Source organism: Malus sylvestris, chromosome 9, assembly GCF_916048215.2.
Source record: "Malus sylvestris chromosome 9, drMalSylv7.2, whole genome shotgun sequence".
NCBI lineage: Eukaryota > Viridiplantae > Streptophyta > Magnoliopsida > Rosales > Rosaceae > Malus > Malus sylvestris.
The window spans coordinates 9131196-9194550 of record NC_062268.1 but is presented as its reverse complement, the minus strand read 5'-3'; the positions used below and the strand labels follow the sequence as shown (position 1 = coordinate 9194550).

At 37.0% G+C, this 63355-nt stretch overlaps 9 protein-coding genes and 1 pseudogene across 16 annotated transcripts; 8 read left to right on the top strand and 2 right to left on the bottom strand.

Moving 5' to 3' along the window:
* Positions 1-2523: 2523 nt before the first annotated feature.
* Positions 2524-8225, top strand: LOC126582765 (heat shock protein 90-6, mitochondrial-like). The gene is made up of 20 exons (XM_050246950.1): positions 2524-2709; positions 3072-3251; positions 3340-3413; positions 3665-3790; positions 3880-3973; positions 4055-4138; positions 4325-4468; positions 4567-4680; positions 4763-4822; positions 4940-5014; positions 5110-5214; positions 5622-5762; positions 5860-5952; positions 6039-6116; positions 6360-6614; positions 6716-6818; positions 6959-7133; positions 7224-7329; positions 7421-7510; positions 7733-8225. Exons 1-20 carry the CDS (start codon positions 2602-2604, stop codon positions 7955-7957), a joined length of 2430 nt encoding a protein of 809 aa, XP_050102907.1. The 5' UTR covers positions 2524-2601; the 3' UTR covers positions 7958-8225.
* Positions 8226-9114: 889 nt separating this feature from the next.
* LOC126582445 (OBERON-like protein) lies at positions 9115-12517 on the top strand. Of its 2 annotated transcripts, none has more exons than XM_050246596.1 (3): positions 9115-9260; positions 10340-11498; positions 11759-12517. In XM_050246596.1, exons 2-3 carry the CDS (start codon positions 10364-10366, stop codon positions 12349-12351), a joined length of 1728 nt encoding a protein of 575 aa, XP_050102553.1. In that variant the 5' UTR covers positions 9115-9260; positions 10340-10363; the 3' UTR covers positions 12352-12517. The 2 variants fall into 2 exon arrangements, with proteins under 2 accessions (XP_050102553.1, XP_050102554.1); XM_050246597.1 differs by lacking the exon at positions 9115-9260 and adding an exon at positions 9267-9418.
* A 12926-nt stretch (positions 12518-25443) lies between these two features.
* Positions 25444-33683, top strand: LOC126582874 (histidine kinase 2-like). Of its 3 annotated transcripts, none has more exons than XM_050247103.1 (15): positions 25444-25775; positions 25960-26230; positions 26969-27229; positions 27780-28247; positions 28455-28730; positions 29089-29258; positions 29381-29593; positions 29727-29913; positions 30088-30139; positions 30228-30457; positions 30555-30653; positions 30898-31562; positions 31987-32487; positions 32560-32955; positions 33051-33683. In XM_050247103.1, the coding sequence occupies exons 2-14, from the start codon at positions 25991-25993 to the stop codon at positions 32807-32809; spliced, it is 3612 nt and encodes a 1203-aa protein (XP_050103060.1). In that variant the 5' UTR covers positions 25444-25775; positions 25960-25990; the 3' UTR covers positions 32810-32955; positions 33051-33683. The 3 variants fall into 3 exon arrangements, with proteins under 3 accessions (XP_050103060.1, XP_050103061.1, XP_050103059.1); XM_050247104.1 differs by having other exon boundaries at positions 25444-26230; positions 26969-27005; positions 27093-27229; XM_050247102.1 differs by having other exon boundaries at positions 25444-26230.
* A 1325-nt stretch (positions 33684-35008) lies between these two features.
* Positions 35009-36435, top strand: LOC126634384 (glucan endo-1,3-beta-glucosidase 1). The gene is made up of 3 exons (XM_050304893.1): positions 35009-35148; positions 35306-35560; positions 36148-36435. Exons 1-3 carry the CDS (start codon positions 35082-35084, stop codon positions 36180-36182), a joined length of 357 nt encoding a protein of 118 aa, XP_050160850.1. The 5' UTR covers positions 35009-35081; the 3' UTR covers positions 36183-36435.
* Positions 36436-40983: 4548 nt separating this feature from the next.
* On the top strand, positions 40984-44062 carry LOC126582625 (scarecrow-like transcription factor PAT1). Of its 2 annotated transcripts, none has more exons than XM_050246782.1 (2): positions 40984-41092; positions 41961-44062. In XM_050246782.1, exon 2 carries the CDS (start codon positions 42075-42077, stop codon positions 43734-43736), a length of 1662 nt encoding a protein of 553 aa, XP_050102739.1. In that variant the 5' UTR covers positions 40984-41092; positions 41961-42074; the 3' UTR covers positions 43737-44062. The 2 variants fall into 2 exon arrangements, with proteins under 2 accessions (XP_050102739.1, XP_050102740.1); XM_050246783.1 differs by having other exon boundaries at positions 40984-41292.
* A 452-nt stretch (positions 44063-44514) lies between these two features.
* On the bottom strand, positions 44515-48011 carry LOC126582626 (WRKY transcription factor 1-like). Its single transcript, XM_050246785.1, has 5 exons — positions 47807-48011; positions 46270-47022; positions 46033-46183; positions 45785-45943; positions 44515-45374 (listed from the first exon to the last, which is right to left on the bottom strand). The coding sequence occupies exons 2-5, from the start codon at positions 46865-46867 to the stop codon at positions 44828-44830; spliced, it is 1455 nt and encodes a 484-aa protein (XP_050102742.1). The 5' UTR covers positions 46868-47022; positions 47807-48011; the 3' UTR covers positions 44515-44827.
* A 741-nt stretch (positions 48012-48752) lies between these two features.
* On the top strand, positions 48753-50605 carry LOC126582414 (uncharacterized). The gene has a single exon (XM_050246558.1). The coding sequence runs from the start codon at positions 48962-48964 to the stop codon at positions 50465-50467; it is 1506 nt and encodes a 501-aa protein (XP_050102515.1). The 5' UTR covers positions 48753-48961; the 3' UTR covers positions 50468-50605.
* A 2169-nt stretch (positions 50606-52774) lies between these two features.
* LOC126582415 (probable serine/threonine-protein kinase WNK11) lies at positions 52775-55475 on the top strand. 4 transcript variants are annotated; one of them, XR_007609518.1, is made up of 5 exons: positions 52775-52958; positions 53164-53245; positions 53878-54381; positions 54650-55300; positions 55347-55475. XR_007609518.1 is itself a non-coding variant. In XM_050246559.1 (3 exons), exons 2-3 carry the CDS (start codon positions 53878-53880, stop codon positions 55013-55015), a joined length of 870 nt encoding a protein of 289 aa, XP_050102516.1. In that variant the 5' UTR covers positions 52776-52958; the 3' UTR covers positions 55016-55305. The 4 variants fall into 4 exon arrangements, 1 of the variants encoding a protein (XP_050102516.1); XR_007609517.1 differs by lacking the exon at positions 53164-53245 and having other exon boundaries at positions 53835-54381; XR_007609516.1 differs by lacking the exon at positions 53164-53245 and having other exon boundaries at positions 52776-52958.
* Positions 55476-56877: 1402 nt separating this feature from the next.
* On the top strand, positions 56878-58971 carry LOC126633764 (BTB/POZ domain-containing protein At5g48130-like; annotated as a pseudogene).
* Positions 58972-59059: 88 nt separating this feature from the next.
* On the bottom strand, positions 59060-60723 carry LOC126634165 (thymidine kinase a-like). Its single transcript, XM_050304655.1, has 4 exons — positions 60403-60723; positions 60107-60251; positions 59628-59749; positions 59060-59523 (listed from the first exon to the last, which is right to left on the bottom strand). The coding sequence occupies exons 1-4, from the start codon at positions 60672-60674 to the stop codon at positions 59244-59246; spliced, it is 819 nt and encodes a 272-aa protein (XP_050160612.1). The 5' UTR covers positions 60675-60723; the 3' UTR covers positions 59060-59243.
* Positions 60724-63355: the final 2632 nt, after the last annotated feature.

Below are 63355 nucleotides of genomic sequence, written 5' to 3'. Positions count from 1 at the left end.
CTCGTTGGGCACATCTGATCTGTCGTCAGTAGAAATAGTTCCGGGAATGACAGGTGACCGATCATTATCTGTAGCCGACTGATCAGTATCACGCAACATAATAGGTTATGTTCTCAACTCTGCCTGTAACACATCATTCATACCATCTTTTCGAATCTGCACTTCACTCCCCATCTCGCCCTGAAGTGAAGAGTCGGAAGAGGGCTTCACAAAATACAAAACCTCCTCGTGGAAAGTGACATCCATGGTAATATAAGTTTTTTGAGTCGGAGGATGATAACACTTATAGCATTTTTTATTGTTAGCATACCCAATAAAGACACATCGGAGAGCACATGCATCAAGTTTACTTCGCTGATGAGAGTAGACATGCACATATGCAATACACCCAAACACTTTCGGAGGAAGCTTTGATACATAAACAAGAGAAACATGTTTTTGTAGCACATCAAGCGGTGTCTGAAAATCAAGAACCCTACTTGGAACATGATTGATTAAATACACAGCAGCAAAAATAGCATGACCCCACAAATGATTAGGAACACATTTATCCAACATCAAGGAGCGAGCAACCTCCATTATTTGAAGATTCTTCCGTTCGGACACACCATTTTGTTGGGGTGTAAACAGAGTAGTTGTCTGGTGAATAATACCATGATCACGAAAAAAACATGCCGAAGTGTGATTTACATATTCTCCTCCATTATCAAACCTGAAGACCTTAACTTTGGTATGAAACTGAGTATACATCATTGTACAAAATTCTTGAAGAAGTAACGGAACATCACTCTTATTCTTCATCAAGAACACTCAAGTTAACCGAGTACAATCACCAATAAAAGCAACAAACTAACGGAATCCATTAGAAGTAACTTTTGCCGGACCCCACACATCAAAATGTATCAAATCAAATGACAAAGTAGCTTTAGAATCACTTACGGAAAAGAAAGCACGATGACTCTTAGCCATGACTGTGAAACAAAGAAGGAAATAGATGCTTTATATAACTGAATGATGGATGTCCTAATCGTCGATGCCACAACCAAATTTGATGTCTGTCATCCGTTTTAGCACTTAAAACTTGATGAGTATTTGAACCGGAAACAACAGTATCCTTCATAGTCAGGATGTACAAACCCCCTATTATTTTACCACAACCAATTATCTTCTGAGTTTGAATGTCTTGAAAATAACAATACGTAGGGTAGAAGTGAGCAGAACAATATAAGGTATCAAGAAGTTTTCTTACCGACAAAAGATTGCACTTAACATTAGGAACAAGTAAAGCACGGACCAATGATGAGGTTGGAGTCAGGGAAATAGTGCATTCACCTTTCACAGGGGAAGATGCTCTATTTGCACTAGTAATATACAGATCACGAACATAGTCACATAACTCATCAAATATTCTAGGGTCACTAGTTACATGATCAGTGGGCCCAGTATCAATTTATTTGTTCCACCAAGATGCATAACAACACTATGATTATATTGAGTCATTGAACAAAATCACAAACAATAAAGGCACAAAAGATACGCAGCGGAATGAAAACAATTTACCAGAACACTGTAGCAATCACTATTCATGATACTGTAGCAGAGACTATTCACGGTACTGTAGCAATCACTGTTTACGATACTGTAGAGGATCACTATTCACAAAGCTCCTTCTTGATGTGTAGTTTTCTTTTTACCTAATTTTTTTGGATTTTCCTTTTTTGGTTTACAACTTGTCTTGCATGTTCTTACCTTTTAGGTTTTATTTTAAAGAGTTTTGGTCATATGTCCACCCTTTCCTTTTCTTATATTTTCTATTTTCAAGAGGCTTAAGGTCTGTTTACACGCGCACTGTAGCACGACACTATTTTCTTTTCTTTTTTTTCAACGAAGGAAATCACGAAAAATGTGGACACAAAATTAAAGCACACAGGTCACCAAGAGCAAACTGCTCTGATGCCATATTAAACTAAACATGGTAAATACCAAAAATATATATGACAATATTTGGTAATTTCTTATTTATTTTTTAATCTCTAAAGTTGAGTATATATAGGAGTTACAATAAGTATTACATATGTACTTCACCAATGTGGGACAATAAACTACTATTTACACTTTAACTAATATATAACTCACAACAAATTGAACCAATTGAGTCGATTCGAGTTTGACCGGTTTTGGTCAACTCAATTATTCTAAACTTGGTTTGGTCCCTTTTTTTTGGTATTTTTGCCCATTTTTAGTAAGTAACTCGTCACTTATAAAAGTAAATCCAAAAACTTTCACTACATCGTAATATTAGTAACAAAACAAAACACTTCTAGAGCAACTGGCTCGGGGGTTTTTCTTATATTTTTCGATTTTAACGAAAATCTTCGACCACAAATGATCGGCCCAAACTGATCTGCAAACTCAATTACGCCTAAAAACCCAACGAATCAAAATTACCAAAATACCCCTTTCATCTCCGGAAGCTTCCCAAACCCCTCTCTATCTCCATCAGAAAACCCCTAATAAACCCTAACTCATCTGTCCGATCTCCAACCCTCTCTCTCTCTCTCTCTCTCTCTGTGTCCCCTTCATCTCTCCATCTCAACCAATATGCACAGGCTCCCACGACGCTCCGTCTCCGCCATCCTGCGCCACGGCGGGGCACGTTACCGGAACTCTGCGGCTCCGATCTCTTGCGCTTCTACCCACTGCGGCTCGGTGGGTTTCTCATAAATTCATGGTTTATTTTTTCAAGATTCGAGAAAATGAGAAATAATTCTGAATTTTTATGTGTGTGTGTGATCGAAAATGTTGCTTTTATAACTGGGTTTTCTTTAATTTTTAACTTTAATTACAAAATGGTTATCAGGGAATCCTCAATTGTTGTTTTTTGATAATTTAATATTTCAAGGTTTTTTTTTTTTTTTGTTCTGCTGCTGCCAATTTTATTGTGTTCAATCGAAAGGTTTTCGCGATTGGATAAAGACAATTACTTGTTGAACTTTTGAAGTAATTCTATTGAATAATTTTTTTAATTTTGGATGTTTGAGCTTACTTCGATTATATAAAAATTTGAGCAGGTGGGAGAGACTGATGGGAAAGTCAGATGGCACTCCGTGTTGGTCCCTGGGAAGTGTAACCCTACCAATTCCACAACACAGTTTAATTTAAAAAATGGCATGTATTTCGGCAATCGGTATGAGTCCACGGCTGCAGCCTCTGATGCACCACCGGCGGAGACATACGAGTATCAAGCTGAGGTACTGTAATGTGATCTTCTGTGGGGTTTTGAGCTTTTATTGTGAGGATTAACTGGTTTATAAGTGGTGCTTTTCTTCATGATGCCAGGTCAGTCGTCTCATGGACCTCATCGTTAACAGCTTGTACAGTAACAAGGAAGTTTTTCTTCGAGAGCTTATCAGGTATTCTTTTGTTAATATCATTTTATGTAATATTGATTCATGGATAAGATGTGTGTTGCTAACATTGCCATTTGTTTACATTTGGGTTTAAGAGTTAGAAAACTTGCAATTGGAGTGTTGGAGCCAAGAAATACCGAGGAAAATCTATGTTTAAGATACCTTGGCATTCAAGAAATAGTTTTTATGTTTGATTCTAGGTGGTCATAAGTTATTTAGCATTTGATATGCTGACAATACGTTCTTTTTTGCAGCAATGCAAGTGATGCATTGGACAAGCTCCGTTTCCTCAGTGTCACACAGCCTGAGCTTTTGAAGGGTGGAGGTGATCTAGATATCCGTATCCAGACTGATAAAGACAATGGGATCATCAATATCATGTAAGCTATACTGGTTGTTTCTGTCTTTGCTTGTGCCTAATGATTCTTGTTCATTGTATCAATGGTTTGGCCTTTTCCTTTGTGTGCAGTGATTCTGGAATCGGTATGACTCGGCAAGAGCTTATTGACTGTCTGGGAACAATTGCACAAAGCGGGACTTCAAAGTTCTTGAAGGCATTGAAGGTATACTAGGTCTTTGAAAAATATTTAAATTTAAGATCCTGCTTTGAATTATCTTATATACTTACAAGTTTGTTTTATCAGGATAGTAAAGATGCTGGCAGTGATACCAATCTGATTGGTCAGTTTGGGGTCGGCTTTTACTCAGCATTCCTTGTTGCAGATCGGGTAAGTTCTTGGCCAGAAAAACGACTTTTAGTTTGGTATTGACTATAACGATGGGGTATTCCTCCCATTACCCAAGTTCCTCCTATGCTTTGTGGATTCAACTTCCGTTTGTCTTTTTTTAATCGTAAACTTGCGTATAGAAATTATTGTACTGCTTGATTGTTATGTGTCTCCTATCGGTTACAGATTGTTGTCTCCACAAAGAGCCCAAAGTCCGACAAGCAATATGTATGGCAAGGAGAGGTGAATGCTAGCTCTTACACAATTCACGAGGAGAATGATCCCGAGAAGCTTATTCCCAGAGGAACCCGCATCACCTTGTATCTCAAGGTCAGTCAGTAAATTTTTTCTTGCTTTGTGATTTCTTAAACCTCTTTGTACTAGACACTGATCTCCAAGCTAATCTTTGTCTGTCTGCCTACTTTCAGCGCGATGACAAAGGTTTTGCTCATCCAGAACGGATTGAAAAGCTTGTGAAAAACTATTCACAATTTGTTTCCTTTCCTATATACACTTGGAAGGAAAAAGGATTCACTAAAGAGGTAAGGGTTCTTCTCTATTGTACTTTTGTCATAGGTTTTGTAAGTTATATTCTCTCCGAAACTATTGAGACTTTCAATTCAGGTTGAGGTAGATGAAGATCCAGCTGAATCCAAAACGGATGAACAAGATGAGAAAACCGAGGTATTTCTCTCTCATCCAGTATCTTGATCAATCTTGGACTAATGTATTCTGCATATTAGGAGAATCAGTGAAAATTCCTATCCATGACTGATGCGATGACTGAATTAACTTTTACAGAAAAAGAAGAAGACGAAGACTGTTGTTGAGAAATACTGGGATTGGGATCTCACTAATGAGACACAACCAATATGGGTGAGCCTCAGTTTCCTTTTTAGATGTTTACTTTGCTTTTTATGGTAGCAACTTTATCAGGAGAACTCATACATCATCTTAATTGATGTGTACAGCTTCGCAATCCTAAGGAAGTTAATACAGAGGATTACAATGAGTTCTACAAGAAGACTTTCAATGAATACTTGGATCCACTAGCATCTTCGCACTTCACAACAGAGGTATTAACTACTATTACCTCGTTGTAAGAAAATAAGTTTATCAACAAATGCGTTTTCTTGTACTTGTAGATTTTGAAGTAAATGCTGCATATTTCTGTATCTGTATCATCACTTGATTTTTACTTCTTGAGCTGGATAAAAGTTATGTAGAATTAACAATTAATGAAGTTCCTTAACAATGGCTTTTTTGTTGTAGAATTTTTTTAAACTGCATACTTATGTATGGCGGCAATTATCATGATATCTTATTAAGTTGGGTAATGAATGGGCATTACCTAGAATGGAATTGCAATTGAGAATGCGGCATTAGTTCCCTGAACTTAGGATAAAATGTGTCATTATTTGGCTATGTACACTTCATTTCTTATATCTTTTGCTTTTAAGCTGAAAGAGATTGCTATTTGCAGGGTGAAGTAGAGTTCAGGTCTATTCTATATGTGCCAGCTGTCCCTCCTATGGGGAAAGATGACATAGTCAATCCCAAGACGAAAAATATAAGGCTCTATGTGAAACGGGTGTTCATTTCAGATGACTTTGATGGAGAACTGGTAAACAACACAAAAGATGTTTCTACTACATAGTAATGCATGGTTCTCTTAAATGTAAGCTTAATGGTTCTAATTGTTTTTACATTGGCCTGAGCAGTTCCCACGATATTTAAGCTTCGTCAAAGGTGTTGTGGACTCAAATGATCTTCCACTCAATGTCTCACGTGAAATTCTTCAGGAGAGTCGTATTGTAAGTACATCCACCTCACTATCTTTCTAACCTTTAGTTCTAGTTAGTTTAATTAACAGACTATTATTTTTGTGATCTACTTGAAGGTACGGATTATGAGGAAGCGCTTGGTTCGGAAGGCATTTGACATGATCCTTGGAATATCCATGAGTGAGAACAGAGAAGTATGATTTTGGTTCTGTTTTCTTATCATCCATTTTTTTGTATATTTACCTTCTTGTAGAAATATAGTTCAAATTTCAGCATCTTGGCAATTACCTCCTCTTGCGTGTCTCCTTTCTTTTACGTTACCTGTAGCTACGACTGTGAATCCTGATCTTTGCCAGCCATCTGCTTGCTTGCTTGTGGGTAGAGAATGATATATTCCCATAATAATCTTTAAACATACGCTTTTTTGTTTGTTGCAGGATTATGAAAAGTTCTGGGAAAATTTTGGCAAGCACTTGAAACTGGGTTGCATTGAAGATCGGGAAAATCATAAGCGTATTGCTCCGTTGCTTAGATTTTTCTCTTCCCAAAGTGAGGATGTGATGATCAGCTTGGATGAATATCTTGAAAACATGAAACCTGAGCAGAAGGATATCTATTATGTTGCTTCCGACAGCGTGACAAGTGCAAGCAATACACCATTCCTGGAGAAACTTCTTGAGAAGGACCTCGAAGTATGTAGTGTCTCTCAATTAACTTGATGCTAATATATGATTATGTTCTTTTTCATTCTGTTTTATGATTCATCATGATTTATGTTGTTCTATTGTTGTAGGTGTTGTACTTAGTTGATCCCATTGATGAGGTTGCCATCCAGAACCTAAAATCATACAAGGAGAAGAATTTCATTGATATTAGCAAGGAAGATCTCGATTTAGGTTAGTTCACTGGAGCCTTTTTGTGTTACTATTCTGTTCTGCTGTGGATGGGTGGCTGCTAATCTTTGTGCTTCTTTGATTTTATGTTTCCTTTGCCAAGGACTTAGCTGAAAACCTGAGTGTGAATGACATTTTTGCAGGGGATAAGAATGAGGAAAAAGAAAAGGAGATTAAGCAGGAATATGGCCAAACATGTGATTGGATTAAGAAGCGTTTGGGTGACAAAGTTGCCAGTGTTCAGATTTCAAACCGTCTTAGCTCGTCACCCTGTGTTCTTGTGTCTGGGAAGTTTGGCTGGTCTGCCAACATGGAGAGGTAAGAGGCTTCTGTGTTGCTATTTACAATTTTTAGAAACTCGTGTATTGGAACCTAAATGTTATCTTCTGAACTTTTGATTGGATCCAGATTGATGAAGGCACAAACTGTTGGTGATACCTCTAGCCTGGAGTATATGAGAGGCAGGAGGGTGTTTGAGATTAATCCCGAGCACCCAATCATTAAAAACTTAAATGTATGTTTGCACAAAGAAAGTGCTAGTTCCAATCATTTGAATACTTGACGGTTGTAGCAAGTTTGATAACACTTTTAACCCTGATTTGTAGGCTGCAAGCAAGACCAACCCGGATGATGAGGATGCTATAAGAGCTATTGATCTTCTGTACAATACAGCTTTGGTATCAAGCGGTTTTACTGTGAGTATTCGTACTTGCTTTATATCTCTCGTTAAAACTGCTCTTAGGATTATAAAGGGTCCAAAAATATTTGTTGGGTTGAGACACAAGATGCTACACAACTATTATTCTCTAGTAATTTACTGTAGCCAACACCTGAAAATGATGATTTGCATCGTTGCATCATTGTTTGATGATGTCTGAGCATCTAACGCTTTCACCTTGTACGCCTTGTTAATGCAGCCTGAAAATCCAGCAGAGCTGGGTGGAAAGATTTACGAGATGATGAGTCTGGCACTCTCTGGGAAATGGTCCACACCTGCTGCCGAAATTCAGCAACCCGAACTCCAGCAACACATCCCAGAGATACTAGACGCCGAGGTACAGCACCCAGGACCCCAACACAACCACCCCGAGACGGTAGAGGCCGAGGTGGTTGAGCCCGTTGAAGCTGGCAACCAGAAATGAGGAGCACAAAGCAAGTTTCCTTTTCTCATGCACAAAATTCAGTGGGGGTAGGGTCTTTAGAGGTGTAGTTCATAAAATGTGTGGACATAATTGTTAGGATATAAATTTGATGGGGCTGTTACCAAGAAATAATGGAGCATAAAGCAATTTTCCTGTTTTACTTGTTCTTACAAAATTTCGGTTGTAGGTTTCGGTTGCAGTGTTGATATATGGAGATGAGTGTTATTAATTATGGGATTACTAATAATTTTGTGATTATTTTGACTAATTACTTGTTTAGTTTGTGCTTCTTTATTTTGTAAACCTAATAAATCGGGTGTTAACAACTTAAAGGGTTAGTTTGAAAGTGTTATTCTATGAATCGCTTTTACAAATAAGTAGTTGTTTGCCGAGCAACCAAATGTGTGCTGTTAATACTAAGTGTTTTTTGCTGTTTAATACTACGTTCTAGTGATATTTTTGTTCACTTGTAAGTGAGAGATCTTAGGTTCGATTATCGTCAAAGGTAAATTTAAACTACATTATTGCTAACTCATTGTCAGGTTGAGTTTACCTCTTACCCCTTAGTGTAGATAATATCGTTTGTTAAAAATAAAATATAATATTAAGTGTTTTTGCTTTTTACTCAAAGTACTTTTAAAAATTTTGCCAATTAAAAATTTTGCCAAACAAATATTTTTGAAATAAAAGTATTTTTTTAACAAATAATATCATTTACCCAAAGGGTAAAATAAAAGTGCTTTTATTCTTTAAAAAACTTTTAATTCCAGCACAATTCAAACCAGCCTAAGATATTATTGAAAGACTATTTTTGAAAACTCAACTAAATAAATGGATTAAATATTGTTCATAAATAATGATATTTTCAGTATAGATAAATTTAGAGAGGCATAATAGTTTTTTTTTCAAAACATAATAGTTATCGTCATATTAACTTACTAATTAGCACTAATTAATTTGTAATTTGATTGACTAAGATATGGAGAAGGGAAATGCCTCTAGAGACCACGTTACATATATTTATCTTCACCTAAATTTTATATTTTATTCCATATATATAGGCTATGTGCAAAAGTCAAGCATCCCAATCTTCAAATGACCATTTTAACCTCGAGAATACACGACGTTGAAAGTCTTGACCCCGCTGTCCGGGTGAAAAAGCTGCATTGCGCGTCCCAAGGGTAAAATCGGAAAACAACGCCTTACAGGAGATGAATAAATAACTTCCCCAAATCTGTCTCTCCGCGTCGCTGGTCTTTGTCCTCTCTACTGGGCAGCTGAATCTTCTCTCCGGCTTCGTCTGGTCAGCTCTCTCTCTCTCTCTCTCCCCCTCTCCCCCCCTATTTCGTCTGTTTGGTCGCCGGGAAAATACGGTAGAAAATGAAAGAAAATTCTTTTAGTTGCATTCATTTCGCTGCTATTGATCTAGTAATTTAGCAAAACCCCCAGCACTGGACCGAGGCAAGTACTCGAATTGGGATCGGTTCCCTGACCTTTGAATTTACTGCTTAGCCTTTTAATTTTACTCTTTGTTGCTGTAATTCTCTCTCTGTGCTGTGTGAGTCGTTGATTTGTATTAAATTAATCACCAGCGGAAGCAGATTCAATGGAAAAGAAGGTTTTATCTGTGAAAAGTAAATAAATTTGGGGATTTATGTTGTGTGGGAATTGGTAAAGGTCTGCCTTTTTTGTTGTGTGTTTGTGAAATGTTCTTGTGGCTTGAAAGTTGTTTCATTTCGAAAATTTGGGAATTGGAGACTTTTTTTTTTTTTTTTTTTTTACTGTAGCCCTGCTTGAAAGTTGAAATTAGCTTAAGATTGATAATGTTAGGGGAAGAAGCAAGTTTAAATTCGCTGTGTTACTTTGTTCAATTTCAGTAAAAACTAGTTCTTTTGTGATGAATAATTCTTCGGAATCACTTTGCTTCGATACTAGCTGAATCGGAATAGGAATAGTAATTATAATGTCTCGTGAGAAGTTTATATTATTAATAACTTTACTTAATCGATGCCGTAGAAACTAGATGATATGCTTATCGCAGCAGCTTGCCTAATCACAATAAGCCAATCGAGTTTCATGTAGTTGAAAATGCGTTCTTACAGATATTTGTAATTGTTTATGTGTGCATGCACATGTGTTTTTCTTTTGGTGGTGCTGAATGCGTGTTGCATCTTTGCAACAACAAGAAACCTTCTTGTGACAAGTTACTTTTAAAGAAATTGAACCTCTCTCTATTTGGTTGTTATGGAGATTATCTTTTTTGCTTCTGCACATTTCTCTCGTCAGATATCAGAAGATGCGTTTGTCATGATATTTTTCAAAAGATTATAAGTTTTATGGTACTGAATACTGATGGTGATGGTGGTACTTCTTTTGCCATAGTCGCAGATAAGGGGGAACTGGTGGATGGGTACATCATCTGGTTCCAATATACACCAACAGCCTTCGTCAAGAATGCTTCCTCCACGTCAGCAACCACGAGCAGGGGGACTACAAACCTCACTGTCCCTTGTATCTTCAGATCCTCGGCTTTCCCCAGAAGAACCCAGATCAAATTCTGATCACAGACGTGAGTCCCCTACCGAGAGTGCCAGTTCTCGAGAAACCTGGCCTACTGCTGATGCCATAATGGCAAAGAAGATGGAAAATGGGAAAGCAGAAAATGATTGCCCTGAACAATCAGTTATTCGCCGTGTTTCCAGTGCTGATAAGATATCTCTTCGAGATATAGCAAGAGAGCGAGTTGATATAATCACTGAAAAGATGCATCACCTACCTGATGAGTTTCACGAAGAATTGAAGAACAACCTCCGAGTCATCCTCGATGGAAATGGTGGTTCGCAGCAGAGAGAAGAATTTTTTGTATTGCAGAAACTTGTTCAGAGTAGAGCAGACTTAACAGCTAAGACATTGATCAGAGCACACAGAGTGCAGCTTGAAATCCTTGTTGCAATAAATACTGGGATTCTGGCATTCTTGCATCCAAATATCAGTCTCTCTCAAACTTCCTTAATTGAAGTTTTCATGTACAAGAGATGCAGAAATATAGCATGCCAAAACCAGATTCCTGCTGATGATTGTACCTGTGAGATATGTACGAAAAGAAATGGTTTCTGTAATCTTTGCATGTGTGTAATATGTAACAAGTTCGATTTTGAAGTGAACACTTGCCGTTGGGTTGGTTGTGATTTGTGTTCACATTGGACTCACACTGACTGTGCTATACGTGATGGACTAATAAGCATGGGAGCCTCCGGTAAGAGCGGAGCAGGGCTATCCGAAATGCTTTTCAGGTGTCGAGCTTGCAGTCGAACATCTGAGCTATTGGGCTGGGTCAAAGATGTTTTTCAACACTGCGCTCCTGCCTGGGATCGGGAGGCTCTGACAAGGGAGCTTGATTTTGTTAGTAGGATTTTTCATGGGAGCAAAGACACCCGAGGGCAAAAACTCTTTTGGAAGTGTGAGGATCTCAAGGAAAAAATAAAAAGTGGACTTGCAGAGTCAACAGCAGCCTGCAGAGCAATATTGATGTTTTTCCAAGGTACATAATTGTTTGAAGCATTTTATTTTATTTTATTTTCCGCGTGGTGTCAAATTCAGTATGCTTCTTAGGGAAAAGATGTATTGTGGTACTGTCAAGTCTTGTGGAATAGTATTCCACTCCAACAATAGGACGAATTTTTGTGGAATTTTAGTTTATGTTGCAGTATCTGCATACTTTGCTGTCGTACTTTTATTTTATCTTTTAATCTATATCGTCCTGATTTGAAGTTTATTTTTTTTTTTTTTTTTTTTATGAAGAGCTTGAGGGAGACTCTCCAAAGAGCCTGGAAAACGGGGAAAGTGGACGGCTAATAGCACCACAAGAGGCTTGTAATCAAATCGCTGAAGTGGTGCAGGAGGCCATAAGGAAGATGGAAATGGTGGCTGATGAGAAGATGAGAATGTATAAGAAATCCCGAATGGCTGTTGAGGCTTGTGACAGGGAACTCCAGGACAAGGCCAGGGAAGTTCAAGAGCTAAAGCTTGAGAGGCAAAAAAAGAAGAGTCAAATTGAAGAGCTGGAGAAAATTGTGCGGCTCAAACATGCAGAGGCTGATATGTTCCAACTCAAGGCCAATGAGGCAAAACGAGAGGCTGACAGGCTTCAGAGGATCGCTCTTGCCAAGTCAGATAAATCAGAGGAAGAATATGCCAACAGTTACTTAAAGCAACGGTTGAGTGAAGCCGAGGCTGAAAAGCAGTATCTTTTTGAGAAGATGAAACTGCAAGAGAGTTCGCGGGCATCCCAGAACAGTGGTGGCGGTGGTAGTGACCCTTCTCAGTTGCTGTTGTACTCGAAAATGCATGATTTGATGCCAAATGAACGCCATCCTTTCAGAAAAAATCCCTGAGGAGTGACTTCTAGTATGTACTGTATTATTTTAACTTCAACACTAGTAATTTTACTTTCTTTCGTGAACTAGTTTGAACGCGATGACTCGCTTGTTTAATATGACTTGTGTGCCCTGTGTCCATTTTTATTGCATCTATATCTATGAAGCTTGATAGTTAAAGCAATTTGTTATATACTTGTATGTCCTACTGTTCTTAAAGAAAAGGTGGCAGTAAACAGAATGAGGTCCTTTATTATTGTTTTCTTCATTACATTGTTTACCTCATGAAGTGGACAGAAGTTAAAACTCCGTCGACCATTTATCCGAACATAACTGAACTTGCTACGTGCTTTATTTGTGGCTCAGCGCTGTTTTGGCACCGTCTTTAGGTCAGTGACCGGAGAAGGTGACTGGAGAAGGCCTTGTTATCTTTATTTCGGTAAACCATGAAACCGGGAGCACGAAGATTGATGGGTAAGGTGACCGGCATGAGCATGAAGGTCGTTGAACGTCATAGTGGTGCTAATACCATGACACCTAATTGTAGAGCTTACACAGACATTTGGAGTGACAATTTTAGCATTGTTTAACAATTCTATCTCTAAAACCTCTTCGTCTTCTCTGTGATATTACACTACTGCAACTTAACATCTTGCTTAACAAGTTATGCCGGAATTCTGCAGCGAATCCGGGATGCTGTTATTTACGATCTTAAGGAGGATAAAAAATCCATGGTAAGACCGCGTTCTCATGTCCGCCATGGCTGCCTGCAGATTGGTTTGGTTGATCGGATTTGTAGGCTTGGAATCTCCAACTGCAAATAGTAGAAAGATGAAGAGCCAGAAAGCCATTTAGTACAACGTTTGAGTGTATTTTTTCTTTAAGCTGATAAGGTACAGGGATGATATTGTTTTTTTTTTCTTTTCTAATACAAGCGATAATGAGGAAGGGAAAATCGAGATACAAGCGATAATGGGGATGGGAAAATCGATCTCACGACCTCGAGTGTAGTTGGTATTTGTTTAAGTTGCTGATGTACAGGGCTGGTATTAAATTTATAGCATGGTTTTTGCATATAGAAAACTTCATTTTAATCTTTGACAAATATGACTTTTAGATTAAAATCATGAGTCAAATCAAAATCTAATTTTAGTTCCTTAATACATTAATAACCTCATTTATTAATTATATTTTGATTTTTTTAATTATTTTTTTTCTTTCTAATTTTTAATGTATTAATTTTATTTCATTATAATTTTCATTTTCATTTCATTTATTGTAATATATTTTGTTGTAAACCTTTAGATAAACTAATTTTTGTTATACAATATATTTTGATGTACTTTGTCTTCTTCATTTAGGTACATTAATTTCATTATAATACATTTCGGTGCATACATTTAGGTACACACATTTCGGTATATACATTTCGATACAAAGATTTAAGTACATTAATTCAATATAATACTTTTTAGTACTAATATTTCGGTACACACATTTAGGTACATTAATTTAATATAATACATTTCGGTTCATATATTTCGGTACATACATTTCGGTACTAACATTTAAATACATTAGTTCAATATAATACATTTCAGTACATTAATTGACTCTTTCAAGTTTGAAGAATGTTGAATAAAATTAATAAATTTTAAAAACTCTTTTTTGGTCAAAAAATAAATTTAAATTTTTATATTAATAAATTTAAATATTTAATGGGAGACATTAAATAAAATGCACATAATTATTTTGAATTAAGAACACATCAAGGGATTATAATCAATATATAATCTAACACCATATTTATTTTAAATTTTAATCTTTTTGAATGATTAAAGTTAAAAAACCCCTTTTTCATAATTGCATTTCATGCTTTTTGGCATAAAAATATTGTTTACTGTCTACGAGGACAAATTTGACTACCACGTCATCATTTAACAATCAATTGAACAAAATTTGTAACAGTTGTATGACATTTGTACGGGAGCTATTGTATTTAATTGGAATTGTATGAAATCAGAAAATGTAAGATATTGAAATTGGACGAAAATTTGAGGAGGCAAAATGTAAGTTACCTTAACAAAATTTATGTTTACAAGCAAAGAATGATTTACTAACACACAAGAATGAATAGATAAGTGGGTCCGGTGTTGAAAATGCATCTTCCATTCCCAATTTAACAAGGTATTGTCACAAAAAAATAAACAATTTATGAATAAATAATAAGTAGAGGATTGCCTTAGTGGTTCTGACATTTCTCTCTAACTCATTGTATCTCAGAACATAAACTCTTGTCGTCTACATGTAACCTATAATAATATTGCTTATAACAAATAAAAAAAGAAAGTGAGACCATCATCTTCTTCAACATAAGAAAATGTCAAGCTTTGAACTTCAATTTGGCTGCATTACAAAGTTTGAATTTGAAGCTAAACTTTGACCAAATAAATAAATAGGTCCATATCCATGTACTATAACTATCCATATAGTTGAGGACAAAATTGGAGATTGCAAATCTTCTATATATAAAATGGACTTGGATAAGAAGACCAACATCATGCTTGAGAATGACCCAATTTAGAGAGATGTGTTGCCCTTCAACATTGACATTACACCAGAATTTTCAAACTCTTTGTGTTTGGATTGATTAAATTTGTCACTTTCAACTCGATCCTTCTTATTAAGTGTAATAGAGTTGTCGATTCTTGTAACATATTGACATGACTAGATAAAACTTCAGTAATGTCGCCATACCACGTCATTATGTTAATGGATGATGATGTGATTAGGGAATTATCCTCTAATTAAATTATATTTTAAAAGTTTTTTTTTTAAACCCGTATAGGAAAAGAAAAATTAGTAAATTACAAAGAAAATCCCATCGATAAACAAAGTTACTAAAGTCCCAAAACCAAGTTGAACGCGCCTTAACAAGAAGAGTCTGCCTCCAAAACAAATCATCAAAAGAAGACAAACCAAAACTAACAAGAGCATCCGCGTACAAAATTTGTAATACATTTAATTAATTAATTAATAGTTGGTATGAAATAATGAAAGATGGATTGGCTGCCGGTAACGTGAAATTTAGAACAATACTAATAATTACCTGAAAGCTAGCTATTTGGACATTCTTTTGTCCATGGGAATTCCTGTATTATAAATCAATCCTTCAAATCACCACCGGGTGGAGCAAATTTCAGACTCATATTTCACACAGTATATTTTATATTTAATTTTGGGCATTGGTGAATGGTAAATGACACGATGGTGACATTGAGAAGGCTAACATGTCTCCTAATCCAGAAAATGATAGTTAACGAACCCATCAGCTAGTTCTTTAAAAACCAGTGACGTCGCTTCAAATTAGTAGTTCGAATGCAATTAGAATAATTGCAAGAACACATCATATAAGTGCATGGATTGGCCGATGTTGTAACTTTAAATGTTGAACTATCATTTTTGTATTCTAACACGTATTTATTCTTTATGTTATTGTTGTAAAATAATTGGGACATGACATCAATGGGAAAGAGGCCAGGGTGACATTTATATTTGAAATAGGTAGGTAGGTAAGCCATGGTATTTTATTTTATGTGATTATTGTTCGAGTTGTTGGAAGGTTTGAATGGTTTTGGAGACAACTAGAATTAATCATTCATAAATGAGTGAGTAAACAACCAATGCATATACAAAAATGATGGGTGTATGAATATTTAAGATTAGAAAATAAATAATGTTAGAGAGGAATAAATATAAGTTGAGGTTTGCAACATAAGATTTTTATTTGTATTTCATAGTTCAATTATTTAAATCTCATATATCAGGTTGCTAATGACCTGTTCAAACTGACATCATACTTCACCTAGAAAATAATTAACACCCTTGACATAAATTTTACACTCACCTATTAAGCATCCATTTTAGGTTGCAAACTTGCAATGGCAGTTTATTGGGTTCATATTCAAAGCCCTGCAATGTTAACCACTCTTCAGATGATGCCTATTTTTACGCTCTCAGGTTGCATGTGGTCCAATATTCTAATAGATAATGTGTTGAGTTTATGTCCGTGCGTCCTAAGTTCAAAACTCCCTACTCCTTTAAATGAATGTAATTATTTCGAACTCTCCCCCTCTCATAATAATATAAAAATAAAAAAAGCCCCTAAGGTTAAGCAATACTATAGGATCCTTGTATTTTTGGTAATCATTTTAAATTGACATTAACAGAAAATCTATTGAGTTGCAAACAATTAAGTATAAAAATCTGAGCAATCCTCCAAGCTTAAGCATGTTGCCAGGTAGCCGTTGGCACCTAAATTAATTCTATGATTTTTTTTGCAAATGGGAGAAAAACTTGCATGACAGTTACACGGTTTTTATAATGTCGCATGTTAAAAATACAATATTATGTGTAAGTTTTATTTAATATGACATCATATAATTATTAAGAGGCATTACAATAACAATAAATCTGAAACGTATATGCTGCTCTCGAAAAGAAAAAGATCTTAACAAATATTTTCGTGGACATTTACCAACAACTAAAAATGTTTTGGTGGACGTTAAAGTCGGCTATAGGAGCCTACAAATCATACAAAGCAATGGCTATAAGATTTTTGGAGTAATTTAAAGTGGATACTAGTTGTAGTGCTTTGAGACATCTTTTTAGATTAAAGTATAAATAATTAAGAAAGATAACCTAATGTTGTATTATGTATCATCCCAAGCTAAGCCAATAAGATTCTCTGCTTTGCAATGATTGGGAAGGGACGAGAAAACGTTTATCGTACGCAACCTACTTTTCCTTACTTTGCAAAAATGTTGTTTTCACGATTTGAACTCGTAACGTTTCGATCACAAATTAACAATCTTTCTAGTGCACAAAAGCTCGCCCTCGACTGCAGCTTCTCATAATTTCTTGATTGGTTTCGTTTGTTTTGGTTACCATAAGCTTAAGTAGGAAAGATGCTTGGATAAGTGTACTATCTTCTTGGTTACCACGTATAACTTGACACTCCAAAAGTGATTCTTACATATCAACATGAAGATTATGTATTCAAATGTTCTAGAGTAACGAAAAAATGTCACGGCGGGCGACGGTATAGGATGATCTCAAACCAACAAAGTTTTCTGTTTTGCGATGGTCGGAGGAAGAGGGGAGACGTCTATCGTATGCAACCTTATTTTTATTTTGTAGAAAAAATTATTTCCACGACTCAAACTCGTGATCTCTCGATCACAAATTAACAACTTTTCCGTTGCATAAAGATTCACCCTTGACTGCATGAGAGGAGCTTCTCATAATTTCTTGATTGTTTTCGTTTGTTTTGGTTACCATAAGTGTTCAAGTAGGAGAGATGCTTGGAAAAGTGTACTACCTTCTTGGATTGTTTTAAGGGTTTTGCTTTTGGGCAAAGGCAACGCATGGGCAGATGGCTTTTCCCGGAAGTGACATTGCCATCGCCATCAACTTATCAAGTTGTCAATAGTGGGACATGGGATTAAAAAGTGAACATCTAATCATGCACATGCCATATACAAACAACATGTTCAATAATTTCAATCAACTCTTCAACTATGTTACCACAAATATCCACCATGAGATCAAGAAACGCCTAGATATATAGTGGTGCAAGTTGAATCTCGAATCTAAATTTGACCCAATTAAGTTCAAATAAACTCAATCTAAATTTCATAAAGAATAGTTGGTGAACAAACAGAAATATCTAGCAAGTCGAAACCATGAAACACATTGTTATACAATCGTCATGGAGTAAATTTTTTAGTATACCAAAAACCTCACTACAGTATTACGATTTTGGTCAAAGTTATAGCACTTAGGGAACATATGAATCATATCATTTATTTATATCATAATCTGTAAGATGATAATATTGTGCTGTGGTGTTCATGTACACTAAATTTATCCTCACAGGGCTGCTCATACAAATACAACATGGCAAATTTAATTATGAAAACAAGATAAAGCAACTGGCCTCGTAATTTTTAGAGAAAACTTAAAATAAGTTAATTTTTTTAGCTAATATTAGGAATAGTCTATTTTATTAAAATAGATTAGATCCCTTAATAATAAAATTTAGGGAACTTTAACGAAAAGCACCCGGTACTGTTCACTTTAACGAAAAACCATATTTTTACACTAAAAAGTCAATCCTGGTACTATTCACTTTACCTTTTATTTTGTCCTTATCATTAAAACTCAAAATTTTCAAGCCCTTTTCATTAGTTTTCCTTAAAATTTACTATAGAAATTAAATCTCTTCCTAATTATCTCTTTAACTATTTTTTTCTTATTTCATTTACTTTTTATTATTTCTTCTTCTTCTTCTTCTCCTTCTTGCTGCTGCTCTAGACCCACTCATAGATTTTATTTTTTATAAACAACCTATATGACAAAATTTTTTATCTTATAATTAGCATTTTTAGAGATTTATGTGTCTTGCGCATAGGTATATTATGTTTTTGTACTTTTTAGTTAGGTACATATCTTGCTTAGAGATATATTATCCATTCATGTATTTGTTTCTTGAGTTAAGTCATATGTTATGTACATGAATTTATGTTAGTATATTAATTTTTAGGTTATTTGGCCAAAGGTCAATAAAATCTTTACTAATTAATTATATATCATCTGTCAAAACAGGCTGCCGACTCCCACCTAGATTCCAATTAAAGGTCATAGTTGCCAAGAAAGTAGAGAGAAACTAAACTCTTACCTCTGAGAAAGATACCACCGAGAGAGGAAAGAGGGACTTCCATGAAGTGAGTGAGCTCAAGCAGGCCGTTTCTGGAAAGGAAGTAGACGACAAGGACTTAGTGATGGAAAAAAAATAATTAGGAAATGGACACTGCAACGTAGTGTATGAATCAAAATGAAAAAAAAAAAAAAGGTAGAAAACAGACATGGCATTACAATGTCTGAATCCAAATGTAAAGTAATGTAAAATACATTAACAAGAAACGAATAATGTATTGCCGTTTTCTGAATTCAAATGTAAAAGTCATGAGTCGAGCGATGTGTGAAGCGTATGAGGTAAGGAAAAAAGCAGAATCAGGAAACATATACTGCAACGCAAGATCTGAATCCAAATGTAAAAAACAAAACCATGAAAAGACAATGCAATGCAGTGTCTGATTCATATTGATCTATTTCAAAAAATAAAAAATATGAGAAACGAGGTGATTTTGAGTAGGTGCCAGCTGTGGTGGTAGATTTTGTAATTTTTGTATATTTTAAATGCATTTAGGTATTATAATACATAATTAATCTATTTATAATTAACATAAATATTGTTGATATATAATTAATATTGTAATTTTTTATTAATTTTATACATAATCACCCTTAAATATTTGTTCAACTATATTAGGTAGACTGAAAATAAATCAATTTTCAAATATTCAAAATTCAAAAATACAAACAAACAGATGTACGGAATTAGAAGATTTTAATTTAAATAGACAAGAAAAAAGCTTCATAAACTAAAGTCAACATCACCTTCTGTTCGTATTTGTTTCCAGCGCAACAGACACATGCGTTTGGCCGCTCAACCTGAAACTACAATGTTACCCTCGTACTTACACTAAAATAGCCAAGTAGTGGCCCAAGAAAAGTAGACTAGAGAGGCCTTTTGGTAATTTCGTCACGAAAAAAAAAACAAAAAACTTGCCGTAGATTTGTCGGGTAGTGGATTGGGTTTGTCTGTCGAGTCAGCTTTGGCCGCATACGGTTTTAAGTTATAACCGAACAGAAACGTGGCGGGACCCGTTTACGATGCTGATGACGTGTCGCCCTTAGATTCTTTCCCGGGTTTTTTCTCGGGGGCGTTTGATAGGGTGCGGGCAAAAGTCGGAAAAGATGGAAATGTTATTTGTCAGAAGCAGCTGTCGTGGCCCCCACTTAATCTCGTCGCGACCCTCGACGATCTGAGCTCAAAATCGGAGCCGAGGATTTGGAGTTTGCCGCCTAGTCCGCCGCTAAACCCATGTGTGGTTGAGTAGCCTAAGGGTTTACTTGCTAAAGCAGTTGCAAAATAAAATAACCACCTAGAATTTGTTTTTTTTTTTTAATTTTATTTTATATTTTTGTAGTGAACTAAGTAGAAGTTGATAACCAAAAATAGAGATGGCTTTTTTTTTGGAAACTTTAACGAAAAGCACCTGGTACTGTTCACTTTAACGAAAAAACACATTTTTACACTAAAAAGTCAATCATGGTACTATTCACTTTACCCTTTATTTTGTCCTTATCATTAAAATTCAAAATTTTCAAGCCATTTTCATTAGTTTTCCTTTTTTTTTTTTGGGTCAATAAATAGAGATGACTAGAAGGGTAATTGTTAGTATGAAATTTTCATTGTATCTTTGTTTATGACTGTATTCGAAATTACTCTAATTTATAAATGATATAAAAAAATAGTTGTGATGTGACGAACATTATGTTTTAATCAACTAGTCTAATTCACGTCTGCATTATTATTCATATTTTTTAGCATCATCTTCGTATATATAAATAAATAAATAAATAAATATATATATATATATATATATATATATATATATATATAGAGGTGGCGTGGTTTTCGGTTTTGTTTAAGATGCAAAATAAGTTTAGAAGTCCACGTAACAACGAGAGAAATGTTATGCTAGCTCTTTAGCCTCGTTGCCGCCCTCATCCTCCTCCCCGCCGCCTTTGCCGACATCTTCTACCTCGTGATCCACCATGAGTCCCCAACTACTCAATCCATAACATTGCAGAGGATTCAACTTGACTACGTCGTCTCCTTCCTCCGCCATCTCGCCAGAGATTCAGGTCACTATTCAAGCCCAAAACCCCAACGAAGATCGGAATCCACTACGGGAAAAAAAGCTCTGTCAAGCTCTTCAACTTAACTTTTTCAGTTTTGGATTAGTTTAGAGAAGTTGCATAGCAAACAAGGTTTTGAATTTTAAATTTTTAAATCAAAACATGTGCTTTTAGAAAAAAATTAAAATTTTGAATTTCGTTCTCAACTTTGATACCAAACGAACTCTCACAATCTAAGACAAAAATATGCAAATTGTATAATAATATCTTTTGCTAATGCTTTGTGCAATGCATGATGTATAACACAGAGTTGTCGTATGATTAAAAAAGAGTCCAACATCTCTCATGTTACCTAGGAATAAAAAAGGTGAGAAATCAATAGTTAAAATCATTAACAAGAGTGCCCATCAAAGTAAATCTTCATTGGGAGAAGAATAATGCATGACACACATATACACATACACTCATAGACCCATAGAACACAGTGGTGGGTCCAAGCCATGAAGTAATAATTGAGCCTTTAAAATGTGTTGCCCATATACCATGAGGATGCATTTCTAACAGTGAAGTGGTTGATGCCATTATGTCAAGGCCTCAAGCATCTCTCTTCTTCTTCCTTTTTTATTAGAGAACTTTAACAAAAAGCTATCGGTATTATTCACTTTAACGAAAAACTACATTTTTATACTAAAAAGTCAATCATGGTACCATTCACTTTACCATTTATTTTGTCCTTATCATTAAAACTCAAAGTTTTCAAACCTTTTTAATTAGTTTTCCTTTTTTATTATTATATTTTAAGAAAAACTAACGAAAAGTTTAAAAAAACTTTCTTTTTAATGAAAAGTCATTTTAAAGGTATAGTGAATTGTACTAGAAAAATGTATAAATGTGGTTTTTCGTTAAAAATGAACAGTACCGATAATGTTTTGTTAAAATTTCCTATATTTTAATCATTACTACAAGGATGTTTGAACTTAAATCTACCTTTACCCTAGCTCCACTGATGCTCTTATATGCATCAAATCTTAGCCGCCCACTGGTGAAAATAATATGAAAAAAAAAAGAATTTTAGCCACTTACTCATGAAAAATAATGTGAAAAAGAGGATTCTAAGTCACCATTTCGTGCTATTAAGAAAAGTATTTTGCTAATTGTTAGGTTGAATATTACAGAGTGAAATGATGATCACATAATTTTTTCTTCTCTTCGGCTCCTACACATTTTTCTTTATTTTTAGCCATCATATTAGATAAATCAAACGAAAATAACGAACATGATTAAATATGGATATGTAGAGAAAAACAAAATACGTATAGTTATTATTCCTCAATCACAAAAAACATGAAATAAAGAGAAGCATGAACCGACTTTTGATACATGTAAATTACGCATAAAATATGTCCAAATTGTTAATATTCCACAAACGAGCACACTTTTTGTTGATACAATTGCTATTAAAGGAGGGACCAATTGAAACATGATCTTACATGTGTCGATAGATGTTTTTAATCACTTAAATTATTGACATAGATTTTAGAAACAAACAAAGCCAACGAAGAAAAATACAAACCAAGGTGAAAAGAAGGTAAAAAAAAAATGGACAAGGTCAATGCCTAAAAAATATCATATGTCGTCCACTTCCGAAGATAAAACCTATGATATCTACTTGTTTACTCAAAATAGATACTAGTACAAAGTAAGGCCAAAAAAGTGGAGGAAAAGAGTTGTACAATATGGAAGAGTTTGATGACATTTTTTGGGTAGGGTAGCGCTTTTCGCACACTTGTTATTTTTATTTTTTACACATTACTATTAATTTTTGTCTATTGATCATCTTCAATTCATTTGATTAGAAGGTTGGAAATTGAGAGAAATATGTGAGAGATAAAAATGGGTCTATGGATAGCACCACCCTTTTGGTATAGACCATTTTTTTGGGTAGTGCTATAAACATATCTATTTTTACTTCTTACACACTCATCTTTTCTCGATAAAAAAATTGACAAATACGTGTGAGAGATAAAAATAAGTGTGAATAACACTATACTTTTTTTTTAGGTCAATAGACCGAATTAATACTTAAAGCAAAATAAAATAGCTTCTAATGATGGTCAACCTAATCATGTTTTTAATTTTTTTATTACACTAAAACAGTGGTTTTTGTTTTAATCAAATTATTCCATTATATTGCATTGGACGGGTAGGGTATGCCGGCAAACATTTTCATGTATATGTCCACATCATTAAAATACACCCTTAATTTAATTAAGAATCTTTACACAAATGGTGTACCCATTAACGCTTTCCCCCATTTACTTGCCCCTTTTATTCTAAAATACTAGACTTGCACAATTTTTTTATTTATTTTTCATATTTTCTATCACCAAATTACGTGGACGGTAAAATAAAACAATTTAGAACTTAAATTTCAAAATTTGTTTTGTTGTTGTCATATTATTCCGAAGAGACAAAAAAAGGACACTACTTGGCTGCTGAAATTTCAGCAACAACTCTTGCTGTACTCAATTATATTTGGACAAGTGTCCAATATGTGTCTACAATTTCAATTATTTGAACACGTGTATTTTCAGCAACCAAGTAGTGTCCACAAAGGAAAGAGCAAAAAATGGAAAAAAGAAACTGGGAAGTTTTAGTGGAAGCCTGTCCTCTGTCTCACAAAATATATATAGAGAGTTGTGTTGTCCACACACACCTCTCAATATTCGACTGTTGAATTGATCAAATTGAAAATGATTAAATAAAAAATATTAATAAAGAAAGTGAAGGAAGTAAAAAAATATGCGTAAATAAAACTACGTGTGTATGTATATAAATAAATATATTATATCTCGTAAGTCCGTACATCTGCATTGCAGCGGTGAGCAGATGCACACCTTTAAACACTGAAGGGTGCAGTCACTTTCAACTCTTACAAAAAATAAGAGAGTCCACAGAAAAGAAAAAGTAAGGGAAATTTAATAAATTAAATAACTTTAAGTAGTGTAACTTAATATTACGATTTAATAATTTTTTTTTTTCATTTGTAAGTGTAGTAATGTTTTATATTTGAATTTCGTTAAAGATATATTTAAACTACATTATTATTAATTTATTGTGAGACTAAGCTCGTTGTTAAAAAAAATTAAAAAAAAAAGTGAATATTGGAAAACCTGTGTTTATTATTATGGTATTTTTGTATTTTTGTTAATGTTGGGTTTTTCTAGAGCTTCCCCCACTAGATGATGAGATAATGATGTCCCCAAACCTCAAATCAGAATGCTGGACGCCAACCTGAACAGTGAGAATAAGGAATTGACTGTGGGTCTCTACTTGTCTGATTTTCGAGTAGTGTAATATGTCGAATTCGAAATTTGGCTACACATTGTAGATATTTTAACGAGTTTTGAGTTATATAATGTGTTTGAAATCGCCAAACACTGCAAGTTTTGAGTCATTTAATTCATTATGTAGTTAAGTTAGAATTCTATAAATATTTGTGCTTGTTTCGAGTCATATACTATGTCGTGTCTAAAACCGCCACCCAGTATGTGGGGTTTAGAAAAGAGAAAAGAAGCCATATTTTTCTCACTCTGATAATTGGTTCCAGTTGGAATTCTAGAGAAACCAACACCGGTCCAATCAAAATTTCCTTTATTTTGGGTGCAGGGTTTTTTTTTTGTGTGTGAGAAAAATTGCCAATAGGTCTCACGCGTGCTTTCTCAAATGAAAAACACTCACATTCTGAATGCTTATTTTAGCATGTGGTGTTACGAATTTGATCTTCTAAAGAGACATCTGAGTCAATTTAATGACGTTATAACAACATTGCAACAACAACAATCTGATGTCATAACGGTAATAATTTAACGGTAATAACATCAACAAAATCGGGTAACGTGCAACCCAAGGTGGTCTCTTTGGACTGTTAGAGTGTCGTTATAGTGTCGTTGTGGCCTCAAATATAATTGTTGAAGGATCGTTACGGCGCCATTAAATTAAAAGAAAAACTAATGAAAATGTTTGAAAACTTTGAGTTTTAACGATAAGGATAAAATTAATGGTAAAATAAATAGTACCAATACTGACTTTTTAGTGTAAAAATATAATTTTTTTATTAAAATAAACAGTACCGAAAACTTTTGGTTACGATTCTCTAAATTAAATCGGATGGCTCTAGACTAGATATTCAAAGGGTAATATAGTAAAATTAAAAAAAATAGTATGTTTGATTGAATTTAAAAAAGTGAGTGCCTTTACCAATTTTTGCAAATAGAAAATGCATCACTCTTGATGCTCCTTTTTGGGTTCGCAGAATGTGAGTGGTAGAAACTAAAAAGAGCCCTTATACACAAAAAGGCTAATTGTTTCCTCTTATCTCCTTAATGATTTCTTCACAGGTTGCCCAAATAATAACAGTGCTTTGGCTCATCAACTTGTTGGTTTGCATGATTGGTAGCCCCCCTTTTAGAGAAAAAAAGTAGTAAATTTGATGGGTTTTTCATGCTTCCCAGATGTAAAGATTTGAACTTGAAAGTGAAAAAGCAGTGGAATTTGGAGCTGGGTTCCTGAAGGCTGTAGTGGGTTCCATGAAATTTCACATCTTTTTTCAGGTTTTTTCAGTAAAGCATTGTTCTTGATGTGTTTCCTGAACTAGGTTTGCTGAAGATTTTGCTGGGTTTTCAGCATTTGGTGGTCAGATTTTGATGACTAGTTGTGCTGAAGCTTTCAGAAATCTCTGTGGAGTTGCATTAGCATGTATCTGAATTGTAGGGTATCCTCTGGTTTTAATGGCAGATTGCCCTTCAATCTTGACTTGAACAAGGCAATGGAGACTTTGCATGGGACTAGCTGTACCAGAAGATGGAGAGGAAAGGTCCTAATTCTGGGGCTTCTGGGTTTTGTTACAATCATTTGGGGTTTCTTTAGTTTCAATGATGGAGGTTTGGGGATGAGAGAGAAGGCTCCAGATATGGGTGGAGAGAAAGCTTGGATCCTGCAGCATCATTTCAATGTCAGCAAATCCCAACTTCTCGCGTTCGCTTCGTTGTTCTCCGAATCAGATCAGGTGATGTGCTCATGGCTCTTCTTAAACTTGCATCTATAAGCACTTGCTTTTGCTTTTCTCCTTTAGTTTGTTTGGTTTTGCAGCTTCTAATGGTTGGTAAAGTGCTTTTCTTTAGAAATTTCTTGTTTTGGTTATGAATTGGACTGGACAGACCGCTTTGAATTCAAGCGAAGCGAAAACATGTTAACTGAATTCAAGAAATTGTTTTCTCTTTTGGTTTTTGGATATCCAGAAGTTGGATTAAAATCAATTTTGTTATCTTTTGTGTATTTGTTCTAGCTTAATCGATTAATCCCTTTAATAAAAGTAGTTTCGAGCCGTATCCATATACTTAGTATTCTTCCTGTTCCGAATTCAGATTTACAATGGATTACTGGTTTTTCGATAACTGTCAGCTGACATAATTTGATGAATCTATTGTAGTTCAATACTCCACATATGTAGGATATATAGTCCGCCCAAAAAAATTGTGTATCAACTATCCGTTGTAGCGTTATTTTATGATGCTTTAGCTCTACTTTTCTAGCAAACCATAGTAATTGAACAGTGAACTTTTGATCGATTGATTTCGCCACTTATTTTTCCAGTCAAATGATAAGTTATCACTTTAAGCAATCATATGCAAGATGCTTGAGACCGACTCTGTGTATTAAGAGGGGAAAACCGCATAGTTACGAGAAAAAGCTTTTACATGCCCCCATTTTTCTACTTCTTCTCACTAGTCTCCATGTGTTACAGATAGCATCCCTTGAATGTACCAAAGAACCAGGACCAGGTATGATGCTAGGTAATGTCATTTCCTGTTATCTTAAGGTGCTATGTTCAGATGAGGAGTTTCAGAAGCGACATAAATGGGCAGCAGAAAATGAAGAAGCCAAGGACCAATGCCTGGTTCAAGATGAGAACATCCGCAGGAAGTGTGATGTATCATTGCTGGAGGACACATCCCCATCATGCACTGTGCAATCTACAGTTTCAGCTAATAGGATTTGTGAAAAGGTATAACTTTGATGCTTAGACTGAACTATGGATGTGTCAAATTGTCAATGTTACAATTTAGGTTCCATTATTACCATAGATGTTATAGCTACCGAGTAATTTACGTGAGTCAAGTCAACCCCTTTCCGTATGCATTAAAGGGGGAAACAGAAAATGTTAGCAAGGTGTTCAACTCTGGAAAAGCTCAAAAACTGAATATGTATGAAGAGTTGAATGATCAAATGAAGACATATTCTTTGACAGATTTCCTGTAGGATTCACATTTGGTTTTTTCTTTTCTTATTTGAGTTGGTGCTATGATGCCATGCCAGGACCATGTATCTGATATGCACACTAAAATCCTAATTTGTGTGTTTCGGTGTGTGAAGATGTAATTGGGATGGCTTTTCTGTGCGAAAACTCTAACTATTTAATTTAAATAGTTTGTATCCATGTTACTAGTCTGGAAAAAACAAATGCAAACCAAAACTCATCGGAGAGGGTTCAAAATAACTAAGTGTTTTGTTTGTTTTTTTCTTCTGATTATAACAATTTGGGTTCGGTGGCACAGGAGGAGTGTGCAAAAGAGAACTCTCAGATGCTTTGTACTTTGGTAATACAATGTTGGTGGGCATTTGTTGGAATGATCATGTGTTACAAACTGTCTGGTTTTTCTATGAAATTGTGGAGGAATAAAAAACAGAAGTTGGTTCAAAAGGTTAAAGAGCAGCCATTGCGTCGGAGGAAGCAGCCAGAGAAACAGCAACAGCAACCCCCAAAGCCTCCTAAGGTTGCTGGCACTTGGAGGAAGAATCTACTTTTAGTATTTATCGTATTTGGTTTCATTACATCATTGTGGTTATGGTGGCACTTGTGTGCAAGAGATCATTTGTGGAGGGAAGAAACACTTGCCAACATGTGCGATGAACGAGCCCGGATGTTGCAGGATCAGTTTAATGTGAGCCTGAATCATGTTCATGCTTTAGCTATTCTGGTCTCCACCTTTCACCATGGGAAACAACCTACGGCAATTGATCAGGTAATTTTCATATCTACCTTTAGGTAAGTCATTTGTCCGCCTAGATAAGCCAACTTAGTAGGCGCTTTGAGCATGTAATTCAAGGATTTTATAATTTATATTATACTGAAAAGTAAGGAAAGGAAAAACTAATCAGTAACTTTACCCTTGTGCAACTCTATTGGGTTATGAAGTGGTTTAACCTTGTACATTTCTTTCTTTCCACAGAAAACATTTGGTGAATATACAGAGCGAACAGCTTTTGAGAGACCCCTTACGAGTGGTGTTGCTTATGCTTTGAAAGTTACTCATGCCGAGAGGGAACAATTTGAGAAGGAACATGGATGGACAATAAAAAAAATGGAAACTGAGGACCAGACTCTAGTCCAAGATTTTATTACAGAAAGCTTGGCCCCTGCGCCTGTTCAAGATGAATATGCACCCGTGATATTTTCTCAAGAAACTGTCTCCCACATTGTCTCTATTGACATGATGTCCGGAAAGGTTCGTCCTTATTTTAGCTTTGGCTTAAGAAATATGCTCTCCCTCTCTCCCTTCTCTTCTTGCTGCTTTTGTTAATTTTTTGTTTATGAGCCACTTTATCTATACCAATGCCTCAGACTAAACCATTACTACCTTCACCTCCCTTCTTGTTGTTTTCGTGTCAAGTTAAACCTGTACAAGAAGGGAGAGATATTACGTTGATAATTTCAATGTCACTGGACCACACTTCTCCCCACACAATTCAAAACTTTATCAACCGCTTAAAAAGTTTACTTCTACAAGTCATACTTGCAAAGGCATATTCGATATCCAGTAACCATTCTCATAATGCTAATGTGAAATACTGCTAATTATATAGGAAGACCGTGAGAACATCTTGCGAGCAAGGGCAACTGGAAAGGGAGTATTGACCTCCCCGTTTAAGCTATTGAAATCCAATCACCTGGGAGTTGTACTCACATTCGCCGTCTATAATGCTGATTTGCCTCCACATTCCACACCAGAGCAACGAATTCAAGCTACTGTGGGGTAATTTTGTAACCATGGAATTTTCTGGATTTCTAGTACATGGCTGTGACTTGTGCTTTCTGAATTATTTTGCATTTAATATCTACAGGCTGAAATTCTTGTACTGGTGCTTTCATAAATAGGTATCTAGGTGCATCATATGATGTACCGTCACTGGTGGAGAAGCTCCTGCACCAACTTGCCAGCAAGCAAACAATTGTTGTGAATGTTTATGATACAACTAATTCATCTGCTCCGATCAACATGTATGGTACTGATGTTATTGATACTGGCCTGTTGCAAATTAGCAACCTGGATTTTGGGGATCCACAACGCAAACATGAAATGCACTGCAGGTTAGATTTCATACAACATTAATTATATATATATATATATATATATATATATATATATATATCAGCCCAAATATGTGGAATTACTCTTCTTTTTCTTTTCCTCCAATCCAATACAGTACTCTTTCGGTTGCAGGTTTAAGCACAAACCTCCGTTTCCTTTGACAGCAGCAAGTGCATCCATAGGAGTCCTAGTCATTACCTTCCTAGTTAGTCATATTTTTCATGCGGCCATAAGCCGAATAGCGAAAGTGGAGGCAGACTATCGTGAGATGATGGAACTCAAAGTTCGTGCAGAAGCTGCAGATGTGGCCAAATCTCAGGTATATTTTGTTCATTAGCTATAAGAGTTTCCTATCACTGGAAGGTTCTCTCATGAAATTTAGTCTCTGACCCGTCTGAAATGAAAAAATAAACCCAATTGTTTACTTATTTGTCTATACTGTATTACATGATGTTTCTTGATCAACCCGTGGCTGAACATCTCTCTTTTGCAGTTCCTTGCAACTGTTTCCCATGAGATCAGGACACCAATGAATGGTGTTTTAGGTAACTTAGATGTTCTTTAGTGCATCATTCGGTATCGCACAAAACTTTCAAGGTTACATAATCTGATGATATTTTAATCAAAATCCAGGCATGCTGCAAATGCTGATGGACACCGATCTAGGTCCAAACCAACAGGACTACGCGGAGACTGCTCATGCCAGCGGGAGAGAACTGATATCGCTGATAAATGAGGTTCTTGATCAGGCCAAAATCGAATCAGGCAGGCTGGAACTTGAAACTGTTCCTTTTGATCTGCGTTCAGTGCTTGATAATGTTCTATCACTTAACTCAGGAAAATCCAATGAGAAAGGGATCGAGGTAAAAACAAAATTTAACCTTTGTATTTGATGTATTTTTCTGTAGTTGTTACTTATATCAGTTCTTGTGGTTTGGGTTTTGTTTTGCGTGATAAAAGTTGGCTGCTTATGTCTCCAATATGGTACCTGAAGTTGTTATTGGTGATCCTGGACGCTTTCGGCAGATAATCACAAATCTTGTTGGGAATTCAATTAAGGTTAGATACGTTTCTTAATACTGGTTTGGTGATAAAAGCTTCCCTATTTTCTGTCCCTATATTGAAATGATAGGCTACCAGGTGCTAACAGAAATATACTATATAGTTGGGACTTGTACACGGTTAGATGATTATGCTTAGAACGATCCGTAATTTATAGTAGTTGTTTCACTTTTAGAAACTGTTTACAGGTTTTATTACGTACTCGTTATGCTAATTGTCTGTTAACTTGTTTAAACTGTAGTTCACCCATGACAAAGGACACATATTTGTCTCGGTGCATCTGGTGGATGAAGTGAGGGCCCCACCTGATCTTATGGATGAAGTTCTAAGACAAGGCTTTAACCTAGTTGGAGATGTCTCAAACAAAACTTATAATACATTGAGTGGCTTTCCTGTTGTCAATAGATGGAAAAGCTGGGAAGGTTTTAAATCAATACGCAGCACAACACTGGATAAATCTGATATGATCAAATTACTCGTAACAGTTGAGGATACAGGTGTAGGAATCCCTCTAGAGGCACAAAATCGCATCTTCACACCTTTTATGCAGGCTGATAGCTCCACTTCTAGAACTTATGGTGGTACTGGAATAGGATTGAGCATTAGCAAACGTCTGGTAGATCTCATGAGTGGGGAGATAGGGTTTGTAAGTGAACCTGGCACCGGAAGTACCTTTTCATTTATGGGAACTTTTGGGAAGGGAGAATTAAGTTCCCTGGAGACAAAGTGGCACCAGTATGAACCAGCTGTCTCAGAGTTTCAAGGACTGAGAGCATTGGTAATAGATAATAAAACCATCCGAACTGAGGTCACGAAATACCATATGCGGAGATTGGGAATATCTGTGGATACAGCGTCCTGTCTGGAATCAGCGTGCTCTTATTTATCTAGCACTGGCAACACCAGGTGAATTTTATCTTTTCAAGTATAGTTTATGTTTGTAGTCGGTTTTATGTCCTGAAACAAATCATTGAAGACTCGAGGTCTTAATATACTTCTGTAGCATTTAATTACTGTGAACATGATAAAAGGATTCTCCTGGTATGATAAGAATTCATGGAATCAACCACTTCACAGCTTTACAATTTTTTTTTCACTTTCCATAACTTCTCTAAGAAAGTGATTTGGTATGCGTACACCTTAAACAACTTTTCTTAAAAAGTGATTTGAGACAAGAAGAAACTAGATACTTATTCTTCATACAACTCTACGACTTTATTTAAATTATACAAGGAAAAGGTAATTGATACTAATAAGAGAATGTTTTGATTAATAACAGTAGAATTTGGGTTTGATGTTTCTAATGCATTGTTAACTGTTTTTCGTGCAGTCTTTCCACACCGTTGGCCATGGTTCTTATTGACAAAGATGTTTGGGATAAAGAAACTGGTATTATATTGCATCAGTCACTTAAAGAGCACAGGAAAAACAACGTGGAATTGCTCATAAACCTTCCGAAGATACTTCTCGTGGCTACTTCCATCACTTCTGTTGAACGCAATGTAGTAACATCTTTAGGTCTTGTAGATAAAGTATTGACAAAGCCACTTCGGTTAAGTGTCTTAATTGCTTGCTTTCAAGAAGCCCTTGGAAGTCGTAAGAAGAGGCTTCTAAATGCAAACAAGCCAACTCTTGGAAAGTTACTAAGAGAGAAGAGAATTTTGGTGGTGGATGACAATGTAGTGAACAGAAGAGTGGCAGAAGGTGCTTTAAAGAAGTATGGAGCAATCGTCACCTGTGTGGAGAGCGGAAAGGTTGCTTTGTTGAAGCTTAAACCACCCCACAACTTTGATGCTTGCTTTATGGATCTCCAGATGCCGGAAATGGATGGGTAATGAATCTGCCGACTCTTCATTCTCTAATCAAAGGGATCTTTAGTTTTTAACTGTCTATAATCATGCAGGTTTGAAGCAACTCGGATCATCCGTGGTATGGAAAGTGAGGTAAATGAGAAAATTGCAGCTGGGGAAGCATCAGTTGAGATGTTTGGCAATGTCGTAAATTGGCACACGCCAATATTGGCTATGACGGCTGATGTGATTCAGGCTTCAAATGAAGAGTGCATAAAATGCGGGATGGATGATTATGTGTCAAAGCCATTTGAAGAAGACCAGCTGTATTCAGCAGTGGCACGTTTCTTTGAATCTGGTTAATCGAGAGGGATTCCTATTGATGTGGTTGTTCGTGGATTGATGTCCGTAGTGTCATGGGCTCTCCAATTAACACTGAGCTGCCCGGGCCCTACCTTGACTGGGTTGAGAGACTAGTTCTATCCATATTTTCCCAACTTCCAACCACGGTAATTTTCTAGCATTTCTCTTCTGCACATGTCAAAATATGTCTTTCAGCTGTTTCAGAAATGGTTGAACACAACCCATTTTGCTGTTCTTTCAGGAATACTGCGTATTGGGCCACAGAGAACGTATTCATGTGCGTGTGTATACTGGGAGACTGGCTGCCATCACTTGTCGGATCAAATACTTTATGATCATCCGCCAAGCAAAATTAGAGAAATGATGGCCTTCGGTACATACCCTCTGCTCTTGTTTGTAGATAGCGTCTGCCTTCCGCTTCCACCTCAAAATTTTTTCCTCCATTGTTTGTAGTATGTAGGTCGGGATTAAGAACCATGTAGTGCCAAAATCATCCATTTTTTGAACTCTACTGAGATGAATGAATCTTTCATCTCCTCGGTGTTGGTGCAAGATTGCAAGCTAATAAACCCGAATCCTTGAAGGATGAAAGATTATTTGTTCATTTTATCAGAGTTGATGGCTGCTTTGACATTCTCCGCATGGAGGGAGATCGAAGAAAATACGAAAGACTCTTGATAATCGGAGATAAGAGAGCGTGTGCACTTACGAGTTAGTCTGAGAATGTCTTGAAATTTTTTTGTAGGGGTGCATATAACTGTATATATATATATATATATATATATGTAATGAAGATCATGTTGTAGGTGTATCTTCAGAGTACCACTGAGTGTAAATTATATGCGTTTCCTATACTGCATAATTGGTTTCTCCATTGATGTTGCCAAAAACTGAGAGTACGGTTGGTTCTTTCGATTTATCGATTGAGTTCAAGTCTTGACCAATTGCTTGCCTCATAACTAGCAACAACTTATTTAACAAAGTAATCACGCAACCACAAACATCATCAGAGATTCAGAATATTAGTATCTGTACATAGTTGCTCTTTCAAATGAACGACCCTTCATTAAGAAAACTTGAACAATAGATTAAAAAAGTGTACAGAATATGAGTCTCAGCATTTGCTTAAAACAGCCATAACATTGACACTTGATCTCTCGGGAATCCATTCGTAGCGCGAGAGAGAGATGGAGAGCGAATGCGGTTGCTTGAGCTCAAGTACACACTGAGCTAAACTGTTTACATGCTAGTAAGCATAGATATTCTAATTGAAATAGGAACCCTAATTGCAAAAGGAAATACACACACCATAAAAGGAAACCATAATCGACTAGGAAAACTTAAACACGTAGTTGGATATATGTTGAATTCTTTACCCACGTAGGTGTGACTTTCCTTTGCAAATGTGGATAAGTCTCGTTGGTCTGGGTAGGGTGCCCCCCGTTGACAGTATGAATCTCACATCAAAGAAAAAAAGTCTTGCTTAGTAGTTTAGATAACCCTTGGCTTCTCTCTCCTTTTGTCAATTAATTTGGGTTGGTTGCTCACATTCTAAAAACCCCGCCCAATTGCACTTTAATTCAAATCACCCTCCTCGTCAATTAGTTTTAAGTTAGATTCTCTCATTCTAATAGTCAGTCTTTGTAGACTAGAGTAGTTTATAATATTTGCCTTGTTTAAAAAGCAATTGTGACTTTATTTTTATGTAGAACAATAGAGCGGTAGAGGAGAAATTTTGAAACACAAGGCTTGACATGGTAACATTAAATTCTACATCACATAATCTGTCTGCAACATCTCAACCCTCTTCATGATAGTATAAACACCTTCATGATGCTAATACAGCTTCCTAAGCCACCAAAAGCATATTTAGTAACAATTACCAAATCCCCACCCACCCCTAAAACATAGCCTACGATACATGAGTCTCCAATTATTTACTGACGGAATGGCCAAAAAACCAAAATACCAAAAATCTTGTCGAATAAACCCCATTACACTGCATTAGTTTTTATATTGCACCTGAAATCAAATTTCTTTCTCCATAACACGGTAATGTGCCCATCTCTTGCATCTGCTTAAATTCTTAAAAGAGATCCTTAAAACACTAATTTCCAAAGTTTTACACTAATACATAATATATATATATATATATATATATATATATATATATATATGTATATGTAGAGGTGGCTCTGGTCCTGGCCACCGAGACTTTCATTCGGATAGGTCATCCCTAGTAAAAACAAACCTCTCTCTCTCTCTCTCTGAAATGTCGAATTTTCTGATAAAGGTGATAATTTCTCTGCTCGTTCTCTCAGTTGCTCCTCTCAAATCAGGTAACCTAATCACACAACTTTTTGAGTTTCGCGTCCATGCATGATGCATATAAGTTCAGTCTCCATGTATCGAACCCTAAAAAGAAACTTTAGTGTGATTTATTTTCTACTAGCATTGTCACTTAATGTGTGTGTGCGCGCGCACTACATTTTTCAGTTGCGGAGTTTGAGCAATGGTGCATCGCTGACGAGCAGACGCCGGACAGCGAGTTACAGGCAGCAATGGATTGGGCTTGCGGGGGAGGAGGAGGTGCAGATTGTAGCAAGATTCAGGTGAACCAAGCTTGCTATTTCCCTAACACTCTGAAAGACCATGCTTCCTATGCATTCAACAGCTACTTCCAAAGATTCAAACACAAAGGTGGATCTTGCTACTTTAAGGGTGCTGCTCTAATTACAGAACTTGATCCAAGTAAGTCCTTCATTATCTTTTTTCTTTCTGTTTTTAGCATAAAACCAAAAAGAGTGAAGAAAGGAGCATGTGACATGTCCATACAAATGTTGGTGGGTTAGCCATGTGATGTGAGATTTGGATAACGTGGTTAGTTTTCTTAAGAGAAAAACTTGGTAAGGGCACTTGATCAGTTCATTCGTAAGGCTCTTTTCAGAAAATATAAGATTATGTATTTTGGTCTTATTCGGTGTGAGAGTCTAAAAGATGTCTTAGTCATACAGCCTTACCGAATATCTTATCGTTTCTTATAATCTTAGAATGGAAAATTTGAAGGAAGTTATTATGTGAAATAACTGAATGTAGTAACCATCGTTCCGTTGAGGTCCTAAAAAAAAACCTAAATGTAGTAAATTTAAAATGATTATATATGTTCATAATGATTTGAAATCACTAATTCCTCTTCGTTTTCTTGCTGTCAAAATCTTGTCCGTAACCTTCAAAAAAGGACCATGACTCACATGGGATCGACTGTAACTTGTTTGCTTATGATGTCAATTATTTTTGCCACAATAAAATAATATTTATTTTTTAATGTTTTCCTGCAGGCCATGTCTCTTGCCACTATGAGTTTATTCCTTGATTGCAAGATTCCAAATGCCCATTATTAAATTTAAATTGAAGATTGCTGCTATGGAAGCATATGTCCCGCAGAAATTTACTCAGAAAACATTCCAAAGTGAGGTTATATTCAGCTTTCAATCATATTAAATGATTTTTTTTTCTTTCAACAAGTCACAAAAGGGCAACTGTACAATAAGATATTCGGTAAGGCTGTATGACTAAAACATCTTTTAGACTCTCACACTGAATAAGACCAAAATACATAATCTTAACGGGCCTTTTTTTTTCGCAATACTTAATAAGGTCTCATGTCAATGAAATTAATTAACTCAATTCCTGGAAAAATTAAATGTGCCAAGACCTGTTATATTTGAATGCAAGATTCAAGGCAGTAGTGCAAGTGCAAGACTCCAGTAGCTCCTTTGTCATCAGAAGTTGAGCTTCTGTGAAATTGGGCTTCTGGGCTCTCAACCTGTAAGGGCTTTGGCTCATATTTGGTCTTCGGTTCTGCCATTGCTTTTGATGGGCTTTGCATATTTCTTTTGTATTTTGAGCCTTTCGACCAACCTTTTATACAAGCGACAACACAAAAAGAAAATCGAACACGAAACTTCAAATGCAATAACGAATACTCTTAACCACTTGAGCTTCCAAATCGACACGCAAGCAAGTTTCACGTTCATTACTTTTCATGGACGCATGTTATATTTAATTACCCTAATCCCATGAGTCCATGACTCACATTAATTACATAAAGAATGATCTCAAGAGATATCGAGTATAATAATCCAACAAAGTTCAAAAGTTGAGACAAAAATCAAGTTCTTGTGTTGGCAAATCGAAAAGGGTCGATGGAGGGGACCTATGTGTGACCTAAAATGCAGAACAAAAATTGGAGTTTGGATCCAGTTTTGAGTTTGAAGGGTTGGCAAAGACGGAAAGGGATCCGATCCCTTCCATCAAATCCTACCAATCAACAAATTCGGGCTCTTGAAATTTGATCCAACTGCTAAAAACAGCAGGTTCCTTTAAAAGTTATAATAACTTTAGCCGTTTGATCAAATTTTAAGGATTCGAATTTGTTAATTGGTAGGATTTGGTGGAAGAGATCCGAAGATGATCCCTTTCAAGCAATGACAAAGGCAAAGCCTGCAACTTTGGGGGAAAATGAGATGAGGACAAAACTTGGAAAGTGTAAAGCATGCAAAGGCAGAACATGAAACATTTGGTGCTGTCAATCTCCCAAAAGCCGTAACATGGTCGGCGTGATGATAGGGAATAGGAATTTACATGCAACAAAGTCAAGGTTTCATCATGCCTTTTGCTTCTCTCACTCACTTCCTTCGTAGAAAGTAGGAAACTAACTAGTTATGTTTCTAATAGTTGTTTGCACGCGTAACTCGTTGTTAGATGACAGTCTTTGATGTGTTGTAGTACTTATTTATATTGATAGTTGACAGTCAATCATGCACAGATGGACGACTTACGATGCAGCCAACCTAAGTAGTGGTCATACTTAGACTTCCTTGTTATTGGGACCAAATTGTACGAGGTTCTTTAGGTTACAAACTTTGGGAGGTCCTAGGGTACAACTTAGGCACATATAATTTCACCTTCTTTTGTTAACTTTTGTATAACTTATCATAATCCGAAATCAAATGGTTTTATTGAAAGCTTTGGCTAATTAGTAGGCGAAATCAATTCCGTTACAATACTATAGAAACTCCCTAGCTACTTTCATCTACGTGAGACAAAACATCATTACTTTGGGTTCATCACCACGTGAGATAAAACATCATTACTTCGGGTCCATCATTGCGTGAGACACAAACATTATTACTTCAAACAAATGTGTACGTTATGGACATTGAATCACATATAAGTCTTATGAAAAATGAAATGTTATATCATTGAACACGACTTCAAGATGAAACGTTTGCGTATATCTTGATATGCGAACATCCTCACTCGAAAGTGATATCCTATATCTATATGCGCATGCATCTATCGTTGTTTGATTGGTCGATCTAATGGATGCAAACGATGAAAGCACAACAATAAAACCACTTGAGAAGATTAGAGGTCCTTTTCACTTGAGCAATAAGCTAAATACTTATACTTACTTCAAGCAAAATACTAATCATCTCTCTCTCTCTCTCTCTCTCTCTCTCTCAACAAAATGCCAAATGGAGTAATGGAGAAAGGGCGACTGAAGATAAGGGAGTGGGCCATTAGGTAGACTCACTTAGAGGGACAAAGAAGTAACAAGATTCCCATTCTCCTCAGAAATATTTTTGCACTCTTGGGACGGTGGTATTCATCACTCAATTGATTACAGTTGGATAAATTTGATTTAATTTATTAACTACATAAATTTTGAAATTTAAACTAATTTAATGATAATTAATAGGGTAGTAATCAAACGTCACCGCGGCTCAAAGATATTGAGCAAAAATGCACTCTTTTTGCATAAGTTCTTTTGCAACTTTGATTCTGCAGATTAACATAATATTAAATCACATTTAGGGATGAGAATCACTTGCATGATAAACATTGATTGATTCAATGTCTGAAATTCTTTTGGGGTTAATTAAATATGTCTGGAATAAGAATTTGATTGGGATTTCTGCACTCACATCTTCTAACTTTCAAATAAATATTTTGTATTTTATGTATTAGCATGCGCATAAAGTGCTTCACCAAAGATAAGTACTACTGATCATCAAGGTGGAGAATTGACTGTGGTCACACATGGTGAAATTCCTCATAACTTATTTGGATCGAAAATGAGTGGATAAACATGATTTACCACAAATTATCTATTTTTTGAAAGAAAAAATAAATTCAAGGGCAGAGAATAAATGAATATGTACTTAGCGTAAATTAAATATATAGAATAAATTGCAGCTATAGTAAAAAATTCATTACTCGATTATCGCTTCCTTTTTCTTCTAATATTTCATCCACTTACTTTAGAGGTGAAACATTAAATTGATGTTAAACTCGTTTATAGAACTAAAAACATCTCACTTACAAATAAAATAAAAAATAATACCATTAAATTATAATACTTAAACGATTTCATCGCTTCCTTGAATTATAAACATATTTGCATCATTTTATATAATTTCATATCAATTTGGAGGGGGGGGGGGGGTGGGGGAATCCCCATCAAAGTTGTTTTGCAATTAAAATAAGAACAACTTGGATTAGGAAGACAAAGAAAAGCTCAAGTGGAAGTGGAAGGCACTACTTTTTAAATTTTCCTACGTCATCTTAATTTATCACTTTTAAAATTAACATAACAAGGTTCTCTTCTCTCTATGCTCAACCGTGTGTGTCACTTTCTAGATTGACCCACTAAACCCTTTCTCCTACCATTTGTACCCCTCCACTCGTCTAGATTAAATTGAATTTAGCTTGTAAATAATGCTATAAACTAATAGTAATCTTAGGTTAACTGGACAGACGTGCTGATTCAGATCGTTGATGCGATGTGTAAATGACTTGATTATGGTTGAGATTATAGTATTAGATCGACTAAGCTATATATTATAAATGTAGAAAGAATTTGTAAATGAGGAGAATGAATGTACTTGATTTCGTCCGTAATTGGTAAGATATGTTCCGAGCAACATAAATATGCACTATATTGTCAATGATTGAATAATTTTATTATTACGGTCCATTAAGATTCGATATTCGTACTTCAATTGATTATGAAAAATGGGAATATTGGTCACTTCATATCTAGCTTAAGAACCTATGATGCCATAGTATCAACATAAGATCTCATTTGTAATTTTGTAGTATTTTAAAGCTAATTCATTAAAGTTTGCAGTTTGGCATAATCTTACTTTTGCTTTTATTCTTTCTTTTATGATGTTTTTTTATATACAAACGATAATTTCCTATAAACCAAATTAAATCATAGGTAGTAGAATTTGAACTTAGTTGTATAAAGAAAGCACATCCGCTTTAAGTAATATAATTGTGTTCTCGTTTTTATGGTGTTAGAACATCCTCAATGGAGGCTTTATCCTCTATGAAGCTATTACATTTCAAGCCTTAGTGATAAATTTCATCTCTAATGAGCCGAAAAATAGAGCTAGATCAGCCATTGGAGCTTGTAACTTCCTTTCTTGGGTAACATAAAATTGGGCTAAATCTAGCCCAAAAAAATAGGGGGGTCCCACAAAAAAAAGTAGCAACTTATATGATCAAAATTCTATTACTCTTCCTCCACTTCCGAATACATTTATACTCTCCTATATTCTTTTTCAAATTCTTTTTCCTTACATATTTTCCTCGTAATTTGGCTAATTAATTATTGTTTTAAATTTCATAAGAATTAAAATTTCAAATTGGTTTAATGTTCATGGGCACTGGTGGGTGAAATTTTCAAATAAAATTTTTCAAAATTGTATGATACTAATTTACCAATTAATGCTAGGTAAATTGTGTGTTGTACGTGGAATACAAATTATTTCTGAGAGCAAGGTGGGAGTTTGTATATTTAACAGATGAGATTGAAATAAGAGAATCTAATCCAACAAACGGTTCATAAGTGATGAAATCTAATTTTATCACAATTTGAACTTATGAAAATCTAACTTTGTGTCATATAAAGCCCGAAAGAAATAACCCCTCGTGGACATGAAGCATATGGTGGTTGCGTGGAAGGTTTTTTCTGTTACTTCAACTGAACCAACTATGCAATTGTACAACTTTGCAAACAAATCCCACTGGTAGTAATGTTATTTCACACTATTTAAAGGGCTTTTTCTAACTCAGAGTTTTTATATTCCACAAGTGGGTTCTCTTCTTCTTCCCTCTCTCTCTCTCACTAAGTCAGTCTCGCCCACAGTCAGTAAAAGACTGGTCTGTGGTGGAATTCGAAGCTTCAAATTCCTTCAAATTTCAAACAAGGTACAACCAGAGACTTGATATTTTCAAATCAGAGGTCATCATTTACTGGTTTTTGCTTTCAAACCCTCTGTTTTGCGTTGGTATTACTGGTTGTGTTACAAACCAGTCCTTTCCTTTTTTGGGGAAAGTTTTGAGCTCTGAGTTGTGTTTTCATGGTTGATTTTCCATTGCTGAAACTGGGTTGCTGATGTTTCTTCAAGGTATATCATTACGAACTTTGCTTTCCTTTTGGTGGGTTTTATGGCGCTCTGTTTTCAAATTCTGTGTTTTTTCCCTTGGAAAGACTGGAGCTTCAATTTTGAAGTTGTTTTTGTTTCAGATTTGGTGGCGACCCTTTTGTTTATGAACTAGAAATTGAATGTTTGTGAAAAAGATTAAATCTTTATCATTGTCTTGGACCAAATGGGGTTTCTCAAAAAACCAAAATTTGGGTGTTTTTCCGAATGGTTGGGATGATGATTTGGTGGATGGAATGGTCAGTGTTTTCCTGTGATTCATTTTGTTGGAGAGTTTCATACTTTGTTTGGCTATCGAAATGGAAAAAATGTGGCAGCAGAGAGTGGTTAAAGGGTTAGAAAAGAGAGTTGCAGAGAATGTCTAAGAACACCAGATCATACTAGTTTAGTATTCCATTCTCTAGTTTCTGTAATCTTGTTAATTAGAAGTTTACCATTGAGATTTGAGATCATTTGGTTTCATAGTTTACTTGGAAATCAGACTAATATTGCACCAGTAATGCACTTGTTATCTTTACAGTATTGCACAGATCTCTCATTATTTTGTTATGCAGATTATGCTGGTTCTGTATTATGTTGTGCCCTCTTTGTTCCGTATATCTGTGTAACCAAGGTCTCTTATTGTAATACAGATAATGCTTCTGGCAAGCGAATTTGAAGCTTCCTATGCAGCTCTAACGAAGCTTGGATAACACAAATAGAAAGATAGATTTCGGCAACAGAGTCAACAATTAGACTACTCTTCAATGCAAGCATCAAAGGAGCAGAGAATTTCAGGGATGTCAAACCAGTTATATTATCAGCCAATCCAAGAAGTAGAGGCCTACTGCTTGCCTCGTTTCCAAACTTTGGACCCGCGGCTACATTACAATGAGAGCAGCCAAAGTACCCACCTCCCATTGCAGAGTTTCCATGAACACTACTGCACTTTGGAGTCTTCCTGGTCTAATGGTAGCTACACCGTTTATAACACCCCATCAAATGTCAGTTTCTCACCTAGTGGAAGCCCGATGTCACAGCAAGACTCTCATTCGTATCTGTCTGATCAGTACCATTCCCCTGACCAGACCTACAGCTCTCCGATGAGTGGATCCTGCATAACCGATGATGCAACTGACTTAAAGTACAAGCTGAAACAATTAGAAACTGTAATGCTGGGTCCTGATTCCAATATTCTTGATAACTATTGCATTACTTTCCCGAATGGGGCGAGCAGTTCCCTGCCAGACGAGGACAGCTGGGGACAGATTATGGAATCAATCTCTAAAAAGGATTTGAAGCAAGTCCTCATCTTCTGTGCAAAAGCAGTAGCAGATAATGATCTGTTAATGGCACAATGGATGATGGATGAGTTACGCCAGATGGTTTCAGTTTCGGGTGAACCAATTCAGAGGTTGGGTGCATACTTGCTGGAAGGACTAGTTGCGCGGAAGGCATCTTCGGGGAGTAACATCTACAAAGCACTGAGATGCAAAGAACCAGCGAGTTGCGAACTCCTTTCTTACATGCATATTCTCTATGAGGTTTGCCCTTACTTCAAATTCGGGTACATGTCTGCAAATGGAGCCATTGCAGAAGCCATGAAGGATGAGGACAGTGTTCACATCATTGATTTCCAAATAGGTCAGGGGAGTCAGTGGGTCACTCTAATCCAAGCTTTTGCATCCAGGCCTGGTGGACCACCCCACATCCGTATAACAGGTATTGACGATTCCATGTCAGCTTATGCCCGTGGAGGAGGACTAAACATTGTGGGAAAGAGGTTGTCTAAGCTTGCAGAGTTGGTCAAGGTTCCATTTGAGTTCCATGCCACTTCCATGTCTGGTTGTGACGTACAGCTGGAGCATCTTTGTGTTCGACCTGGGGAGGCTTTGGCTATCAACTTTGCGTTCATGCTGCACCACATGCCCGATGAGAGCGTCAGCACTCAGAATCACCGGGATAGGCTGTTGAGGTTGGTTAAGAGCTTGTCTCCGAAAGTAGTGACCCTTGTTGAGCAAGAATCTAACACAAACACTGCTGCATTCTATCCACGCTTTGTAGAAACACTAAATTACTACACAGCTATGTTCGAGTCAATTGATGTGACTCTTCCAAGAGATCACAAGGAGCGGATCAATGTGGAGCAACACTGCTTGGCTAGGGAGGTTGTTAACATAATAGCATGCGAGGGCGTTGAGAGGGTGGAAAGACACGAGCTTCTTGGAAAGTGGAGGTTGCGGTTTGCAATGGCTGGATTTACACCGTACCCTTTAAGCTCCTTGGTAAATGCCACCATCAAGACGCTGCTGGATAACTACTCTGACAAATATCGGCTTGAAGAGCGAGATGGGGCACTCTATCTTGGCTGGAAGAACAGAGACTTGGTTGCTTCTTGTGCATGGAGGTGCAAACCGAGCACGAATTGATGCTTCTTTTTTTTATGTCGGAATGGAGGCGAGGCAAGCTTGGAGATTAGAACATGTTTTTTCATGTGTTCTTTTGCACTTGTAAGCTGCCAACTGCTTATAAAAAGGGTGGCATCAGCTGTGTACACTTGATAAAATCGAAGTCATCTGTTTTAGAGAGAGAGAGAGAGAGAGAGAGAGAGAGAGAGAGAACTTTGATTTCATAAGGCATTGGTTTGTACATGGTTGTCTGAGTAATTGGCACAAATGCTTTGCTTTTTTTCTTCCTACCTTTTTCTTGAGGAAGTTTAAATCCAATACCATCAAATAAAGAGAATTGAAAGAAAGTGGTTGTTTGGGAGCTTTGTTTTCCTTATTCAAATAATAGTTACTTGGGTTTGAAGGTAGAGGAATTTTAGTTTGAGTGAAGTTCCACTTTGGTCTCTGTAGATTTACTCGTCACGGACTAAACTCCAATATTTTCCTTTCAGTACAAGCGTCGCAGACTGAACTCCAATATTTTTTTCCCTTTTGGTACAAGCAACATTCTTCGCAAAGGGAGAGGGAGGGTCTGAATCCAGGACGTTGTGGGTTAAAAGAGGAAAGCCCTATCCGCCAGAGCAATCAACTACTTGCACTCAAATGGCAACTTATGTGCTAATTCCGTTAAGGTGGCGTTCTTGAGCTATTATTCTTGAATTGCAACAATTAGTAAACTAAAAAATTTAAATCGCAACAACTGAGACTACGAGACCAAAACTATTCAAGTAAACTAAACGATTAGGGTTCGTGAATAACATTAGCACAACCAACTTTTCATATATCAAGTACTAACATGACATGAGAGTCCTCCTTCCTTAGTCTAATCCCTACATCTTTGAGGTCATTCAATCTATATAAAATAATTTACACAACTTCTGTTAACCTTCCAATCCGCTGTCGGACATTATTGGCATTCCGCCAAATCCTACCCTCCAATCCCGACCCAGAGCATCCTCTCCGGAGACGAAAACAAGAGGAAGAATGAATAAGATGAACCCTAGCACCAGGCATGTCCTGATGCATTAATTCATTATTTAGGGTGTCGATGAATCTAGATCCAGCATTGCAGGTTAACTGTCAACAGGTTCTGCTTTCGGCTTTTCTTGCTCCGGTGGATTACTTTCCGGACGCAGATTGTCGCAAACCACCATATCAACGCCTTCTGACTTAATTCCCATCTCAATAGTTTTCTTTTGATTTGCTCTGCAAACAATCATGTAAGGGGGGTCGCCTTCCGTTGTCGTACATGCTTCGGCAACCGATTGATCATGTAGTGTTCTTTCGGAGCCTAGATCAGAATCAACGACCATATCTGAGCCAGCAACATCACTTGGTTTAGTTTTTGACTCATCGTTCCGTTGCTTGCTTAGTTTAACTTCATGTTCTGGGCTAGTATCGCGGCATACAGCATTCCCTTCGGGTATAGTGCCAGACTCACAAATGCGGGCTGTCGTAAACACGTTTGATGCTGCTGTATTATGGGTCACAGTCCTTGTCGGGGGCATATCATGATCATGTTGCCCCTCATATGTGGCTATTACGACTTTTGAATCATGAGACGCCCTCTCTACATGTTTCTTAACAGGGCATCCAGGATTTGAGCATCTGTAGTAACTCCTACATAATGCAAGTGCAGACGCAGAGGAGAGTCAGCAAAAATATACCATATAAACTACGACAAATAAAAGAATGCCAAATAAATTAACTGAGAACTTCGAAACACAAACCAATTCTGTTTCATATCATTCTAGACTAACACCAAACAAGACTAAACTAAATAAAACACGAAGCAGGACACGTTTGAACAGAGCTCACAGATACTGACTATTGTCTAATAATATCTAATTCTTCTAGTTTATCCCAGGAGCAAGATAAAAGACTAGAGAAGCATACGTAAGTTACATGAAGGAAGGAAAAGAATGTCGTATGTGATCTACGCATTTACAAATGAGCAGAGTGGCAATTTAGGTGCACGCCTGACGCCTCATATAAAGCGTCAATACATGGAAGCATTAAACTGATTATACCTTGGATTTGGATTGCCTTTTACTAATTTCTGCCCGTATTTGCGCCATCTGTACCCATCACTCACTATATCAACCTCACTCATAGTCTGAACAACCATACGTGGTTCAACAGCTGGCTTATCCACCGGTAATGAGTTGCCATTATGTTTTGCCTTCTTCCTGATATTTATTTTCCAATATCAGTAAAACAAAGGTAAGTATAATATACCAGTACACGAAAATTCACAATAGCTATTGCAAGAACATACTGTCTTTTAGGGTCAGGATCGCCATCTCTCGGTCTATTTGACTGAGAGAGCACACCCTGCACGGCTTCAGTAACTGCAACGCTTGAAAGCTGTGGAGGATCTACTGGCTCAATCTGGTTAGATTCGTGCCCAAGCACATTTGACGACTTGTCTTCAAATACAAGGTCATCAAATAAATTAAACAAGATTTGGCATTGTAAGAACCATATCTAGATAACAACTAAGTTTCATTCTCACCTTCAACATCAGTTAACAAAAGCACTTTTGGTCTTTCGTCCTCAACAATGGACACAACAAAACTAACAGCTACTGGGACACTTTGGAGTTTAGGATGTTCATGCTCACCAAAGTATACAGTATCTGTTATCTGGCCACTAAGTGCACGTTCCACTTGCTTCTTCACTTCACATTTTGGATGCGTACATCTGTAGTAACTTCTTACATATGAATTTCCCTTAACAAATTTCTGGCCGTATTTTCTCCAGTGATAACCATCGTCTAACACTCTCTTAAGTGTAGTAGATGGAGTGGTTCCTTCTTGAGCAGATCGCAAGGCAAGTGCAGCGGTTTCAGGAGTTTGTGGGGTTTTCTCAGATGTTAAAGAGGAAGCACTTCCTTCTTGATTTGCTTGTGACGCAGTAACAACTCCATCAGGCACCTGTGACGCTTTCTCAGGTGTTAGAAATTGAGCAGTCCCTTTATGATCTGATTGCAACGGACAGATCCCCTTATTAGGAGCTTGATGTGGCACATGAATTTCACTATCAGAACTCTCTTTCTTCTGTACTATATCAGAAGCAACTTTATCTGTCCCATCGTCCCCTAAAGGAATCATGTGAACTTGATTCTTGTATCACAGCGGCCTGCAACTCAGCTCAGGATGCCACCATCACAGTTTACCTCCGTCTCAAAAAAAACTCCAATACAGCAGGTTGTTCAACTCTGATCGTTTAAAGCACGGAAAAGAATGTCGCGGTCAGGACTTGCTAGCTGCAGAATAGATCAGAGCAGTCATAAGGAAATGTCCCGAGTCCCAATTTAGCTAAACGAAGATCACAAACACCATAATTGTCTGGTTTTCAGAAGAAATGAAAGACGACACGAAACTCCTAGTCCTAGGTTATCAATGTGAATGGATGTGCGTGTATATGCATATTACATGTGTGCGGGCGTGTGTATATACATGCATATATATATATATATATTGTTTTGATTTGGTTAAGCATATTAAGTAGGTGAAGCGGCTCTGCTACTAATATTTCAAAATTTGTTACTGTTTTCGAAAAGAAAATAAAAAATTTAAATACAGAAAGAGTAATGAGACACATAAATAAAATTCCAAATCTTTTTGTCTATATATTACTCAGAAGAACAAAAATTACCACCCATTACCCAGAAATATAAATTTTAGCTTGAAAAAACAAAGGTTCATAACTTTAAACAAATTAACCATTGAGTCAAATGATTAGCTCGGTTCAGTGAGGTTCCAGGAAAATGAAACTAAAGCAAACAGAAAATTTGGGACTCAATTACGCAATTTTCTCACACTTTCTCAGCAACCAAACAGAGGATGTAGTAATTAAAAGCTAGAACTACAACAAATAATTAAAAATACACCAAAAAAAAAATTCAAGGCACATGAGTTGAGGTTATATTAAAAAATTAATAAACAGTATAATTAAAAAAAATTAAAAAATTAATCTCAAAACCATCAATTTTTTAGCTCCAACAACAAACCCTATGCAGTACAGTACGAAAAGAGAAAACTACAAACCCCCAATTCCGCGGGAAGCCGGGGGATTGAGATTGAATCAGAGCCGTAGATCACGCCGGCGGTGGTGATTGAGCTGGCGGGAGACAGGGAGGAGCTGGGTGGCAGTGAGAGAGACGAGTCGAAGCTCTCTGCGTCTTTTGCCAAAAGTCTAAATCCGATGGGGGTAGACTGTAGAGAAAGAGGGGGAGGAGAGATTTTTGTTGCCCGCGATGAGGTGCACGGAAGAATCTTTGTTCCTCGGGCTGTCCTGCGGTTTGATTGGTTATAATCGTACGAATCTTTAACATGTGGGCCATGGTTGTTTTCTTGGAGTTTGGACCTTGATAACGACTTTCCCGGTTGCTGTAATAAGGCCGTGGCGCCTGGTCCCGTTTTATTTATTTATTTTTTTGGTTAAAAGGATAAAATTTTGTTAAATTAAATATGAGATTAGTAATCGACGGAATTCAAATTGTCTTAATACCATAAACATTTAAGGTTTAGGCAGTACCAAATTAGTACTAAATTATTCATAATTTTGCTCGGTTGTCAAACATAATTTTGAATCCAACTTTTTTCTACCTCTGCTTTTACAAAAATTTAAGCATTACCAAACTGGCACTAGACTATTTACAATGTCTTCATCTTCAATACACTACGGCTCAGATTCAAACTCTCTTCCCATCTCTTAATCTCGATTAGTGTAGAATATATTAAAATTCTCAAAAACAAATAGCATAACAGTTGCACAAACCCCTTTTTTTGTTAACAAACAAAATTATTTACATTAAGGAGTAGGTGAGTGGGATAAATCTCATGATAGGTTAACAATAATATGGTTTAAATTACGAAAATCGAACATAAGACATGTTACTTATGAGTACTAGATCGTAATATTAAGTGGTAAAACCTGATTTTATTCCACGAAAATACCTGCCAATCCTTTACTACGCGCGTCCTGCATCAGTACATACACCGCCATACACAGTCGGACGCGTTTCGTCTTCTTTCCTAAATCAACCCCAATTTTCCAAGTCCAATCCACACACGAAAGGGAAATCTCATACCCTAATTCCCAAAACTCGCCTCTAATTCTTGGCAAAACCCTCAATTTCTCACTCTTTCCAGTCTCACCATCTCCCTCGTCCCAAACCCTAACCTTAATCCAGAAGCAGAATGCTTCTCACTCCAGGCCACTCTCCTCGCCACCTCTCATCCCCTTCGCCCTCTACAATTTCCGAATCTTCTGCCCTAAACCCTACGAATTCCACCCAAATCACACCCAAGAATCCTAAAGGCCACCCCACGGTCCTCGATGAAGACACCTATGTCGCCGCGATCGAGAAGATCATTGAAAGGGACTTCTTTCCCGATATTTCCAAGCTCCGGGACCGCCTCGACTGGCTCGAAGCGATCAAGACCCGCGACCCGGTTCAGATTCGAGATGCCCAGTTGAAGATCATCGAGCGGCGCGGAAAGAAGGTAACTCATAATCCTGACCCTGATGGTAGAACCCCAGGTTCGACTTTTATGCGTAGTTTTACCCCTGCCGATGAATTTGATGGTAAAACCCCGGCTGTTTCGAATGTGGGATTGTCCGGTGATGTAGGGTCTAGCGGCGGTGATGATGGCGTAGAGGGCTCGTTGTCACTTGATCAGTTCTTTAGGCGGTATACGAGTGAGGACAATCATAGTTTTTCGAATATTTTGGAGAAGGTGAATAGGAAGAGGAAGGAGAGATATGAGTATTTGACGGAAGGCGAAAAGGAGGGGGTTAAATCTATTGAGGATGTGAAGAGGGATAGGATTACAGATGGGTATGGAACGTCGGATCAGCCGCCTAGTACATTGGATGGGTGGAAATATACAGCGAAAAATTTGCTGATGTACCATCCTGCTGATCGAGGTGAGGCCCCATTGACAGAGGAGGAACGTGCAAATAGGATGAAGAGTTTGGAGAAGGAAATTAATCGACCCAATACACGATTCCATGGGAAGATAATGGATTCCAGGCCAAAGGAGGATGCTATGGCCGAGTTTCTTTATACCACAGTTGCAGGTGCAACCCCAGTTATCATGGATAGAGATGGGGATAAGTTGAAGAAGTATGATTTGGATGATTTGAGGAAGACTCCCAATCCATTTTATGTGGAAACGGAGAAAAAAGCAGATAATGGTTATAGTTTTGTGAGGACACCCTCGCCTGCACCAGGTGTTGATGAATCACCGTTTATTACATGGGGTGAAATTGAAGGGACACCTCTGAGGTTGGATCTCGAGGACAATCCAGTTGATATTGGTGGTGGTGAAGGGCCTCATTATAGGATCCCATGCCCACCTGTAAGAGATGAAAAGGCTCACTCGCTGTCAAGGGAAGCTGCACGCAAATTGAGGGAAAGGTCAAAATTGTTTCACAAGCCACCTCTGCCATCACCTTCTAGAGGTGGCAGTGCCAGTCCAAGTGTGCGGACACTCTCCCCTGCTGCTCAGAAGTTTGTAAGGAATGCAATTGGCAAGTCCTCATCTTCTATTGATGAAACTCTTCGTGCCAGTTACCGAGGTTCAAGTCCTGGGTTTACTACTCCTAAGGGTGGTAGGAGTGTATCAAGGCTTGGAAGCCATGCTAGCATCATATCAAGATCACCTTCTGCTGCAAGGGAGGGAACTAATCCTCCTTGGTAATTTGGAGTTTTCTTTTTCTTGATGTTCCATTGTATGATCAATGCTTGTTTGGCACTAGTTAAGTCTTCTGTTTTCAACTATGTATGTAAAATTCAGACCTTTATCTTTATGCTGATAAGTGGAAGATTATTACGATAATGATGCCAATGTTCAAGATTTCCATGCTTGTTTAACAATGTTAGTTTTCGTGCTGTTATATATTTTACTACTTGTTTCATTGGTGGTCTTTTTATGAAATGCAATAAGTTTAGGATGCATTTCTTGGATGAATCTGGAAGCCCCAAGCCCCTTCGATTGTAGCATGGCAATTTCACTTTGCATTAAGATAAAGAGAGTGTGCACCCCTTGCCCTTAATTTTAATATTGTAGTTGTATCAAATAATCTGGCACTGAATCTATTTGGTTCGAACTTCTGTCAGATTTCAGTTTTTAGATTGAGATATGTTTTATCAGTTTCCTAATGGTTCCTCTTTGACAAATTTTTTAATCTCCGTTACATGTGTAACTGTAGAGGTAATGGAAAATATAATACGGAGAACATATTAAAGCTACTTGTTGCGTGGCAAAATTCTAAAACATAGCTGCTGTTGTTACGAAGGTTATGATTTGGTAGTGGATGTAGCTTCAGTATTGTGTTAGACCTTTATATAGTATAGTAGCATTGTTGGATGGATTCTTCTGTTGATGTGGATTGTATGATCATTTATCATTCAACATTTTGCTGCTTCATAGAGAAAGATGTCCCCATGGGCTTTTGTATATCCTGCTGCATTTTCTGTTTCTGTTTTCGGTTTGCAAAGTAAAGCAGAGTATATCATGCTGTTGAGTTACGAGCTTTCTCGGCTCAGTCTGTACAGATAGATTCATGGGGTTCGGTCAATGGGGAAAGCATACCACTCAATGTCATTGGAATGAACCTGTAAATCTTTTCTGCCTAGATCTACCTCAACATTTGAACTTCTACAAATCGGTCATTACAGCCGAGATAGATTTGCTTGCATGAACGGGAACTGAGTTCGCATCTGGTATCCGTGCCTCCGATTCTGTTAAAGGTCAGTCAAGTACGAATTCACATGTTTTCTCACGAGCTGCGATGCACTCTGATTTTGTACCTCATGGGAAATGTGATTTCTGGTCAAATTGTGTAGCTTTAGGAGATGAACTTAGTTCCTTGTTCTGGGGGAAAAGCAGGGGGTTTGAGAAATATTGGAAATGTGGGATTCAGGCACGGGTGCTGCGTGAACTTGAGCAGTAAGGGAGGAGACATCTTTGATTTGGTTTCGAGTCGCGTTCTTTCTTTCGAGGCTTTTTTGTTATACTTTCACGAGCTACATATGCCGAGTTGTTGAATTCTGTTGAATGAAAACGAAACTTAGCTTATTTTGTGCAACTCTAAAACTCGAATTTAATCTCATTTTGTCTCTTAAATTCAAATTTTGCCACGCCAAACAAATTAGTGGTCCCCACCATGGTCACATCCACAAGTTCACACCAATTTAGACAAAATCTAGCCAAAGTGGAACAAATATCGCTGTTCCAAAGTCTTAAGTGAGGAAATTTGAGTTTTGGAAGACAAAGCAAAATTAAGTACGAGTAGTGATGAATTTTGGGCTTTGAGAGACAAAGCGAAATTAAGGAGTTCTAGAGAGCATTGCACAAAAAGTAAGCCAAGAAATTATTGTTGTAGCTAAAATATGTGTTAGAAAGGATAATCTCACCCTTTAGAACTAAACTAGTCTCTCTGCACGCATGCAAGAGGCATTTTAAGTCACTTCGTACTACGGTCGAGTGATATTTCTCTTTTACTTATAAGTGAGTGGTCTTAGTACTACAGTCCAGTGGTATTCCTCTTTCACTTATAAGTAAGTGATCTTAGGTTCGATTCTCGTTAAAGACAAACTTGAACTACATGATTATGTCTAGTCCATTGCGAGACTTAGCCAACTCCTTTAGTGTAAATACAATGTTTGTTCAAAGAAAAAGAAAACATTGTCATCTAATTGATCTCATAGTCATCTCTTTTCTATTATATTCTTAATTTTTCAGATTCATGACTCCCTAACTTCAACTAAAGTAGCTTTACTACATTGACAAAAAGTAATTATACTTATACATTATGATGTATGTTCGATCCTACTGATTATTCTTTCCTTAACAACTAATTATTTAATTCACTAACTCTATCGTTTCCTTTTTTTGGTGAACAAAAAAAAAGGGTAGCGTCACACGTGTTTCCAAAATAAGATTATGCCAAAGAATAAAAAGTGATGGAGTCTCTGACGGCGTCAACTCTTTCTATTCGCGATGAGAAAGGGTTAAGAAATCAAAGTTTGCGTCGTTAGTCCATCCCGATCGACGTCGTTTGGCAGCCAGTGCTCCCCGCTTCCGGGCGGTTTTAAATACCACCTCCCCCTTGAACACTCACCATTTCCGTTCTCCCTCTCTTTCTTCGCTTCCAAGAGCTTCACTGCGTTTGCCAAAGAATCTCAAGGTACTCTCTCTCTCTCTCTCTCTCTCTCTCTCTCTCTCTAGAATTGCATGCTATAAGAAATTGAGTCCTGTAATCCTAGCTCGAGTCAACTTAATTAGCAGTAGTCTTGATTAATCTTGATGTAATTAGGAGTCTTTACGATCGTTCTTGCTATTATTGGCTTCAAATTCATATAATTAAGCACGATTAGCGCTTCAATTTGCAGTCTTTCTTCACGTAATTTGCTCCGATTCACTTTCAACAACTTCAACTTTCTGTATACTTCTCAGAAAACTTGTTTCTTTTAGGTAAGGCTTACTTTTGTAGGAACAGTCGGACTTCCGATTTTGTTTTTGGTTTTGTTGTTTGCTTGAATTGTGTTTCTTTGCGTTCTGCGTGCATGATTGTGTAATGAGATAATTTACGCGATTGAAACCGAGTTATATAGTTAAAAACTTACAAAGAATCAAGATTTGTAGCCGGAAAAAAAAAATGTATGAATCGACCTTGGAGCTAACTTTTCTTACCTTACAATTTTGATTCACTGAATTTTCTGATTTTTTAGCTCTTTTCCTTTTGGTTAGTTATCAGATTGCCTGTTGATGATTTTGTAGTATCGCCATACGATTGGTCTACATGTTTAGAGAGTGGTGGTAAAAGAAAATCCCTTTTTCTAGTTTTGTTACAACTTACAGTCAGAAATTAATATTCTCTGCGGATCACATCCCGCCATTTGCATTTCTTCATTCAGATCTGTACTTCTTTTAGTTTTAAGTTAGTTATTAATTGCTGGTAAAAATAGAGTAAATCAATACTATTGCATCGGAGAAGTAGGGTAGCGTTCTGGTTAAGGCTCATTAGGGTGAGTCGTCTCATGATTTGAAGTCCCTTGTGAAGGGCGCAGTTGTTTCTAGCTTGAACTGGTTTTATTCCTCATCAGATGCCAGTTGAGAGTTTGAATGCATCTGATCGGGATGCTGAACCATTTGTGGAGGTTGATCCAACTGGACGGTATGGGCGGTATGCTGACCTCCTTGGTCATGGTGCTGTGAAAAAGGTTTATAGGGCTTTTGATCAGGAGGAAGGTACAGAGGTGGCCTGGAATCAGGTCCGGTTGTACAATTACAGTGACGACCCAACACTCATAAATCGGCTTTACTCTGAGGTTAAGCTGTTGAGGCAATTGAAGAACAAGTATATCATTGTTTGTCACAGCGTTTGGAAGGATGAGGCACATAGCACTTTGAATTTTATCACCGAGGTGTGCAATTCTGGAAACCTGAGGGAGTACAGGGAGAAGCATCGCCGTGTGTCACTTAAGGCTCTGAAGAAGTGGTCGAGACAGGTGCTTGAGGGATTGGAATACCTCCATACGCACGAGCCGTGCATCATTCACAGAGATCTCAATTGCAGCAACATCTTCATCAACGGGAATACTGGCCAGGTAATTATAACTCATCAGTTGTATCAACTTGTTTCTCCTGATTGTTTTTTAGCATAGATTTGGTTGCTTGTAGGCAGCCTATTTTCATCAGTATGAAATTGCTCTTCAATCCAAAATCAGAGTTGGTTTGTATTGTTAGCAATAGAACGTAATTTCTTCTCAAAATCTTTATCTGTGACAGTATTCTGAATCCCTAAGTCATACAGCCTTTTTCTCATGAGCATTTCATAAGAATATGACCCTTAACCATTACGCTTTTCATTCATAGGTGAAAATTGGTGATCTGGGGTTTGCAGCAATAGTGGGAAAGAACCATTTAGCACATTCGATTATAGGTACACCCGAGTATATGGCGCCCGAGCTGTACGACGAGGATTACACAGAAATGGTGGATATATACTCGTTCGGGATGTGCTTGCTGGAGATGGTGACAATGGAGATACCATACAGCGAGTGTGACTCTGTTGCCAAGATATACAGGAAGGTGACAACGGGTGTCAAGCCTTTAGCCTTGAACAAGGTGACTGATCCGGAGGTGAAGGCGTTCATTGAGAAAGCCATAGCCCAGCCGAGGGCAAGACCTACAGCCTCTGATCTTCTCAAGGATCCCTTCTTGTCCGAAGTCAGTCAGTAAGAGCCTGACCCGAGCTTGTGATGGCTTTTCGACACTTGTGATCTTTCAAGACCTCGTTTCATGATATTGGGGTTTCGTCTGGCTCTCATTTCTGAACCATCACAAGCGATTGACGGGGTTTCTGTTCAAGTATTTGCCTCTCTCTCTCTCTCTCTCTCTCTCTCTCTCTCTCTCTCTCTCTCTCTCTCTTGTGTATTCTCTCGTAGTTCTTGACCTGTGCAGTACTATTACATGGTCCATAGTGAACTTGTTTTAAGAGTCTTCGAAGATATTATGGGAAAGTTAGTGTCCGTCAAGCACGAAAATGGCCCGAATGACACAATAATCCCAGCTGATGTGGTGACGGTTCATTCGTTGAAATTGATCGCATAGTGAACCTCATTTATTAAGAATGAATAAGCAACTGCTATATAATGTGTTACATCAGTTGGGAAAATAGTCGTTGCTCTTTATAATATTATTTAATAAGTGTTTTATTTTATATATAAAATGTGTATATCTTTACTAATTAATGAAATTTTTTTTATCAATTAAAAGATGATGAAAAGATAAATTAGTCTTTTATTACACAAAAAAAAATGATGGGCAATAATGTAATTTCACATGTTCAATTTTACTGTTTTTTATTGAAACCTCATTTACATGTGATGTTAAAATACCTTCAATATTAAAAAAAAAAAAAAACCTCCCACTCTCCTCACATGTATTTATACACATAACGTGTGTAGGCAAATGCTAGTGTTATATAATGCAAGTGTAAATTAATTAGTAGCATGGACAATTGGACATGAAAGGAAAACGGGGTTTTGGGATTGGGAGTTGTTGGGAGAAAGTAAAAGCACAACCGCCACATCCCAAGGACCAAAGAAATATTGAGAAACCGTGCCGTTTTGGGTATTTGCTAAATACTACGCATTCATATGTAAACAGAGCTTGAAGCTGTACCCGCACTCCATCATCTTTCCTCCCCTTTATCTATATTTTCATTCATTTCCTCAAAACTATAGTTTTACTAGTTTATTTACATATATACCTCATTCTTCCTTTTCTTCTCCCCAACACGTCCTTTGCAAATCTCCATCACCATCTCATCTCATCCCAAAATCCACATCAATAATACCCTCAATTTTTGGGGATGATTTTTTCTTCTTTTATCAACAATTATCAATTATCGTACGTGAAATTTGAACGAAAAATTTCTTTTAACATAATAAAGATCAGTGTCACTGTATGAAATGGCCACAAAAATTCGACGTCATATTATCAAAGAGGCTTTTAACATAACAAAGACCAATGCCTCTGAATGAAACGGTCAAAGAAATTCGACATTAGTAATTATCACATAACTAGGCTTTTCAAGAACTTTAGTAAAGCTGCTTGATTAGACCAACTCTCACACTAGATGAGACTAACTAAAAAGTTGGATGAGATTAAAATATAAAGATCAATGCCCTATGTGTTCAAATACCTCAACCCAAACTTGTGATGCAAGCAACTAACATGGAAAGGAGCACCAAGAATTCAACTACTCACTCGAGAACGTTTTTGAAGCCTCAAAATTTGGACATTCAGAGTGTTTCACTCGTGTGCATTTGACTTTGACTGCACGAATGTGTGCGTGGACACATTTTCTAATTGACATATTAATCGATTAATTAACTATAACCATGTCTTTAATTTCAATCCTTCTTCCACTTAATTCCACTGGTTTTGCCATTTCTACAAGTTATTATCTATAATTTTCTTCGATCAGTGAGACGAATTCCAAGCATTTTATGGCAATTGGGAAGCCAAAATATGCATTACATTTATAAAACAAATGCTTACGCTTAAGAGTTTCACTTTCATTGCCTTGTCAAAGTTTCACTTTCACTAAATCTCTGGTCTCTCAGAGCTTGGTTTCGAGCTCTTCCAATGGAAGTTGCAAGCCCTTTGAAAGACAGCTCCATGTCGTCGAGTCCTTTCTCTTCTCCGAACGTCTCCGCCTTGCTCAAGATCAAGATTTTATCATGGTAAGATTGTTGGAAAATGTTAGCAACTTTGCAGCATTGGATTTGAGCACTTTCTGTCAATGTTTTTTTTTTTACGTGTGACCGGTTTACCTGTTGCGGTTAGTGTTCGAGTTGGTGGAAAGATCTTCAACCTCCACAAGTTAAGAAATTGAAAGTAGAATTATACGAATTAATGTGGTTATTGGCTTGAATTTGAGCTACTGAGCTAAGTTAAAATCTTTTGTTAGGTGTTCGTGATTGTTTACTTTTGTGTTCTTGATCGCGTTTATACCATTTTTGTCAAAAATTGGCCTAATCTTTTCAGTTCCCACTTTTTTCAAAGAGTGGATACTTTAACAAAAGATTGAACGATTCAAATGAGATTGATCTGCCACCGGGCTTTCCCGGAGGGCCAGAGACCTTTGAGATGATTGCACTCCTCATCTACGGCTCCTCCATATTGATTGATCCATTCAATGTGGTAGCCCTCAGATGTGCAGCAGAGTTTCTTGAGATGACAGAAGACTACTCCTCCGGGAACCTCTGTGAGGGCTTCCATCTCTACTTTGTAAGAGTATGAGTATGATTCTTACAAGTCTTGGGATAATTGATATTATAAAGAAGTCTAAATCTGATAAGGAATGCAGTCTTGAGAGAAGTTCCAATTGGTTTTGGAAAAGAACTTTGTGTTGGAACTTTATAAAGTCTCATGAATCTTTATGGTTTGTATGTCTTTGAATCCTAGTCCAATTCTGATAGGGAATGGACGAAGGAGCACTATATATTTATGGTTCAAACCACTGCTCTTGCGATATTAGCTTATGTTGTTCTAAGTCCTATTGATTAGAGAAGCTATTGTGATCGTAAAAGAGGAGAAGGTTTCGAACACAGAGGCTGCAATGGCTTCTTCATCGGTATCGAACAATGCAGAACCAGGTTTGAGTTCCTGTCTCCTTAGAAATCAAGGTTATAAAGGTACGATCCTATAGAACAGATCTTGTTCAGGTATGTACTGGTGCAATTGTTTCTGTTTTCACATTCACATTACATACACGATCAAAGGGTTGTGATTTAGTTGATTAGTCCTTATGTTCTTGGCTGATGCGTTAGTTTATAAGTTTATATCTCCTATCTTACATACTTAAACCAAGTGGTGATGCAGAGCTGGGATGACACCCTAATAGTGCTTCAAAAGTGCCAAACTTTGCTTCCATGGTCTGAAGACCTGCTCATTGTGAGCCGGTGCATAGAGTGCCTCGCCTTCATGGCCTGCATGGAGATCCTTGACCACGAAAGAAGGCATGAAACACCTGAGCTCACATTGGAAGCATTGGGCACGGGAAATTGGAGCTGCAAAACGGGGAGGGAAATTATGAATCAAGACCTTTGGATCAAGGATCTCATTGCGCTGCCATTCGGATTTTAAAGAGGATTATAGGATCTTTGAGAAGGCAAGGCATGAAGGAAAAGTACTTGAGCCCCATCATTGTTTTCTATGCTAACAAGTGGGCGCTTTCGACAAAAAAACTTCAATTCTGGGAGAATTCTGGTCAGAGAATTGGATATGATCACAAAGTTTCAGTCATTTTACAAGGTGTCCTTGATTTGCTGCCGATGGGGGACAAGGCTAATCGATCAATCCCAGTCGGGTTTTACTTAGCAATTCTCTCTAGATCGCTCAAAATATGTTTGAGAATCAATACTAGGGTGAAGCTGCAAGGGCAGATTGTATCTCTGCTGCACTTCGCTCAGCTTGAAGACTTCTTGTTTCCAAAAAGTGGAAGTGAGTCGATTTCTTCCAGCATGGAGCTTGCAACAATGGAGAGCATAATTTCAGCGTATGTATCGTCTAACATAAAATCGGACAACAGTCTTTTAGCTGGAAACACACAATTGTTGCAGAGTTATGGTATTCAACATGTAATAATCGGAAAACACAAGGACGCTGACAAATTGATCCAATGAGAAAGAGAGATGAAATTTGCAACAAACAGACAGCACAACAAGCTAAGAAAAAAATTGATAAGTAAAAATACAACTGCAGAAGGAGCTCTTTAAAGCAAACTTCGGTCTATTAACATAACGAGAAGAGATACATCCAACTGCATTCCAACAAAACCATGTCAGGGTTCAAACTCCCCATGCTTAGACTACAACAGCAGGCAACGCGCTGATTGCTCAATTCAAATACACAGCAAACAAAAGACATGCTGGCTGTGAAAGATGTACTATTGTCACTAAACAACTGGAGTTGCTTTAGAAAATGTGTCACTGACACTCTTAAATTTATGGGACTCCACTACACTTCTTGCTGTTTTAATGAGAACTTGTCCGTTGACATAATGTTGGCGACACACAGGCATGTATACATCAGCACCACCAATCAGTTCCGTCCTAGTCTCCTCCGTCTTCCTCAGGGTAAAGAAAGCTCGTTTGCCACACATTTCACATCGCGCCGTCAACTTGGTCACAGAATCAGCAAGAGGTATTACGTCAAGAACCGAGCCAAAGCTCCTCCTGCCAATTATAACCATACACACATCAATAAGAAATCAATGAAGACCAACCACAGAAACTAGCAACACAATCATAACAGAAAATGGATTTCATTTGAGAAGCACCTCAAGTAATCGCCATCCAAGCCTGCAACAACCACAGTTTTCCCATCATGATCAGCAGCCATGCAGCAGAAATCATATAGATCTTCAAAAAACTGAGCCTCGTCGATTCCAATGACATCAAGCTGTCAATACAACCCAGTTTGGAGAAGGGCAATTAGAATATACCATATGCTTTCAAATTACAAACACTAAACAAGACCTATGCCATACATCAAACAATTGCAACCATCAAAACCAAAAATCGCCTTTTCGCATCACGGGTACATAACTAGTACAATGGCACCTCCTCATGGCAGACCATCAAATTGTTTTACCACGCCATAACATGTTTTACAGAAATCAAAGGTCCAAGATTCAATAGTAAAACATACTAAAGTCAAATAATAGCCCAAATAATTAATTAATAAAAAATAAAAAAAAAGAGAAAATTTGACAAAAACCCAACAAAGATTTAAACACTTCCCCAGCTTCAAAATTACCTTGTCATAAGCATCTCCTCCAAAATTCTTCCGAAACGATGACAGATCAGGCAGCGCCCAGCACGGAAACTTCATCCCATCGTGCGTCACAACCGAATCAATGGCGTATCTTGTATCCTTACTCGATTTTATCATCGCCACATTCCTACACATAAAAATAAATATAAAAAAAACCCAAAAAATAAATAAATTAAGGGAAATTTAGCATCGATTCACACGATCTTACAAAAAGCTTCAATCTTTACCCAAAATCTTCACAAATCAAACTTGGGTTTGACCAAAAATTCAAAATTTACCTGCCGCTGTTCCCCTCCGACTTGATCCGGCGGAGTAGGGCGGTGGTTTTTCCGGCGAACATGGGACCCATGATGACATGGACCTCGCCGGAGGTAGAAGAGTCACTGGTGGGGGGAATGGAGGGCTTGAAGGAGGCCATGGATTTTGTGTTGCAGAAAGAGGGGGTGTTGAAGATTTGGGGAGGTAAGAAGAGAGATGGGAAGGCGAAAGCCTTCATTATCGGAATAAATAGAGAGAGAGAGGGTGGGAGTGGAGAGAAATGGAGCAGCATTTGATTTGAGTTTTTGAAAGATTTGGAGGGAAATCAGATACTTTGGTTTTGGAGGTAAATTTAGATGGAAATTGGGAAATTATGTTTTTTTTTTTCAGACCCAAAAGAAAAGAAGAAAATGTGTTGGTTGACCTGGAAAAGTATCCAAGAGGAAGAAATTTTTAGTTGTGACGGGAATATACACCATGTGTTTTTACGTAAATGGTAGAAAATTTAAAATTTTAAGTTATTAATTTTTTAACACACATATCTCATTATTTATATAGAGACACGTAGTGTATCATCCCGTGTGACGGTCATACTGAAAAATTTATCCCAAAAGGGGGAAGAAATTGAATTATTACTTTTGGGGGGGGGGGGTCAAAATTAATCACATCTTGTTTAGCACGCTTCTTAAGTTTTCGAATAAAATCCCTATTATACCCCTTTCACCATTCAAACGACCTATTTAAAAAATTTGAAAATAAAAAACTCCCTCTATTTTCCTCTCATTTCTCCAACTAAAGTGAGAAGACAAATGCTAAGCGGATTTTCTCAAAAGTGTGACGCTCTATGGACGTTTTATCTGCTCATGTTTTGGCACAATATTCGTATCAACATTATAAATCTTTGTGTCAAAAAACATGAGATGATGAAGAGTATGTAAAGACTAGAATGTCTCACTTCAAGATAGTCTTTTTAACATTTCTCAAATGAGGAATAGTTTTTCATATTTCAAATTTTATTTCATCTTGTTCTAAAAAAGATTACCGTTGTTATATTCATATTTTAACTCTTTGTCTCCTTGTGTATTTTGCTATTGGTATTCTTCAAATTCAGTTAGGAAAAGTTTATGCTATATCATATATTCAATTTTTATAGACTTTTACATAACTTAAGGAAATGTTAACACTACCAAAATAATAGTTTGATAACTCTACTCTTATCCGACCTTTGATTATTTGCCAAGATAACATATAAGCACTTCTAATTGTTCATTTTACTCAATCACAACTTCGACGGATGATGTGACAACCCGTCCCTAAAATTTCGTTTTTTTTTTTTATTTTAATCGAGGGAATTGACGAAAATGCCTAAAGGCAAGGATTTTGATTTCTGTTGACCATCATCTAGAGGAACATATGACTTATTCTTTTGGCGTATTTAAGTAGTACTCGTTGGTACGAACACATAGGCGAAAGCCATTTGCGAGTTCGAATTATAACGGTATAATTACGAACGTTTTAAAGTTGGTTATTTAAAGTTAATTAATTGGTTAAGGAGGACCAATTAAATAAAAGGTAGAAAAAGGGCAGCAGCCCAATCAGAAATCAGGAAAGAAAAAAAAAGGGAAGTAGCCTTCCCGTCGACCCACACCCACCACGAGCTCCCATTTTCCAAGGCCGATTCCGGCCAACTCCGGTGGAGATTTTCGACGCCACCACCACCATCTTGAAGCTCTCATTCCCCTCTACAAACCCACCTAAGAACCACCTTGATTAACCACGGTATGTGGTGGTTTGAGGCCACGAAAGTCGACGAAAATCAATAGTACTCCGACCACCTTTTTCAAATTTTCGGCGAATCGGCAAAGCGATGGCTGATGCCACCATTTGGGCTTTGTAGCCCATCATCCCAGGAGCAAAACCCAACCAATCTTGACCCCGTTGGACCACCGTAGACGACGAATCGACACCGGGAAGCTTTAGGCACCTGCCGGCTTCGTGAGCAAAATTGACCATCTTCCGTCCACTTTTGGACTTCGTGGCAGGCGACGATGGTTCGTGATGTCTCAACATGCGTGCTAGGGAGTTGTGGCACGGACCTCAGGTGAGTGGGTATTTTCCATTCTATCGTGTATTATATATATATATATATGATAGACAATTCCATAAATGTTTATAAATCGATTATTGCTTATGATTAATGTGAATGCTTTGAAATGCTATTGTGAACTGTGAATGGTTTGATCCCTGTTTAGGGTATGTAGGCAGTCTAACGAGACGTTAGATGCAGCCATACAATATTTGAAACAAAAATCTTGTTTGGGATTTGAGCAATGTGAAGGAAATTGGTGAAAATATGAGGTTTAACCTTATGTTTTTAGTGATTGGATGTTGGTCATAAATCAATGTGGAAGGAATCAAGAAACTAAACTAAGGAAACGTAAGTAATGACAGTTAATTAAACTGGTGTTTAGTTGGACTTATCCCCGTTAATTATTTCCGAAAATAAATAATTCGGGAGTAAGGCGTTATAGATTATGCATTTTACGCCACATTATACATATATGTATATATTGGAAAAATACTATGATATGGTTGAATTTTAGATTTGCATTATGGCATATCCATGTGTATACTACCTGCACAAAATTATTATGAATGCTTTGAAGTGCGAAGATGAACGCAGAACACACAGGTAAGTTTAGGTGAGTTATGGTATTAGTTGAAATGATTAAGTTATGGCATGATCACATTATGTTTTAGGCAACTCCGACATTGACGTATAAGTTGCCTATGAGTTGTATATGTCACATGAGATGCATTTAAAGCTCATAAACCTGCACCCTGGTGTTAGTGCTCCCGCATGTGGCCAGGGCACAGTCCTTCACGTGATGTTCACCTCCCGCACCTTACGCTCACCTTGGATCCAAGGTAGGTGCACATACATGTCATACAAACCACTATAGGTGGTTCCGA

Excerpts from the sequence above, each read along its gene's own strand:
- LOC126582765 (XM_050246950.1), top strand. The coding sequence starts at position 2,602 with ATGCACAGGCTCCCACGACGCTCCGTCTCCGCCATCCTGCGCCACGGC. Across the intron at positions 5,763-5,859 it reads ATGACTTTGATGGAGAACTG|TTCCCACGATATTTAAGCTT; the intron begins GTAAACAACACA and ends TGGCCTGAGCAG. Across the intron at positions 7,511-7,732 it reads TGGTATCAAGCGGTTTTACT|CCTGAAAATCCAGCAGAGCT; the intron begins GTGAGTATTCGT and ends TTGTTAATGCAG.
- LOC126582415 (XM_050246559.1), top strand. The coding sequence starts at position 53,878 with ATGCCAGTTGAGAGTTTGAATGCATCTGATCGGGATGCTGAACCATTT. Across the intron at positions 54,382-54,649 it reads TCAACGGGAATACTGGCCAG|GTGAAAATTGGTGATCTGGG; the intron begins GTAATTATAACT and ends TTTCATTCATAG.
- LOC126582626 (XM_050246785.1), bottom strand. The coding sequence starts at position 46,867 with ATGATTCCTTTAGGGGACGATGGGACAGATAAAGTTGCTTCTGATATA. Across the intron at positions 46,184-46,269 it reads TTTGTTAACTGATGTTGAAG|ACAAGTCGTCAAATGTGCTT; the intron begins GTGAGAATGAAA and ends TTGTATTTGAAG. Across the intron at positions 45,944-46,032 it reads GATCCTGACCCTAAAAGACA|GAAGAAGGCAAAACATAATG; the intron begins GTATGTTCTTGC and ends AATAAATATCAG.
- LOC126582625 (XM_050246782.1), top strand. The coding sequence starts at position 42,075 with ATGCAAGCATCAAAGGAGCAGAGAATTTCAGGGATGTCAAACCAGTTA.
- LOC126634165 (XM_050304655.1), bottom strand. The coding sequence starts at position 60,674 with ATGCTGCTCCATTTCTCTCCACTCCCACCCTCTCTCTCTCTATTTATT. Across the intron at positions 59,750-60,106 it reads GAGGAGATGCTTATGACAAG|CTTGATGTCATTGGAATCGA; the intron begins GTAATTTTGAAG and ends TTGTATTGACAG. Across the intron at positions 59,524-59,627 it reads TTGGATGGCGATTACTTGAG|GAGGAGCTTTGGCTCGGTTC; the intron begins GTGCTTCTCAAA and ends TATAATTGGCAG.
- LOC126582445 (XM_050246596.1), top strand. The coding sequence starts at position 10,364 with ATGGGTACATCATCTGGTTCCAATATACACCAACAGCCTTCGTCAAGA. Across the intron at positions 11,499-11,758 it reads AATATTGATGTTTTTCCAAG|AGCTTGAGGGAGACTCTCCA; the intron begins GTACATAATTGT and ends TTTTTTATGAAG.
- LOC126634384 (XM_050304893.1), top strand. The coding sequence starts at position 35,082 with ATGTCGAATTTTCTGATAAAGGTGATAATTTCTCTGCTCGTTCTCTCA. Across the intron at positions 35,149-35,305 it reads AGTTGCTCCTCTCAAATCAG|TTGCGGAGTTTGAGCAATGG; the intron begins GTAACCTAATCA and ends TACATTTTTCAG. Across the intron at positions 35,561-36,147 it reads AATTACAGAACTTGATCCAA|GCCATGTCTCTTGCCACTAT; the intron begins GTAAGTCCTTCA and ends GTTTTCCTGCAG.
- LOC126582414 (XM_050246558.1), top strand. The coding sequence starts at position 48,962 with ATGCTTCTCACTCCAGGCCACTCTCCTCGCCACCTCTCATCCCCTTCG.
- LOC126582874 (XM_050247102.1), top strand. The coding sequence starts at position 25,919 with ATGTATCTGAATTGTAGGGTATCCTCTGGTTTTAATGGCAGATTGCCC. Across the intron at positions 28,248-28,454 it reads AACCTACGGCAATTGATCAG|AAAACATTTGGTGAATATAC; the intron begins GTAATTTTCATA and ends TTCTTTCCACAG. Across the intron at positions 30,654-30,897 it reads TTGTTGGGAATTCAATTAAG|TTCACCCATGACAAAGGACA; the intron begins GTTAGATACGTT and ends TTTAAACTGTAG.